The 60,948-nt window shown below is 36.9% G+C and overlaps 3 protein-coding genes across 4 annotated transcripts; 2 read left to right on the top strand and 1 right to left on the bottom strand.

Annotated features, from left to right (window-relative positions):
• Nucleotides 1-2,188: 2,188 nt before the first annotated feature.
• Nucleotides 2,189-21,786, top strand: LOC118821205 (immunoglobulin kappa light chain-like). The gene is made up of 4 exons (XM_036589708.1): nt 2,189-2,290; nt 2,382-2,715; nt 20,123-20,163; nt 20,880-21,786. The coding sequence occupies exons 1-4, from the start codon at nt 2,251-2,253 to the stop codon at nt 21,200-21,202; spliced, it is 738 nt and encodes a 245-aa protein (XP_036445601.1). The 5' UTR covers nt 2,189-2,250; the 3' UTR covers nt 21,203-21,786.
• Nucleotides 21,787-22,876: 1,090 nt separating this feature from the next.
• LOC118821204 (immunoglobulin lambda-1 light chain-like) lies at nt 22,877-32,997 on the top strand. Of its 2 annotated transcripts, XM_036589707.1 has the most exons (5): nt 22,877-22,924; nt 27,527-27,613; nt 27,705-28,038; nt 31,729-31,769; nt 32,440-32,997. In XM_036589707.1, the coding sequence occupies exons 1-5, from the start codon at nt 22,894-22,896 to the stop codon at nt 32,760-32,762; spliced, it is 816 nt and encodes a 271-aa protein (XP_036445600.1). In that variant the 5' UTR covers nt 22,877-22,893; the 3' UTR covers nt 32,763-32,997. The 2 variants fall into 2 exon arrangements, 1 of the variants encoding a protein (XP_036445600.1); XR_005008322.1 differs by lacking the exons at nt 22,877-22,924; nt 27,527-27,613; nt 27,705-28,038 and adding an exon at nt 30,813-30,978 and having other exon boundaries at nt 31,542-31,769; nt 32,440-32,579.
• A 12,368-nt stretch (nt 32,998-45,365) lies between these two features.
• LOC118821368 (germ cell-specific gene 1-like protein) lies at nt 45,366-55,583 on the bottom strand. Its single transcript, XM_036589947.1, has 5 exons — nt 55,283-55,583; nt 54,626-54,673; nt 53,473-53,625; nt 49,439-49,550; nt 45,366-45,790 (listed from the first exon to the last, which is right to left on the bottom strand). Exons 1-5 carry the CDS (start codon nt 55,581-55,583, stop codon nt 45,502-45,504), a joined length of 903 nt encoding a protein of 300 aa, XP_036445840.1. The 3' UTR covers nt 45,366-45,501.
• Nucleotides 55,584-60,948: the final 5,365 nt, after the last annotated feature.

Below are 60,948 nucleotides of genomic sequence, written 5' to 3'. Positions count from 1 at the left end.
CTATTTCGCTCTCATAAATTTTATAGTGGACCAATAACCAGAGCACTTAAGAAATAACAACAGGCAATGCAGAAAAAACGCTGCTGCTTATCACATGAAATCCAGCTACTTTATGCTGTTAATTTTCTGAGTATAATGCTGATCATGAAAGATCAGTTTCAGGCTGCATTCAGTGTCATTTGACTGGTCAGTTATTGCACTGAAAGGTAAATTAAGTGATATGATCTCCAAACACTACCATCACAGTTTCATTAAGACTTAAATTTTTACATCATGTAGATCAGTATCAGTGTCAAATTTGGTTCTAGAAAATGCAAAATGGCTTATAAATCATTATGTGTCCACCATCAACTTTAACCCTTGTTGTTTTAAACATAGTTTTCTATTTATGGTTTTGATGTTTTCAAATTAGGTGCTCCACTGTAATTGTTTATAAATCAATCTTATCATTTCACTGTCTTATATCTGCCTTTAGAGACACTCTACATAAATCACATAAAATTCCTGGAGTAATAATGTGTTATGTGTTCAATAATGTGTTCAGATGTTTGTTCAGGACAATATTAATAAGCATGCTGTTCTGTAACATGTTCAGTGGACTGAAGACTGGATTTCGTATGACATTATATGATAAAAACAATTTGTGAGTAGCCAGTAGAAGAGTTAGAGGGAATTCCTCAGTTTAAAAAAATCTGCAGACGTCAGTCCTTGAGATGTAGATCTTATTGTTTAGATTGATTTGCAGTGAAATTCTTTAATATAAAGAAACATACTGACATTAAGATTTCTTTATTATAGTGCTGTGGGGTCATGATGTGTATAACTCAGTTAAAGCCGTTTTATATAGTATCCCAAATGGACAGTGAACCTACATGTGTCAACTCAATTTTCATATATCTAACTAACTGGAAAATATATTTTTTCTTTGAGTACGATTTTGCCTTACAACACCCTGTATGAATACATTTTAGCTTAGCTTGCAGAGGCATAAAACTCTTCAGATGGCTGCTTCCTATAACCAGCACTGTGAACAACTCTTAGAAAGTTTCACTTGAAAAAACATTTCCCATTAAACCACTGTACGTGACTTTGTTTACGCCTTAATGATCAAATCATATAGAAAATGTAAATAATCTCTGGAATTCTCCTTTAATGTCGGTTTAATACATGGACAATGTGCATCAAATCATCATCACATTTTATTATTCTATTACACCTACTCTTGTTGTACAGACGATACAAAAAAATATTTTCCTCCAGAGATATTAGGAAGTATCCTCAGACATGATGTTCATGAGTATAATCATGAGTTGTTCAGCAATCATTTTCTCCCAAGTACAATAATTTCTATCTATCTGTTCATCATGAAATGTTAACACAATGCAAAGGATAAAAAGAGTTCACAAATTATGTAAAAAAAAAGTTAATAATAACTTTTACCCACTTTTTTTAAAAGTTTTTTACCCACCTCACCACAACATCTATGTGTACCTTCTAAGTTTCAAGACCATACCAACTACAAAATGAGAAGCTCAGCTGAATGACAGCAAAACTTTGGCTAAAATTCAGAACACTGTTCAAGTTAAATCATGTTCTTAAAGTTCTGTTGTCAAAAGTGCAGCACTGGATCCAGAATCAGTAGCACTGAGGTGGATATTCAGTAGATGCAGCTGTACTACATACAACTGTATGACTCTGTCAGTCTTCATAGTTCAGCACTGACACTGATACATCATACCTTACGAGAGACACACTCAGGAAACACCTGCTGACCAACACTCTGTAATTTTAGCTCTATGCAAATAAAGACAGTTCTTCTTAGATTAAAACAAAAACAAACTGTAGCTTATTAAATTAAACAACCGTTTTTAAATTATGTAAATAAAAGAAATTCTAATGAATTTGACATAAATTTCTGCAAAGAAAAAATAGATAATGAATATTTACATATGAAAAAATATTTATCAGTGAATTTGTACATTTTCTAAAGTTCTAAAGTGTTTATGAACTTGAATGATATCTTGAAGAATGATAATTCTTCAGTAAAATCTTTGTTAGGCTTATATAAGCTAATAGCATACAAGCACATGAGACTGTGTAGATGGTCCCATATGATGTGTGTAGTTGAGTGACCCCTCCCTCTGCCCCCTGCTGTCTCTCTTATAGCTCATCCCTGCACCCTCTCCTTTATCTGCTCCTCAAGCTGCTCATCTCTTCACTCAGCACAGAGAGTCATCACACACTGACAAGATGCTGCCAGCACTCTGCTCTCTCTTCACTGCTCTCTCATGTAAGATCTCACAACACTGGAGCTCCTCAGCATTCGCCTACATCTAATGTGAGCCTCAACAAATGTAACATGGATGCTGCTTTTATTGCAGGTGTCAGTGCTGTGACTGTGGTGACACAGAAGCCTCCTGTTCTCACGCCGACTAAAGGAGAGAAGACCACTATGCACTGTAATCTGGGGACTGTTACTAATCAAGCTGCTCGTTGGTATAAACAGGTTCCAGGAGAAGCTCCACAGTATGTGTTAATGAATCACCATAGCTATAGCTCTCCTTACTATGGATCTGGCTTCTCCTCTCCTAAATTCACATCAACACACTCATCTCAATCAGATTACACTTTGATCATCAGTAATGTGGAGGTAGGAGACTCTGCAGTGTATTACTGTGGGATGTGGGACAGCTCTGCTAGTGAGTGGGTATCACAGTGATTCACACCATGACAAAAACCTCCTCACTGCTCACATTCACTTCTGCTTTCTGGCAGCAGTAGAAACACAGAAACATCAACAACAACCTGCACTACTGAAGAGAATATGTTACATTTAATGTAGTTTGTGTTTCATAATTTCACCCTCATAACTTTTGCTGCCATGGGTCAATAAGTAGAACACTTAATCAAACAGTAGATTTTTATTTCTAATTTTTTAATTTCTTATTTCTTCCCCCTAGAAATCCAGTTACTTTGTGCTGTTAATATTCTAATATAATGATGATTATGGAAGATCAGTTTCAGGCTACATTCATTACCATAGAACTGATGAGTTATTAAACTGAAAGATAAACAGAGTGAGCTGTTCTCTAAACTCTGCCTTGACAATTTCATTAAAAGCATTTTAGATTGTGTAGATCAGTATCAATATTTCATTTTGTTGCTAGAGCATGACAAATAGCTTAGTGTATTTTGTGTACTTTACTTTTACTTTTGTTTCTTTTTTTCATTTCTTTTTCATTTCCTATAAGATCAGATCCTGTAACACCAAATATGATTTTCATTGAGCTTGTTGTTCACTAACCAGTTCAGTGGACTGAAGACTGGCTTTCATATGAGCTCATATGATAACATTAATTTGTGGGTAAACACTAAATGACTTAAACAGGAATTCCACCATTGTTAAAAATGTCTCCATAATTCAGTCATTGAGATGTAAACAAAGTCATTTTGAGTGATTTGCTGTGAAATAGTTTATTGTAAAGAAATGTATTGACGTGTTTTACACACAATGTTGATGATGATTTACCATGAAAAATCAGCGTACTACTTTGTTTTCTGTAGGTCTGTTTCTATGGAGAGAGATTACTGTCTTTAATGTGAAAGCGCAAAGACAGGGTTAAATCGAGTAAGTCAGAAAAACGAGCGCACAGAATTGAGAAAACCGAACGCAAACAGCGACACCGAGAGCAGAGAAACAAGAACTGCGCGGAAGTTTAGTGTGCCCGACTATCGCAGCCCTGCACTAGCTTCTCTGATTTCACCTCACGTTTCACTTTTTGCTTGCTTCTGAAATTTCTGCTCGCTTTATAATTACAGCAGGAAACATGTCAGCAGTGCATCAAACTACAGTCTGAATTGGATGAACATGTTGATATACATATATACATATATACACACACATATATATACGTATGTATACATATATATATATGTGTGTGTATATATGTATATATGTATATCAACATGTTCATCCAATTCAGACTGTAGTTTGATCATCAATAATGTGGAGGTAGGAGACTCTGCAGTGTATTACTGTCAGACTTATGACAGCTCTGTTAGTGAGTTCGTATTACTAGTGAGTGGGTATCACAGTGATTCACACCATGACAAAAACCTCCTCACTGCTCACATTCACTTCTGCTTTCAGACAACAGAAACACAGAAACTTCAACAACAACCTGCACTACTGAAGAAAATAAGTTGCATTTAATGTCATTTATGTTTCATAATTTCACCCTCATAACTTTTGCCAAAGTGGGCCCATAACTACAGCACTTAGTCAAACAGATTTTTTTGTTGTTTCAATTTCTTATTTTTTCTCACTAGAAATCCTAAATGCTGTTAATTTTCTCAGTATAATGATTATGGAAGATCAGTTTCAGGCTGCCTGCAGTGTCATTTGACTGATCAGTTATTAAACTGAAAGATAAACAGAGTGAGCTGTTCTCTAAACTCTGCCTTCACAATTTCATTAAAGTTATTTTAGATCATGTAGATCAGTATCAATGTCACATTTTGGTGCTAGAGAATGACAAATAGCTTACAAATCATTATGAACTCACCAACATTAATAACCCTTGTAATGTGTTAAACACAGTTTTCTATTTTTGGTATTCATGTCTTCAAATTCTTCATCCCATTATAATTCATACAATTACAAAACACAGATTATCTGATGCTGATTAAAGAAGTAATACAATGTTACATCTTTTAACCAGATTTACTCCTAGACACTATCAACAGTTCTGCTGTGTAAACGTTTTATTTTTTCAACTGTTGTTTTGGTTCCGGCTTATAGTCACTAGATTGTAAAAAAGTTCACAGAACGCCGACTGAAAAAAGATATTTCATAGTTGTATAAGAACTGTTCCCTGATGGTGTCCTACCATTTTTTTTTTTGTAGGTCTGTTTCTCTTGTAAAACAATGTGAACACTCAACTGCCTCCACAGGTCACACTAAAACTGTGATCACTTGTTCTGCATGTCAGTTTATCGGCCCCTTCTGTCAAACGTTATGTCACAAATCCCTCTAGGCTGTCTGTGGTTAGTTGGAAGTCTGTTTTATGATGATGAATGGAGAATAAATGATTTATAAGAGAAGGGAAAGTATTTTTGGTATGTTTTCTCTTTGTTTGTGCAACATATACATGAGCCTGATCATTCAGAAACATCAAGAATTGTCCTCAGAGATGTTGTTCATGAGTAAATTCATGAGCCTTTTTTAGCCATCATCCTCAGTCAAGTATGACTATTTTTCTTAACCCTTAAATAAACCACTGTTATGTTTAGTAGGAAGGTTTTGTTTATATTCTTTTATTTAAGAGGATGATTACACTCTGTGATTTTAAAATTGTATGACTGTGCAAAATGTTCATGAAAGGGTAGAAATGTGTTTGATACACACCAAATACAGCTAGTGTACATATTTGTACAGCTTGATCTTATTTTAATTGAATCATTAAATTGGATATTGATACTGTCAGAACAACATCTCATATCTCTAATTGCTACTTTTACAGGAGAAGGAAAAATATTCTTAACTTTTAATGTCAGTCGAAGCGGTTAATTTTATTCAAAGTAAATGTCATCAATTTCTATCAGTCTGTTCATCATGAAATGTTAACACAATGCAAAGCATAACTGGAGTTATACTGTACAACTCTGTTTTTCCCCCTCAAAACAAATTCTACTGTATATGTCCCTCCTAAGTTTCAAGGCCATACCAAGCACAAAAAGCGTGCAGCTCAGCTGAATGACAGAGCAGAACTTTGTCCGAAATTCTAAACATCCTTAAGATAAATCATGTTTTAAAGTCTTGTTTTCAAGACTGCAGCACCAGAATCAGTAGCACTGAGGTGGATATTCAGTAGATGCCGCTTTACTACATACAACTGTATGACTCTGTCAGTCTTCATAGTTCAGCACTGACACTGATACTTCATATATTATGAGAGACACACTCAGGAAACACCTGCTGACCAACGCTGTAATTTTAGCTCTATGCAAATGAAGATGATGCTGTTTCTTCTTAAAGTGGAACAAAAACACATATTGTAGGTGATTAAATTAAACAATACAGTTTTTCATTTATATGAATACATTTTTAATTAATTTGAAATAAGTTTCTGAAAAGAAAATATTTAGATAATGAATATTTATAAATGAAAAATATTTATCTGTATGAATTTGTACCTACTCTAATGTTCTAAAATGTATATGAACTTAGAATGATTCAGTAAATTCTTTGTTAGCATTCTATAAGCACATGAGGCTGTGTAGATGGTTTCATTTCATAAGTGTTGTTGAGTGACCCCTCCCTCTGCTCCTCCTGTCTCTCTTATAGCTCATCCCTGCACTCTCTCCTTTATCTGCTCCTCAAGTTGCTCATCTCTTCACTCAGCACAGAGAGTCATCACACACTGACAAGATGCTGCCAGCACTCTGCTCTCTCTTCACTGCTCTCTCATGTAAGATCTCACAACACTGGAGCTCCTCAGCATTCGCCTACATCTAATGTGAGCATCAACAAATGTAACATGGATGCTGCTTTTATTGCAGGTGTCAGTGGTGTGACTGTGGTGACACAGAAGCCTCCTGTTCTCACAGCGACTAAAGGAGAGAAGATTACTATGCACTGTAATCTGGGGACTGTTACTGATAGCTCTGCTCGTTGGTATAAACAGGTTCCAGGAGGAGTTCCACAGCATGTAATAAGAAATTATCATACCTGGAGTTCTCCTAACTATGGATCTGGCTTCTCCTCTCCTAAATTCACATCAACACACTCATCTCAATCAGATTACACTTTGATCATCAATAATATGGAGGTAGGAGACTCTGCAGTGTATTACTGTCACACATGGGACGATTCTGCGAAGGAGCATGTACCACTGTGATTCCCACCATGACAAAAACCTCCTCACTGCTCACATTCACTTCTGCTTTCACACAACACAAGAATAACAAAAACCCCATGGTCACAGAAGCCTTTTCTAACAGTGAATAATGGAGAAAGCATCAGTGTACACTTTAATCTAAATCAGATTATACATTTATCATTAATAATGTGACAGTAGGAGACTTTGCTGTGTAAGCTTTTCATCCTTGCTTTTACATGTAATTTATAAAGGTTTAAATCAGGAACCTCCTGCTGTTTGTGTTGCACACACAGCTGTTTGATTACACAACAAATAATAAATTAGAAGTGGATACTGAAAGTGTTTGTCTATAGGATAGTGTAGAATCTCTACCACATCAAATGCTTTATAACACGCAGAAGGTTCCATACAGTGTGAGGAGATACAACATCCTGCACACCAGCACAAAAGAACAGCTGCTGAAACATACACACCAACTGCACTGAAGAAAATAATAGAATAACCTTATCAGATGAAGATCATATTTAGATTAGATAATATTTTAACAAATATTGCTCATCTTCATTTCATCATGTTTTTTTAGGACCTAATATCATCATCATTCATCATTCATCAAATCATTAATTACACTCCTGTATTTTCTGTACAACTAATTAGAAAGAGTTTTGTCATTTTTAAGACTAAAATGTAAATCTACTTCTGTTCTTGATATATGAGGTTTATTCCTCTCGTCATATTTCTAGTTATTAGTTCACTGGAATGGTACCTTCAATGGTAACTACTAAATACAGTTAGTTAGGAAACATAAATGTACCATATTATGTTGAAGTAATATATTTTTAGATTACATTTACCCCAATCAACTCTGTCTTGACTCCAGGTTTTTTGTGTATTTTTTCTATTTTAAAATATTAAACAATGTTATTAGATTATGAAAGCATTTTTTATCAGTATAAAATTACTGATGCCCTTTTCCTTGGGGAATGTGAATGTAGTGTACCTTTAAACCTCATTTTATGTACACAACTGAATCTTATGACCATTGTTATATCTTTGAGGATACATTTACATTGTTTGTACCTCTGTGAACAAAACTGTGCTCATACAGTACCTTTGGTTCTGTCAGTGGAGAATAAAAGGGGTAAAGAGCACATACTGCATTCCAGAAGTAAAATAATCTCAACAGGTCAAAACATTCATACAAACTCACAAAATCTCACATACAAAGACTTAAATTAGGCAAAATCTTAAAGAGAGAAAACTGAGGGAAGGGGAGAGAGAGAGAGAGAGAGAGAGAGAGAGAGAGAGAGAGAGAGAGAGAGAGAGAGAGAAGGAGAAAGAAACAAAGAAAGAGAAAAGGGTTGGGGTTAGAGTACCCACAGGTGTCTTCCCCATCTAATATCAAAGCAGTTATACCTTTATGCAAATTATATTTAAATCACACATAATTAAATACATGACTTCTGATCTGCTATATTAAAATCAATACTCTCTTTATCTTCTACAATTGGTGATGAAGGCTTATCAAAACTTAATCCCACTGACTAGATAAAAGAACATTGGATGACATTAAACATCACAGACAATGGAGCAGTGTCAAACATCTGTTTTTCAGCTCTTTGGCCCTGAATTGTTCCAGTATGTCTGCTAAAACAGCTGATTCATCATTACAATTCAAATCTAATATAATACAGATTTATATGAGTTGAGAAACAAAACTGAACACAGTCTCACTGGTGAGATTCAGTCAACAAAGATGGTGTCTCTCTTCATGATGTCAGCAAGAGTCACTCTCTGCTGGGCCAAAGGTGACCTTTCACCCAATTATAGGATGATGGAAATACCCAGGTTTGAGTGGTTTACCACACACTATAAGACACACTATAATAACTGCACTACCTTAATTGTTTCTGGTTTTCTTTACTAATTTGTTAAAATTACTCATACAAATCTAGTAACACTTATTATTTCTTGTATAATCCTGAGTTACTGAGGTAAATCTAGTTCAGATTAGTTCATTTGGAAAAGTCCTACTGACTGAAGAGTCTTGTGCTTAAGAAGCTTCCCAACATTCTTATCAGTTTTGATAGTTTCTGTTAATTAACTCTTATTATTCTAATCTGTAAATGTAATTCTCTTTGCAAAAATGTTATTTTGTGTCATAGCATGCTCTTCTGTTAAATGTGAAGTTTAATGCATTTTACATGTTTTTGTTACTCTCACCATAATGGTGTTTTGTGTTGAGGTGTATCAGTTCAGCCTATCGCTGTGAATGCTAAGAGAATGCTAAATATGCATAAAGAAATGGGTGATTCTAGTCTATCTAAGTCATTTTTATCTCAATGATGCCAGTTCATTACACTATGAAATGTATATTTGATTAAAATTAAACTAACTAAGTCAAGAGTAAGCAGGATTTGTAAAAGTAGAGTATTTCCTACTAGGCCAAGCAGCCAGTATGTCTGATAGGAAAGACATAAACAAGTACTTATGTAACGGTGGGATGATACCGGAGAGCTTGCATTAAGGGGATGGACACACAGAAAATGGCTGACTCGATGGCTTCCCTCTCTGTCTGTGTCTTTATTGTTCCTGCATACATACATACACAATCCGTTTTAAGATTATGTTTGCTGCAACTGCCCATAGCTCTCCAACACAGTATAAAGTGCTGCTGGGGCTGACTACAAGTACATATTTGCTCATGAAAATAAAATAAAAACAATATATAGCATAAATAGTACATTTAGTTATATGTGATCAAATAGTGGATGAACTGTAGCTAGCAAGTGGGGGAGTTCTTGAAGCTTCACAGAACAGATAATACATTTGTACAACTAATTCCAAGACAATATGACTACAACATACCTGCAAACACACATACACAATCCGTTTTAAGATTATTTTTGCTGCAACTGCCCATAGCTCTATAAAAGTGAGAAAAGGAAAGGAAAACAGACGTTTAAGCATATTTTCTAGCTCATTCCCCAACTGCCGCCAAAAACAGATGCCGTCTGGTCATAGTGCTGGTTCCCTAACTTCCAGCCCACGTCTGCCACCCTATTTTTAAAAAGTCAGCCTCCCCTGAGTTCTAATAGTGTGGTGGGATGCTTTAAATGGCCAATACTGGTAGCCAGCCCCGACAACCGATATCAGAGATTTCATTTGGAGCTCTATATTTTGGGCTTGTTTTCATTCATATCTGCATACATTGCACTCTTAGTAAAGACAAACTAAATAGTTTCAACAGTTTAGTCCACATTCTACACATATTTGTTCTTCAGTATGTTAGATAAGATCATGTGACTGACATACTGTTTCAAAACAAAGTCTCAGCTGATTGGCTGGTTAGAGATCCAGGCTCCTCCCTCAGTTCCTTATGAAAGCTTCCTCCACTCTCTCCTCTCTTCATCCTCCTCTCCGTTCATCACTCTGCTGATCACACAGACAACATGCTGCCAACCCTCTGTGCTCTCCTCCCTGCTCTGACATGTAAGATCTCTCTTCCTGCTTTTCTCTGTACATTGATGAGATCTGTTTGATTAGGATTGTGTTTAAAATGATGTTGATGCTCATGAACTCCAATGTTGCTTTATGTTTTAGGGGTCAGTTCACAGAAAGTTCTGACACAAACCCCTTCAGTACTAACTGACCAGGGCAGAACTGTCAGCCTGGACTGTAACATCGCCAAGTATGAAAATGCAGGTGTCCAGTGGTACAAACAGATTCTACAAGCAGCTCCTCAGTTTGTCCTGAGATACAGTTATTCTGATGGCTCCACTACTCATTATGGAGATAATTTTCCATCTTCACGCTTCACATCTAAAGCCTCTTCAAACATTGACTATCAATTAATAATCAATAATGTGGAGGTAGGAGACTCTGCAGCGTATTATTGTTACACATGGGACGACTCAACTAATGGGGGAGTATCACAGTGAATGACATCATGACAAAAACCTCCTCACTGCTCACATTCACTTCTGCTTTCAGACAAAACAGGAACACAACCACGACCATTAAGCTGAGAGCTGAATAACATTTAAATGTAATTTTTGTTTCACTGTTTCACTCTCATGAATTTGCTACAGTTGATCGAAGCCTAAAGAACTTAATGAAACAGAAGATTTTAATTTTGGCGTTGCAGTTTATTATTTTTATCACTAGAAATTCAGCTACTTTATTACTTATTTTATTTTATTTTATTTACTTAATTAAATTTACTGTTATTTTTCTGAGTATAATGATGATTATGAAAGATCAGTTTTAGACTGTATATATTATCATTTGACTGATTAGTTATTAAAATGAAAGATAAACAGAGTGAGTTGTTCTTTAAACACTATCGTCACTGGTTTGTTACTGGTATCAGGATATGGCAGACTGTACTATAAAACAAGACGGAACTGAACGTGTCTTAGTGTCCAAATTCACAGGGAGAATCTTTAATTTCTTTCCTCTGTTCTCTTTTAACTTTTTTCTTCTTCACAGGTACAGGGTAAGTATTTCACATTTAATAAATAAAAAAAAAACTTTTTCACTTTTATGCATGTATTGACAGTTTTCTAAAGGCCTTACATGTTCACATGTACATTTATTAAAATAAAGATACAATAATCAAATCACATTTCAGTTGTGTGTTTTGCTGTAACAATATTTTGTATAAATAGGACTCTAATACAGTAACAGTACAAGTTTAAATGCCAACTACATTGCACGCTCAATTAAATGCTCAATCAACACAATATATTAGTTGAGGTTTTCTGTTTCTGAATGGTTCATGTTTACATTACATGGTTTAATTAGCTGTTTTATACCAGTGTTATAGTTATGGATCATTTTAAGCTCTTTACATACCTATAAAACAAGACAGATGACTGGACATATCTTAGTGTGAAAAGTTCTGGGGAGAATCTTCCAGAACCTCCCTTCACTCTCCCTGCAGTGTTAGTATGTGTGTGAATATTGAGATCTGCATCTTTACTGTAGTTTCACCATTTTATTTCCTAAATCTGACCCTGTAACACAACAGATGTAAATAATTTGAATAAATCACCTAAGATTCAGTCATTAATTTTATATGTTCAGATGTTTTTACGGGAGGATTTCAATAAGCATGTAGTTCTGTAACCTATTCAATAGACTAATGACTGGATTTCATATGAGCTCATAGTTGACGAAAAGGGGAATTCCACCAATTTATAAAACAATATTGCATAATTTAACTGTTAAAATGTGAACAAATCCAATCAGATTGCTTTACAATAGTGGTAATAGAAACCAGGGGTCTTGAGGTCTACACCCAAGTTTCTTTGGTTACTACTTTGCCTTATGATACTGTGTATGTAGCTCTTCACAATGTCTTAGGTCTTAGTCACCATATTCATGACCATTCCATGTAAAACCTTCTGTGAGGGAGCTTGTAGAGGCGCTAACTCTTCAGATGTCTGGTTTCTATTACCACCACTGTGAACAATTCTGACTCTGTATGCTTCATTAGAACTGAACACATCACATCAAACCACTCTGAGTGACTTTTTTTAGATATTTATCAAATTATGCAAAAGGTTTGAAAAAAAAATCAGTGGAATTCCTCTTTAAAGGTTATTTAGTACACAGGCAATGTGCATCATTAGGATAAACAATACACTTTTAAATAATTTGCAGAGTACATTGTTATTACAACGGTGTAACCTGAGAAATAACACGTGAAACTGCAGCCTTGAGGTCAGAATTATTTTATTTTTTTTTTTTAATTACTGACAAAAATATGAATTTGCACCACTTTGGATGATTAAAAAATATGGTAATAAAAGAATTTTCAGTGTTAGACAATAAGAGAGTCCTTCATAATTTCAAAACAATGTCCTTTTCTTGTTCTGTGATTATCAGAAGAGATGACAGTAATGTACCGTCACCCACAGGCTCAGCTTTAGGGAGGAAAAGTAAAGACACGTCTCAACCAGCTTTTAGGAAAGTTAAAGCATGACTTTTATTTAGGATTCTAATACAGGCAAAACGGAGACAGATGTTTTGGTTCAGGCTCATCAAGACTAGATTGAAAAACAATTGTGAACTTCACAGAACACTGAGTGAAACAAAGCTATTTCAGAGTTGTATATGTACTATTTCCTAATGATGGCCTACTATTTTGTATACAGCCCACCAATGCTCTGTGACTAATTAGAAGTCTGTCTTACGATAATGAAAGGACAATAAATGGCTTATAAGAAAAGAGAAAGAATTTTTTGATATTTTTGATATTTTTTCTCTTTGTTTGTACAACAGAAAAACGAGCCTGGTTTACTTTCATCCAGAGACATTAGGAATTATACTCACATGTTGAGTGATTGCCTGGCGACCTGGCCAGGGTGTTTCCTGCCTTCCACTCAGTGACCACAGGGATAGTCTCCAGCAACCCCAATGACTCAGGAGGGTAAGCAGGTTAGATGATGAGTGAATGAATGATTTTATTCCATGTACTTATCATGTTCATCATGTGATATTAACTCAATTCAAAGTATAATTGCTATAATAGTTTACAAACTATGCAAAAACTGTTACCATATAACCCTATTTTTTCCACTTCATCAGAAAATCTACTGTGTGTGTTTTTTCTAACTTTCAAGCTCATGCTGACCACCAAACGTAAAGTTCAGCTGAATGACAGAGCAGAACTTTGGCTGAAATTCTTAACACACTTCAAGATGAATCATGTTTTTAAAGTCTCTTTTTCAAGACTGCAGCACTGGATCCAGAATCAGTAGCTCTGAGGTGGAGATTTAGTAGATGCAACTTTACTACATACAACTATGTGTGTCCTGAGTGTCAGCCTTCAGCACTGGCACTGACACATCATACGTTATGAGAGAAACACTCAGGAAACACCCGCTGACCAACACTCTGTAGCTCTATGTAAATGAAGACACACACACACACACACACACACACACACACACACACACACACACACATACACACACACACACACATCTTCTAAGCCGCTTATCCTTCTGGGTTGCTGGGGGAGCTGGAGCCTATCCCAGCAGTCATTGAGTGGAAGGCAGGATACACCCTGGACAGGTCACCAGTCCATCGTAGGACAGACAGACAGACATATACATTCACACCTAGGGGCAATTTAGCATGTCCAATTAGCCTGACTGCATGTCTTTGGACTGTGGGAGGAAACCCACACAGACACAGGGAGAACATGCAAAATCCACACAGAAAGAACCCTGGTGATTAATTAATAATTAAATAATGTAGTTTTTCATTTATGTGAGTAAAACAGGAAATCTATGGAATTTGAAATACATTTTTACAAAAAAAAGATAATGAATATTTTGAGTTATATATAAATACTATGACTGAAAGGCAAAATGTTTATCTGTATGAATTTATGCAATTTCTAATGTTCTAAAGTGTTTATCAACTTAAGACGATAATTCAGCATATTCTTAATGAGCATATTCTATAAGCACAGGAGATTGAGTGACTCCGCCCTCTGCCCCCTCCTGTCTCTCTTATAGCTCATCCCTGCACTCTCTCCTTTATCTGCTCCTCAAGTTGCTCATCTCTTCACTCAGCACAGAGAGTCATCACACACTGACAAGATGCTGCCAGCACTCTGCTCTCTCTTCACTGCTCTCTCATGTAAGATCTCACAACACTGGAGCTCCTCAGCATTCGCCTACATTTAATGTGAGCATCAACAAATGTAACATGGATGCTGCTTTTATTGCAGGTGTCAGTGGTGTGACTGTGGTGACACAGAAGCCTCCTGTTCTCACAGCGACTAAAGGAGAGAAGACCACTATGCACTGTAATCTGGGGACTGTTACTGATAGACCTGCTTGGTGGTATAAACAGGTTCCAGGAGAAGTTCCACAGCATGTAATAAGAAATCATCATACCTGGAGCTCTCCTAAATATGGATCTGGCTTCTCCTCTCCTAAATTCACATCACCATGTTAATCTAATTCAGATTGTAGTTTGATCATCAATAATGTGGAGGTAGGAGACTCTGCAGTGTATTACTGTAAGGCATGGGATGGCTCTGCTAAAGAGAATGTGTCACAGTGATTGACACCATGACAAAAACCTCCTCACTGCTCACATTCACTTCTGCTTTCTGGCAGCAGTGGAAACACAAAAACTAAATGCTATTGAAGTTGACACAAAGTCGCGTTTAAAGTATGTTCAAAGTTTTGCTATATTACATACAAAGTATTAAATACAACAGAAATTCATCCTAACAGTTATGCTGAAAAGAAAATGAATTAATGTACTTAATTTCCACTGTAAATCATGCTTTTATCATTTTCATTCCTTAGAAGTCAAATTGGCACACTCATTTACAACTAGATAATACACTTACTCAAAGTGAGTCGAATCGCTTCCGAACTGCTTTTGGGGCGCGTCACTAAAACACAATCAGTTTAAGGTCACTTTCTGTATGTAAAAATTCAAAAATATTCAACAATATTCAAAATTAAAATTAAAATAAAGTACATTATTTTTCATGACATCACTGTTAATGTCATGTAAATGCTGCTCGAAATTGAAGCACCTCCAAATCAAAACACCTCCACATGTCCCTGAAAGCTATTTCTAGCTGCTATGTGCGTGGAATAGGTCAAACAAATAAGCCAGAAAATGCTGTGCTGTGAGATCATTCTTTTGCTTCAATCATGTTCATTCAGATATTTTAGCCAATCCAGTAACTGAAATGCAGTGCACTGAATGTGAAAGCAGTGACATGTACTTCATTGCTGAGCACCACCATATTACTGAGAGCGCATTAAAGCACATACAGACTATATATTAGAAATACAGCAGTTCAAGAAAAACTGTATTCACTTTTAAGTGTTTAGACATGACAAGATAATTCTTCAGGACACTCTTTATTATGGACCAATGACTGGACTTCATAACATCTAGTATGATGAAATTCATTTGTAAATAGCCAGTAATGAGCTGATGATGATGAAATTCCACATGTATTTTCAACATTTCTGCATAATTGATAATCTAAACCAGGGGTCTCAATATCTACAGCTCAAATGTAGCCCTTTTATTTACTGTCCTAAATGACTAGTAGACCTATGTGTGTCTTTTTATGCAGTGAACTGTTATACACTACCTGGCCAAAAAAAAAAAGTCGCCGTTTGGATTTAAATATGCAAAAACTTTGATTTGATAGTGAGCAGCTTCTCATTTCTTAAACAACCATGTCAGAAGACGTTTCCCACGGCTGTGGAAAAAATGTTACTGTGTTTCAGAAGGGTCAAATTACTGGCCTGCATCAAAAATAAAATAAATAAATAAAAAGGAGATTGCTGAAATTCCTGGAATTGGATAAAGAATTGTCCAACGCATTATTAAACTCTGGAAGAATAATGAACTGTCAACTTTACGGAAGAAATGTGGTCAGACAAAAGTCTTTTTGGAGATCACCTAAACACATGGTGAAGTCGAATCAGAAAAAAACACAGTAGAACTTACGATGGTTTGCTTCTCAGGGTTGCTTCATGTGGTCAGCATTTGGCTCAGCAATGGTATGTGGCAATAAAATGAAGTCGGCTGACTTCCTGCCTGTACTGAATGACCAGGTTATTCCATCATTGGCTTTTTTCTTCCCTGAAAGCATAGGCATAATTTAAGACAAGAATGCCAAGATTCAGCAGACTCAAACTGTGATATAGTGGTTCAGGGAGCATGAGGAATCATTTTTACACATAAATTGACCACCACAGACTCCTGACCTTAACCCCACTGAACGTCTTTTGGATGTGCTGGAGAAAACTTTATGGAGTGATTCAACTCTCTGTTCGTCAATACAAGATCTCAGCCAAAAATTAATGCAACTCTGGACCAAAATAAATGTTGTAACACACATAAGATTGTCGAAACAATGAGGCAATGAAGACGATCAAGTGAAATATTAGCGTGTGCGACGTTTTTGGACAGGAAGTGTTTATAATGGTAATCATGATTATTCAGTGATAACTGCCTGACATACAAAGTATTAAATCTGTATGTACCTCTCTACAATGAATGCATTGAGAAAATAACATTTTCTTAATGATATCATGTAATAACTTACTGTCAGGTAGCTTGAAGAGGTGTTAAACACTTTAGATGTCTTATTCTTATCACCACTACAGTGATCAATTCTGGAGGGAGGAGGGAGGAGAGAACCTTTGAGATGTGTCTGACTTAACTGGTACAGTTTGTTGTCTTCTGTTTAGAGGTTGTTGTGTCTAGTTATTTCTGTAAACATGGCTGCGCAGAGCCATGTTTGTTTTTCATTTGCACAGTGTTTTGCTTTCTTTCTGTTTATTTGTCTGCATCATTTGCCTTTGTAAATATTCACACTTTGGTGAACAAATATTGTTGGATTTTACCTTTTTGCGTCCTGGCTACCCTTTTCCCTCCCCTTGACCACTATGATTACACTTTCACTCCATTGCATATAGTGGCAGTGCACCACAATATATGAATACATCTTAAATATATATTTAACATAAGAACATGACACCATTGTGGAGAATAAAAGGTAATAAAAACATTAATTGTAGGGCAATTAGACAGTCTTTTATACGTCCTAAATGATTACACTCTGTGATCCTAAACCTGTAAATAAGGTTGATAACAGTGTTGATGAAAAGAGAGGAACATATTTGATGCACACTAACAACAGAGCACAACTATCACTTATCTTGGCAAGTACGTAACTCTTGTTGTTTAGCAGTGCTGTGTGCATGTGGTGAAACTCTATGATAGTTTTCATATTCTAGATAATATTTTATAATTGGATCATTAAATTGGATATTTTTGTTTGTCTCTGACAATATAATTGGATTGTTTGTTTACACAGTTAGCCATATAACATCTGTTTACCTCCTACACCTACTGTATTAAAAAAAAGTACTTATGTTGGCCTCAAGAAAAGACATTTCAGAGACATTCATTTTCTGTCTTGCTGGCTATCTGAGTTTTAAGCACACAGCATGGATCTAAGAGGAAGGGAGTTAAATAAAAACATGTCCTCCTTATGCTACACAGAAAATGTTTTATAATATCAAGCCAAAGAATTAGTGACCAGTGGCATCTCTGGCACAGTAAGCCTGGTGGAGCCCAATAAACTGTAGGGGCAGCAGCCAACTTGTCAATGAAACAACACACAAACCTGATCCAAACACAAATGCACTCCATCAGTGAAATCATAAAATCACAAATTAACATAACGTGGCGCAGGAGTTGGTGGACATGGAGACAGGAATATGAGTGATATGATAATGACATTAGATCTCAGAAAACCTTTTTATACAGCATCGCATTACAAATCCAAAGTTATCTAGCAGTATACGGTCATTGAGGTCTGCAAATACACATCCAAAGCAACATATCAGAGCAGGGAAACCTACATTTCCAGGCATTAGGAATAATATGCCTTATAATTATGCAGGATGACTCACAAGTGATGGTCACTGCTCAAAAAGAAAAGATCCATGATGATCTTTCATCTGGGCAAACTTTTCTCTCAAAGTCGACCAATCCATGAATGAATTTAAGTGATAGCACAGCAAGAGCAGGCAAGGAAAGCAGAAGCCATGTTTTTCACTCACAGTTAGCCATGTTTTTCTTTTGAACCACTCTGGACTGAAGGAGTAGTTTTTGTCCTTTCCAGGCTGAATGATGTTGAAATCCTCTGCTGTGGTCCCAAATGTCTAATTTCTGCTCTAATGGCTGGTACCAAATTTAAATTTTATTACATTTTCGTCTTGACTCATTATTTTGCCTTGCTATTATGAGTGGCTATCACAACTGATGAGGAACTATGGCTAGCTGCGTAGCAACGCCCACACTGTAAATGACATTTAGTAAACGTCTGGACGTATGCAAGTTTATTATTTTTTATTGGCTGTTCTCAGCATGGGGCCAATGTGATCGTGCCCCATGGCTGGTTATTGAAAGTGCGTTGAACATGCGCACAGTGTTTTTAACTGCTCACTTCGTTAGACAAACACTGAGGGGCTGGTCCCATGCTCACCAAACAAAGAATGCTAGGAGAAGCAGGAAGCCTACTGGCATTTACACAACAGGTACAGGAAGATATATGGTGTACTTGTCAGCGCTACCATTGTCAAATGTAATAAACGCGCAACAATGTTAGTTGTAAAGAAAAAATTTATATATATTGGTCATTATACTGAATTGTTGATCATGTCGTGCAGTGCTTCACAGCGACATCTGGTGTGGCCAGGCCAAATATTTAATATGAAGTACTACAATTTGGAATCTTCTTTTCAGTGAACAAAGTCTCAGCTGATTGGCTGGTTAGAGGTCCAGGCTCCTCCCTCAGTTCCTTATGAAAGCTTCCTCCACTCTCTCCTCTCTTCATCCTCCACTCTGTTCATCACTCTGCTGATCACACAGACAACATGCTGCCAACCCTCTGTGCTCTCCTCCCTGCTCTGACATGTAAGATCTCTCTTCCTGCTTTTCTCTGTACAGTGATGAGATCTGTTTGATTAGGATTGTGTTTAAAATGATGTTGATGCTCATGAACTCCAATGTTGCTTTATGTTTTAGGGGTCAGTTCACAGAAAGTTCTGACACAAACCCCTTCAGTACTAACTGACCACAGCAGAACTGTCAGCATGGACTGTAACATCGCAAAGCCTGAGAGCTACTACGTCTCCTGGTATAAACAGATTCCACAAGCAGCTCCTCAGTTTGTATTGAGATTTTATCATTCTCACAGCTCTCCTGATAAATATGGAGATAATTTTCCATCTTCACGCTTCACATCTAAAGCCTCGTCAAGCATCGACTACCACAGTTAATAATCAATAATGTGGAGGTAGGAGACTCTGCAGTGTATTACTGTATGATATGGGACGACTCTGTTAAACAGAATGTATCACAGAGATTGCGATCATGACAAAAACCTCCTCACTGCTCACATTCACTTCTCCATTTCATTCAGCTCATTTCTCACCTGGAGCAGAAAAGTGGAGCTAATAGCTGCAGTTCTCTTGAGCAGGACGTGTGACGAAATCACAGAATAACAGAGATGTGGAATTCACAGAGACTGGAATGGGATGTGTAAGGACTCAGTGCTGATCACAGACAGTAGAAGAGAGAGCTGAAGTCTAGACGACGTTTCAGTTCCGCTACTTTCACTTCTGAAACTGAGGAGGTTTTTGTACGGGTGAGGATATGAAATGAAGCACTGTGGTATTCGGCCAAGGAACAAAGCTGATCGTCACTGGTAAGAAACCTCTCTCTTCATCTACATTAGACTTCTTTAATGTTTGAAACTCATCTTTTAGAAAGAAACAATTACATTTTAACTTTGAATAAGGATTTTGTTGTTTTTTATTGTTCATCCAAAAAAATCACAGAATATTAATGTTACTAGCGGGCATATAAAAATTCAATTCAATTATCAATGACTGTAGTTCTATTAAAACATGTTTATGTATTCTCTGTTATGTTTTTTATGCTTGACCAAAATGTGAAAAATGTCAAAATACTTGATGTTTGAAAGGTCTGCCTCACGTCAGCCATGACTTTAGTTTAATTTCATTCTGGATTTACATAATTAAGTAAACTAAACTTTTAAATAAATTTTAATATTTAACATTTACTTGATTTAATGACTTGATTGAGGATACAATGTTGTGTTGAAAGGCTATGTTTATTATTTTCCTTTATGTTTCTCACTGTAACTGTGAGTCATTTGGAAAATTAAATATTCAGTCACTGAGAGAAAGTTGTGTTTATTTTGATTCAAGAAATTTGCTCCATGTTTGTTTTATAAAATGAATATAAAAACCTTAAAAAGCTGTTTTTTGTTCCGATATCACAGAAATATACTTTTATTAATGACAATCTGAAAGTGTCTAAACATATATTTAAACTTTCTCATGTTTTCTCATTATTTGCATTTTATTAAGTGAATGATTTATTTGTCTCTCTAATCAGACTCTGCTCTCCCGGCTCCTGTTCTGACCATCTTCCCTCCATCCAGTGAAGAGCTGAAGTCTAACAAAGCCACTCTAGTCTGTTTGGCCAATGACATGTCCAGCATTTTTGCTGATGTGCGTTGGCTGGTGGACAGAAACCCGATCAGCAGTGGAGTGACCACTGGCTCTGCAGAGCAGCAACCCAATAAGAAATTCAGACTGAGCAGCTATTTGACCATTGAGAGATCAGAGTGGGATAAAGATAAAGCCATAACATGTGAAGTGTCTGCTGCCTCAAAAGCCACAACTAAAGAGATTAAGAAGTCTGAATGCAGCGACTGAACCTGATCACATCTGATACATTTTCATTCTTTTCATGCAGACTAACAGTTACTACTTGGCAGAGCTTCATAGAAACAGTAGTTTAATGTGTAGTGAAAGATGCTGATTTCATTAACAACAACTGGATCATCTCCTGCTTATGGAGTCATTTGACTTTTATGTTTATGAACAAAACTGTTTGATGAACTTTAATAAAATGCATAACTTAAAAAACTTTGTTGTCCATTTTTCATGGTGATGGAGAACCAGTATAATGTTCTAGACATTAAATCAGAGAGACTTCAGCACAGAACCAGCATAATGAAACAAATGTAGCTGTAAAGAATAACAGTGAGAACGACTAAAAGAGTGGAACAGGTTTATACAGCATTATAAAATGATCAGATTTTATTCTGGCTGTATAGTGAACAGAGCTTTGGAGACTCAGTTATAAGGAGATGGTGTGATATCTATGGTTACTGATGATGCCACTGAAAATGTAAAAGGATGATCTAAAGCAGATCAGAGTCAGTGATCACTGTCCAGACAAGTGCAGTAAAGAGAGTGAATTCTAATGGAATTCTCCTGTGAGAGATTCAGATCTTGAGGCTTAAACTCTTAAATTACAGTGAGATATTTAATAGAACACGAGAGGGAGTGTGTTATCGCGAAATCACGGCTGTGATTTGACAGTTTCTGTATTTAGTGTAGTCTCATCTTCAGAGTCTGACCAGCTGTAAGTCAAATGTGATCTTAAAAGTATCCATTTTCTGTTTGTGCGCAAAGTAAGAAGTAAAAACGTTCAAATGGCTTGAGCGTCTCCTACAGCTGACAAAGTCGTTGTTTAGCAACGGCGTCTCAGCGGAGTGATACAGTGTTGGCGAAATATCAGCACGGTTCTCAACCAATCAGCTTGCGTGGCCGGAACTAACTGTTATGTAATGTAATGTTTGTCATCAGTGTTAATGCCAATGAAAATGTGGTTGATTTTAAACATATCAGAGTTTCCGATCGATGTGCAGTCAGTTGTAACTAAAGGAGTGAATGAATAAGGCCTCGTATGGAGGGTGGAATAAAGTGGATGTGGAGCGGGATTTGGGAATGTAGTGAAGAGCGCCATCTGTCAGCAGAAGCGTGAACTGCAGTCTACTGTTCAGCAGGAGAGAGGATCACTCAGTAGCGCGAGGAGACCAGAGTTTGAAGAGTTTCAGTGAAATTTTGGTGGATTTGTACTTTTCTGTTTTTTTTTTAAGTGAAAACACTTTTAATTACACTGAAGTATTCGTTTGTAAAACAGTTCACTTGCTTCTGCTCTGCTCTGCTGTTACTCACATCTTTTCTTGAAAAGATGAATTAAATAACAATATTTCTACAGCACTTTGGCTTAATCCTGTTGCACAGTGTTTGTCAATGATGATGCTGTTTTAATTAATCAGATATTTGTATCAAATCTTTCTTTTCCTGCTTTCTTTCACAGACTCTGTAGAGTGTGTGTTAAAGTGCGTGTGAGAGGAGAGACTGTAGGTGGCAATGAAGGATCAGAGAGAGCTGCGCTGACGTGGAGATTTCCCCAAGAGACGATTCAGTCCGCTAATCAGTGTGAACCTCCTCTCTCACTCAGGATACACCTGCTGCACCACTCTGTCACTTTAGCTCCGTGTAAATGAAGAAGTTTCTCTGAGTCACATCAGAATAACAGAAACTAATGCAGTATGTCAATGTATAAAAATCATTTCCATACAAGTGAGTAAATCATTCTACTTTTAAATTAATCTATGTGAAATTTCTAATATGGTTATTGTTCTCAGAATTAAACTAATAATGTATAAATAATTGAAAATTCTTGCTTAACGTTATCAATCTTGTCTTGTACTACGATGATGAGTTAGTAGTCTTGAAAGTGTTTAGAAGGTACATGTAGATGAGCGATTACCATGTTTTGTAGCACATGAGACTGTGTAGATGGTCTTATATGGTGAGAGTTGTTAAGTGATGTTTAATGTTGTGTTGTTTAATGATGACTATGAAAGATCAGGTTCAGGCTGCCTGCAGTGTCATTTAACTGGTCAGTTATTAAACTGAAGGATAAATGAAGTGATATGATCTCTAAACACTACCAACACAGTTTCATTCAAACATGAATTATTAGATCATGTAGATCAGTATTAATATCAAATTTGGTGATAGAGAGTGAAAAATGGCTTATAAACCCTCATGAACCCACCATCATACTAAATACTTGGATTGTTTTAAACATAGGTTTTAGTTTACGGTGTTAATTTTCTCATATTACGCACTTCATTGTAACTGTTCATAAATCAATTTAATCATTTCTATATTGTTATTTGTTCTCAGAGAAACTTTGAATGAGTCACATAAAATTCAGGGAGTAATAATTAATTTTATCTGTTCAGATGTTTAATCAGGAGAATCCTATTAAGCATGTTGTTCAGTAATGTACAGTGGACTGAAGACTGGACTTCATATGACACCATATGATAAAAATAATATGTTAGTAGAATACATACATACATACATACATACATCATCTAAACCGCTTATCCTTCTGGGTCGCGGTGGGGTGCTGGAGCCTATCCCAGCTGTCATTGGGCGGAAGGCAGGATACACCCTGGACAGGTCGCCAGTCCATCGCTATGTTAGTAGAATAGTTAGAGGATAATTCCTCTGATTAAAAAGCTGCATACATCATTCCCTTCATATATAATTTTGATCATGGCTAAAAAGTTGTTAACCAGAAAACAGATTTTTTTCTTTGAGTACCATTTTGCCTCAGATCACATTGTATGTGCCTCTCCACCATGAATGCATTTAAGCCAAAACTTTCTCAGAACTATTGTGAACAATATTTCAGGCATAAGTCAATGTATTTGTAACAGTTTTATGTAATAACTTTCTGTGAAGGAGCTTTCAGAGCCGTTAAACACTGAGGATATCTGGTAACTGTCAACACCACTGTGAACAATTATCTGAATGACTTTGTTTACACCTTAATGATCAGATCAAGCAGAACTTTCAAATAATCTGTGGAATTTAATTCAATCTACTTAATACATGGACAGTGTGCATCAATCATCACCATATTTCATTATTATATTACACCCCCTCTTAAAAACACTTCAAAGATGAACAATACATTTTCAATTAAACTCTCTTTGTGTGTTGAGTATGGTGTCATTATAAAGGTGAAAAATGACGTGAGCAACTGCAGCACCGAGCTCAGAATTTTCTTGAGATACTGATAAAAATGCAAAAATATAAATATGACACCATTTTAATTAATTTAAAAATAATTGATGTCTTGATCAGATTTTAGGAAAGATAAACATGTCTTCCATTCACACCTCTAGTACAGGTAAAATGAACACAGTGATTTTTGTTCAGGCCCAAAGACACTAGATGGAAAAAAAAGTTCACAGAACTCTGACTGAAAAACAGTCATTTCAGAGTTGATCTGTTTCCTGGTGGCAGCTACTGTTTTGTTTCCTGTGTGTCTGTTTTTCTTGTAAGTCAGTTTAAACACTCTCCTGACTCCACAGGTCACACTGAAACAACAGCCTGTGATCACTTATTCTGCATATCAGCTTATCAGCCCCTTCTGTCAAATGTTATATGATAAAACCCACCAGAAACTTTGGCCATAGTTCGAAGTCTGTCTTATGATGATGAATGAAAATAAATTATTTATTAGAAAGGAGGAAGTATTTTTTGGTATATTTTCTCTTTGTTTGTTCAAACGATAAAAAATGACCCTGGTTTACTTTCCTCCAGAGACATTAGAGATAATCCTCAGATGTTGTTCACAAATTTATTTATGTTTTTTTTAGCCATCATCATCATTTAAGTATAACCATTTCTGTTAACCCTTAAATAAACCACTGTCATGTGGAAGGTTTTGTTTAGATACTTTTATTGTTTAATATTCTAAAAGTAGATGTTTTACACTCTGTGATATTAAAATATAAAATAAAGCTGTTCAGAAAGTTCATGAAAGGATAGGAATGTGTTTGATACACACCAAATACAGATCCTCCAAAACTGTAATTACTGTTACTACTGTTACTTTCATTCATCTGGACATGTATGTAACTCTTGTTGTTTAGCAGTGCTGTGTGCATGTGGTGACACTCTATGACAGTTAGTGTACATATTTGTACAGCTTGATCTTATTTTAATTGAATCATTAAACTGGATATTGACACTGGTGTAAACACCACCTTACATTTCTAAACACATAACAGGAAAATTAATGTTATTCTTAACTTGTGATGAAATTAGTAAGATTTTATTCCAAGTATTTATGGTCCATTTTTATTGCTTTGTTTATTATGAAATGTTAACACAATGCAAAGTATCAGTAGAGTTTTCGAATTATGCAAAAGTGAATCGTATGACCCTGTGTGTGTCCTTTCTAACTTTCAAGCCCGTGCTAACCACAAAATGAGAAGTTCAGCAAAATGACAGAGCAGAACTTTTTAAATTCTAAACTCTTCAAGACAAATTATGTTTTTGAAGTCCCTTTTTTTCCAGACTGCAGCACTGGGTCAGAATCAACTTTACTACATACAACTATATGACTCTGCCACCCTTCATAGTTCAGCACTGACACTGATACATCATATATTATGAGAGACACACTCAGGAAACACCTGCTGACCAACACTCCGTAATTTTAGCTCTATGCAAATGAAGATGACTCTTAATTTCTTCTTAAAGTGTAACAAAACAAACACTGTAAGTTAATAAATAATACAGTTTTCATTTATATGATTAAGAGGAATTCTAATTGATTTGAAATAAGTTTCCAAAAAGAAAAAAAATAGATATAGAATATTTTGAGATAAAATCAATACAAATGCTATACCTCAAAGGGAAAAAGGTTTATCTGTATGATTTTTTACATTTTCCAATGTTCTAAAGTGTTTATAATATTAGAATGATAATTTTTCAGCTTATTCTTCATAAAATATTGTATGAGCACATAAGGCTGTGTAGATGATCCCATATAATATGTAAAGTTCAGCAAAACTCAAACCCTATATGAACGTAGCCCTTTATAGTGAGCTGAGCCCTTACGTACGGCTACCTCATCAGACGTCTGCATCACAAAAAACTACATGACACGCCCATTCAGGTTATTCGCCTGCTTTTTCAAGATGGTGCAACATACTGTGTTAAGTTTAGTTTTTTTACTGAGATAACCCCGCTTCCAAAAAAGTGCAGAATGTAAATAAAAATAGAATGCAATTATATGCAAATCATGTAGACCATATTTTTAAAGGAAAATAATAGAAAGACAACATATCAAATGTTGAAAGGCTATTTTATGTTGAGAAATGTCATTCTTGAATGATCTTTACTTCTGAGAGACTCAGCCTCTCTGGGATGCTCTTTTATACACAATCATGTTACTGACCTGTTGCCAATTAACCACCAGGTGCTTTTTAGCACTACACAACTTCACCAGCCTTTTGTTGCCCCTGTCTCAACTTTTTTGGAACGTGTTGTTGGCATCAAATTTAAAATGGGCATATATTTTTCAAGAAAAACAATAAAATTTCTCAGTTTCAACATTTGATGTGTTGTCTTTGTACTATTTTTAATGAAATATAGGGTTTCAATGATTTGCACATCATTGCATTTCGTTTATATTTACATTTTGTACAGCGTCCCAACTTTTTTGGAAATGGGGTTGTACTTATAATTTTGTTATTTACAAAGCACATTCTATATCTCAGTTTAACGTGTTTTTACAAAATAGACTGCTTCATATTGTGACATGCAGGTTTCTCAGAGGAAACTCTGTGGTAAAATCTGCTTGACCATGAAGTTGTTGTTAGTGATAGGTTTGAACTCAGTTTGCTGGCTAATCAGTGTGAACCTCCTCTCTCACTCAAAGATGCACCTGCTGCACCACTCTGTCATTTTAGCTCTGTGTGAATGAGGAAGTTACTCTGAGTCACTTCAGAAAGAGACACAGACAAACACAGTATGATAATGTATAAAAATATACTGCTTTTTAAGTAAATTACACTATTTTTATTGAATTCCAACTTAAGAATCACAATTTAAAACGTGTCATGACTTAGAATATAGTAAAAATGTGAACAAATTTCATTTTAGATTACTCAGTAATTTGTGCATCAGTTAGTATACTTGATTGTGTTTAAATGAAATGTGTAAATTAATTATAAGTGCATTTGATTCCACAAAAGACTGATAAAGACTGTCCCATATAATGTGTGGTGTTGAGTGGCCCCTCCCTCTGCCCCCTCCTGTCTCTCTTATAGCTCATCCCTGCACTCTCTCCTTTATCTGCTCCTCAAGTTGCTCATCTCTTCACTCAGCACAGAGAGTCATCACACACTGACAAGATGCTGCCAGCACTCTGCTCTCTCTTCACTGCTCTCTCATGTAAGATCTCACAACACTGGAGCTCCTCAGCATTCGCCTACATCTAATGTGAGCATCAACAAATGTAACATGGATGCTGCTTTTATTGCAGGTGTCAGTGGTGTGACTGTGGTGACACAGAAGCCTCCTGTTCTCACAGCGACTAAAGGAGAGAAGATCACTATGCACTGTAATCTGGGATCTGTTACTGCTAGTGCTGCTCGCTGGTATAAACAGGTTCCAGGAGGAGCTACACAGTATGTGTTGAGGAATTATCATGACTGGAGCTCTCCTCAATATGGATCTGGCTTCTCCTCTCCTAAATTCACATCAACACACTCATCTCAATCAGATTACACTTTGATCATCAGTAATGTGGAGGTAGGAGACTCTGCAGTTTATCACTGTAGCACATGGGACGGCTCTGCTAGTGAGTGGGTATCACAGTGATTCACACCATGACAAAAACCTCCTCACTGCTCACATTCACTTCTGCTTTCAGACAACAGTAGAAACACAAAAACCTCAGCAAAATCTTACAGTAGTATACTGACACAAATTTTTATGTTATTTATTTTTCTAAGTTTCACCTCCATACGTTTTCATGTACTGAGCCAATAAACAGAGCAGTTACTGAAAGAACTGATTTCTTTTCTAAATAACTTTGTTTTCTACAGTGATTTGTCTTTTTTGTACAATGTATATTCCATTTTCTCTTGAGAAATACAGCTGATTTCTTGTATGTACTATTATGTCTTATGTCTTATGATGCTTACGATAGATCAGTGTCAGGATGTATGCAATGTAAATTATCTGTGTATAAATCTGAAAAGTGAATGTAGTGAAATATTCTCTCAACACCATCATGACAATTTCACATGAAATTTTGTGATTATGTAGATCAGTATCAGCATCATGTTGTGCTCGATTACAGAATGTGAAATATTTGTTTGTGTTATTATGGATACAACATCATATTTAACGCTTGGCTTGTCTTCCACACAGTTTTCTATTTTTAGTGTTCACATAATATAAATAACTATACTTTCATTGTGTATAATGTAATTATAAAGCGTGTACTTTCACCTTGATGTGTGAATTATTTTTTAAATAATGTCACTATTGGATATTAGCAGTTCTACACTTTTTATGGAACTAACACAGATTTCATTTAACCAAATTATAAAAATCTTCATGTGTACAATGAGCTCTGTTTATGTGTTATTTGGACTACAGTTAAGAGCAGAGGCTAACATGATGAATGATTATCAAACACTGCTATATGTTTAATGTCAGCTAAGGTGCTTGTTTTAAAACCATTTTAAATTATCATTTGATACAATTTTATCTAATCTGAAAAGAAAAAAAAGAAAAAATAATTTATGACTTTAAAGTTAAATTTCAAGCAATAATTTAAAATTATTTCCAGATTATACATTGTGAACTGAAGTTCAGTCAAACTCTAAGACATAATGAGTCCCATTCATGTGTGAGTGAATGTGTGTGTTCATGCTTGAGTGGCACCAACAATGATGTGTGTCTTGTAAACATATTTACTACATTTATGGAACACGATTGTGCTGGTTTTCACATCACTTGAAGCTCAGAGACACCTTTTCATTTAGTCTGTTCTTTTGTAGAGGCTGAGTTTGTGTCGCCAAACTGACAAAGACTGGAATGAGAGGAAGATGCTGGAGTTTCTGAACGAGAGCCGTCATCAAAAGTCTCTACAGTGTGAACAGAAATCAGGTCAGACTCAGAGGATATAGAGGAGGTTTTAGAAAAGGAGGATTTTCACTGGAAGAGTTCACTCCTTTGACATCTCTCACACCACAAAAACACAGCAGACATAAAAGCCTAAGAGACTCTCTTCATACTCAATAATAAATTCTGCATCGTTTCTTTAGTCTCACCTTTGCATTTCTTGTGGTGGAGATCTTGTCAATGTCATAAGCACTGAGGTGGATATTCAGTAGCTGCCACTTTATCCTACACAGCACACATGATACACCAAACTATATGACACTGTCAGCCTTGATAATTCAGCACTGACACTGATACATCACACATTATCAGAAACACGCTCAGGATACACTGAGTGCAGTCCTGCAGTGTTTTGCTGTAAGACATTTGACGACTCTGTTAGAGAGTGGGCATCACAGCGATTCACACCATGACCAAAACCTCACTGCAGGTTTTCTGCAAAAACAGAAGACATTTCTAAGAGCAATAAATTCACCTCATCAAACCTCACCACATCAAACACTCACAAACATGCAGAAGGTTCCATACAGTGTGAGAAGATACAACATCCTGCACCCCTGCACACAAGAACAGCGGCAGAAAAATATGCAACGCAGAAAAGAGAGATGAAGGTCTGATCTAAATAATATTTTAACAGATATTGTTTTAAGTAGTTCTTTATTTTATTATGTTTTTCGATACAAATAGTTTGAAGGACAAAACATCTGTTACACTCATATTTATTTGCAGTAAATCAATCAGAAAGAGTTTTCATTTTTCACACAGACCAAAATGTAATTTTATTTCTGTCCTAGATATATGAGGTTTATTCCTCGCATTATCTTTCTGTCCACTGGGGTGAGACATTCAAGTATACATGTAAAGTAACGTAAGTGAGGGAACAAAATTGTATCATATTCTGTTGAAGTTATATATTTCTATGTGACAGTTACTCCAAATACTCCATCTTTCTCAAACTGAACCTAAACCACTGTTGTAATTTTGAAGGTACATCTACATTGTTTGTAGGTCAGTGAACAAAACTCTACTTATGCAGTACCTTGTTTCTTCTCACTGTAGAGTAGAAGGAGTAAAGAAATACACACATTCCCTTTAAAAATCACACATCATCAGATATTTACATCTATGTCTCCAGATCAATTACAGTCAAAATGCTTTCATAATTAATTTTAGTAAATGTATCATGGTGGCATTAAATTAGTGGTTAATTTTTCATGTGAGCAATAAAGAAAAATGTCAAATATCTAACAGAGTTGATCTTAGGAGTTCATTTGAAACCAACATCAGATATTGAATATGAAGTACTACAATTTAGACTTTCGTAATTGTACATAATTGGTAAAACCTGAAAAATAGTTTCAGCAGGTTAGTCACATTTTAAACACACATATTCTTGAGTACTTTGGATTAGATTTTATTACTGACATTCTATGTAAAAGTAATCTTTTCAGTGAACAAAGTCTCAGCTGATTGGCTGGTTAGAGCTCCAGGCTCCTCCCTCAGCTCCTTATGAAAGCTTCCTCCACTCTCTCCTCTCTTCATCCTCCACTCTGTTCATCACTCTGCTGATCACACAGACAACATGCTGCCAACCCTCTGTGCTCTCCTCCCTGCTCTAACATGTAAGATCTCTCTTCCTGCTTTTCTCTGTACAGTGATGAGATCTGTTTGATTAGGATTGTGTTTAAAATGATGTTGATGCTCATGAACTCCAATGTTGCTTTATGTTTTAGGGGTCAGTTCACAGAAAGTTCTGACACAAACCCCTTCAGTACTGACTGACCAGGGCAGAACTGTCAGCCTGGACTGTAATATCGCATTTGATGAGGGGTACCATGCCTACTGGTATAAACAAATTCCACAAGCAGCTCCTCAGTTTGTGTTGAGATTTTATTATTCTCACAGCTCTCCTGATCAATATGGAGATAATTTTCCATCTTCACGCTTCACATCTAAAGCCTCGTCAAGCATCGACTACCAGTTAATAATCAGTAATGTGGAGGTAGGAGACGCTGCAGTGTATTACTGTGCAACATGGAGCAGCTCTGCAACTGTATACGTATCACAGTGAATTAGATAATGACAAAAAGCTCCTCACTGCTCACATTCACTTCTCCATTACATTCAGCTCATTTCTCACCTGGAGCAGAAAAGCTGAGTTAATAGCTGCAGTTCTCTTGTGCAGGACGTGTAAAGAAATCACAGGATAACAGAGACGTGGAATTCACAGAGACCGGAATGGGATGTGTAAGGACTCAGTGCTGATCATAGACAGTAGAAGAGAGAGCTGAAGTCTAGACGACGTTTCAGTTCCGCTACTTTCACTTCTGAAACTGAGGATGTTTTTGTATGGGTGAGGATATGAAATGAAGCACTGTGGTATTCGGCCAAGGAACAAAGCTGATCGTCACTGGTAAGAAACCTTTCTCTTCATCTACATTAGACTTCTTTAATGTTTGAAACTCATCTTTAAGAAACAGTTATATTAAAACATTTTTGATTGTCTTGTTTTTTTATTATTTAACAAAACAAATCATATAGTATTAATGTTATGCGATTGCCAGCCTCTCGTTATTCATATTAATAAATGTCTGATCAATTAATGTACTTCTGATAATACATGTATTTGTTTTGTTCAGTGGTGTCTTTTGACGCTTGAGCAAAAATTAATTTTTAGATTACGATTAGATTTTATTTAGTCACTTAAATTATATTGTATTTCATATAGTTACAAATAAATGAAATTGTGTCAAATTTTGCAACGTAACTAAGAACTGAAATCTGCTGAAATTTTTGATTTTATAAAATCATGATTGAATATTGTGTTTATTGTCTTAATAATGATTCTCACTGTAACTGTGAATTATTTAGGGAACATTTAATACAATGTCTTTAAAACTTGTGTTTATTTAGATTTTTATTTAGATTAAGTCTATAATTAACTTTTGATTTATTTTAATAATTTATTTTGATGGTTTTAACTTTTTTTCATTCAAACATGACACAATACGGCAAACTGATATCTGAACAAATCCTTAAAAGGTATTATTTTTTTACCTTTTTTTTTCTGTCTCTCTAATCAGACTCTGCTCTCCCGGCTCCTGTTCTGACCATCTTCCCTCCATCCAGTGAAGAGCTGAAGTCTAACAAAGCCACTCTAGTGTGTTTGGTCAATGACATGTCCAGTGGTCTTGCTGATGTGCGTTGGCTGGTGGACAGAAACCCGATCAGCAGTGGAGTGACCACTGGCTCTGCAGAGCAGCAACCCAATAAGAAATTCAGACTGAGCAGCTATTTGACCATTGAGAGATCAGAGTGGGATAAAGATAAAGCCATAACATGTGAAGTGTCTGCTGCCTCAAAAGCCACAACTAAAGAGATTAAGAAGTCTGAATGCAGCGACTGAACCTGATCACATCTGATACATTTTCATTCTTTTCATGCAAACTAACAGTTACTACTTGGCAGAGCTTCATAGCAACAGTAGTTTAATGTGTAGTGAAGGATGTTGATTTCATTAACCACAACTGGATCATCTCCTGCTTATGGAGTCATTTGACTTTTATGTTTATGAACAAAACTGTTTGATGAACTTTAATAAAATGCATAACTAAAAAAACTTTGTTGTCCATTTTTCATGGTGATGGAGAACCAGTATGATGTTCTAGACATTAAATCAGAGAGACTTCAGCACAGAACCAGCATAATGAAACAAATGTAGCTGTAAAGAAAAACAGTGAGAACAACCAAAAGAGTGAAACAGGTTTATACAGCATTATAAAATGATCAGAGTTTATTCTGGCTGTATAGTGAACAGAGCTTTGGAGACTCAGTTATAAGGAGATGGTGTGATATCTATGGTTACTGATGATGCCACTGAAAATGTAAAAGGATGATCTAAAGCAGATCAGAGTCAGTGATCACTGTCCAGACAAGTGCAGTAAAGAGAGGGAATTCTAATGGAATTCTCCTGTGAGAGATTCAGATCTTGAGGCTTAAACTAAACTGAACAAGAGTTAAAAGACTGAAGTTCAGATCACAACACTGTGGAGCTTTTACTGAAGTTTTACTGGCACTGACACAACAGATACACACACTAAAATATGAGAGAAAGTGAAGGAGCTCATAGAGATGTGTGTGAGTGAGGAGATTTCTCAAAGGTTCAAATGGAAATCTGCAGACAGCAGGAAGAGATGAAGGTGGAAAATGATTTGGGAATGTTGTTAGAGCGCCATCTGTCCGCAGAAGCGTGAACTGCAGTCTACTGCTCAGCAGGAGAGAGGATCACTCAGTAGCGCGAAAAGCGTTGGTGAGAGTTTCTGCTCTACTCCGCTGTTACTCACATCTTTTCTTATTGAATTAAATAACAATATTTCTACAGCACGTTGATTGGCTTAATCCTTTTGCACATAGTGTTTAAATGATGATGCTGTTTTAATTAATCAGATTTTTGTATTTATTTTTTCTTCTCCTGCTTTCTCTCACAGACTCTGTAGAGTGTGCGTGTTAAAGTGAGTGTGAAAGGAGAGACTGTAGGTGGCAGTGGAGGATCAGAGAGAGCAGCACTGACGTGGAGATTTCCCCAAGAGACGATTCAGTCCACTAATCAGTGTGAACCTCCTCTCTCACTCAGGATACACCTGCTGCACCACTCTGTCACTTTAGCTCTGTGTACACGAAGAAGTTTCTCTGAGTCACATCAGAATAACAGAAACTAATGCACTATGTCAATGTATAAAAATCATTTTCAAACAAGTGAGTAAATCATGCTAATACATTTTAAATTAATGTGTCAAATTCCTAATATGGTTATTGTTCTCAGAATTAAACTAAAAATGTATAAATAATTGAAAATTCTTGCTTAAGCACATGAGACTGTGTAGATGGTCTTATATGGTGAGAGTTGTTAAGTGACCCCTCCCTCCATCACTAGAAATCTATGCTGTTAATTTAAAGTTTAATGATGATTATGATAGATCAGGTTCAGGCTGCCTGCAGTGTCATTTAACTGGTCAGTTATTAAACTGAAAGATAAACAAAGTGATATGATCTCTAAACACTACCTTCACGGTTTGATTGAAACATTAATTATTAGATCATGTAGATCAGTATTAATATCATATTTGGTGATACAGAATGAAAAATGGTGTATAAACCCTCATGAACCCACCATCATACTAAACTCTTGGATTGTTTTATACATAGTTTTTAGTTTATGGTGTTAATTTTCTCATATGCATAATAATTGTTTCTAAATCAATTTAATCATTCCTATACTTTACAATATACAAAACTTTGAATAAGTCACATAAAATTCAAAGTGTAATAATTAATTTTATGTGTTCAGATGTTTGATCAGGAGAATCTTATTAAGCATGTTGTTCTGTAATGTGCAGTGGACCGAAGACTGGACTTCATATAACAAAATAATTTGTTAGTAGAATAGTTAGCTGCATACATCACTCCCTTCATATAAAATGTTGATCATGACTAAATAGTTGTTAACTGGAAAACAGATTTTTTCTTTTAGCAGAACACCCTGTATGTGTCTCTCCACTATGAAAGCATTCAGGCCATAACATTCTCAAAACTATTATAACAATATTATAATAATATTATAATAATATTCAGGCGTAAGTCAATGTATTTGTTACAGTTTCATGTAATGACTTGAAGGAGCTTTCAGAGCCATTAAACACTGAAGATATCTGGTAACTATCAACACCACTGTGAACAATTATCTGAATGAATCTATGGAATTTAATTCAATCTACTTAATACATGGACAGTGTGCATCGATCATCACCATATTTCATTATTATATTACACCCCCTCTTAAAAACACTTCAAGGATAAACAATACATTTTCAATTAAACTCTCTTTGTGTGTTGAGTATGGTGTCATTATAAAGGTGAAAACTGGACTTTAAAATACTGATAAAAATGTAAAAATATAAATATGACACCACTCTGGGGACCAAATACTTTTAATAATTTATTTAATAAACACATCTTCCATTCACACCTCTAGTACAGGCAAAATGAACACAGTGATTTTGGTTCAGGCCCAAAGACACTAGTTTGAAAACAAGTAAAGTTCACTGAACTCTGACTGAAAAACAGCCATTTCAGAGTTGATCTATTTCCTGGTGGCAGCTACTGTTTTGCTTCCTGTGTGTTTGTTTTTCTTGTAAAACAGTTTAAACACTCTCCTGACTCCACAGGTCACACTGAAACAACAACAACCTGTGATCACTTATTCTGCATATCAGCTTATCAGCCCTTTCTGTCAAATGTTATATGATAAAACCCACCAGAAACTTGGGCTATAGTTCAAAGTCTGTCTTATGATGATGAATGGATAATAAATTATTTATTAGAAAAGAGAAAGTATTTTTTGGTATATTTTCTCTTTGTTTGTACAAAAGACAAACAACATGACCCTGATTTACTTTCATCCAGAGACATTAGAGATTATCCTCAGATGTTGTTCACCAATTTATTTATGTTTTTTAGCCATCATCATCATTCAATTATGACCATTTCTGTTAACTCCTGAATAAACCACTGTCATGTGTACCAGGAAGGTTTTGTTTAGATACTTTTATTGTTGTATATTTTAAAAGAGGATAATTACACTCTTTAAACCATAAAATAAAGCTGTTCAGAAAGTTCACGAAAGAATAGGAATGTGTTTGATACAAACCAAACACAGATCCTCCAAAACTGTAATTATTGTGCATCTTTCATTCATCTGTACACAAACGTACCTCTTGTTGTTTAGCAGTGCTGTGTGCATGTGGTGACACATAGTGTACATATTTGTACAGCTTGATCTTATTTTAATTGATTCATTAAACTGGACATTGACATAATGTAAATAAAAACAGAATGCAATGATTTGCAAGTCTCATTGACCCATATTTTATTCACAATAGAAAATAGAACACATATCAGATGCTGAAAGTGAGACATTTTAAAATTTCGTGAGAACTATTAACTTACTTAGAACTTAATGGCAGCAACTCATCTCAAAAAAGTTAGGACAGTTCCATGTCTACCATTGTGTAGCATCCCCTCTTCTTTTAACAACAATCTGTAAATGTCTGAGAGGTAAGGAGACCAATTGCTGGAGTTTTGGGAGAGGGATGTTGTCCCATTCTTGTCTGCTGTAGGATTCTAGCTGCTCAACAGTCCTGGGTCTTCTTAATGATGCACCAAATGTTTTCTATTGGTGAAAGGTCTGGACTGCAGGCAGGCCAGTTCAGCACCCAGACTCTTCTTTGCAAAGCCATGCTGTTGTGATGGATGTAGTATGTGGTTTAGCATAGTAAGATTTTATTCCAAGTAATTATAGTAAATCTTTATTGCTCTGTTTATCATAAAACATTAACACAAGGCAATTGATAAGTGTAATTTTCAAATTATGCAAAAAAGTGAATCATATAACCCCGTTTTTTCCTCCTCACCACACCATCTACTGTATGTGTCTCTTTTATCCATCAACCCCATGCTAGCCACAAAATGAGAAGCTCAGCAAAATGACAGAGCAGAACTTTGGCCTTAATCTATCTTGAAGAGTTTAGAATTATGTTTTTGAAGTCACTTTTTCCAGGCTGCAGCACTGGGTCAGAATGAACTTTACCGCATATAACTATATGACTCTGCCATCCTTCATAGTTCAGCACTGACACTGATACATCATATATTATGAGAGACACACTCAGGAAACACCTGCTGACCAACACTCTGTAATTTTAGCTCTATGCAAATGAAGATGAGTCTTCATTTCGTCTTGAGGTGGAACACTGTAAGTTAATACATAATACAGTTTTTTTTTTTCATTTATATGAACAAAAAGAATTCTAATTCTGATTCACAACACGTTTCTACAAAGAGACAAATTAGATATTGAAAATTTTGAGATAAAATCAATACAATTGCTATACCTGAAGGGAAAAAGCTTTATGTGTATGGATTTTTACATTTTCTGAAGTGTTTCTAAACTTGATGATAATTTATCAGTATATGCTTCAGTAAAATATGCTATAAGCACATGAGACTGTGTAGATGAACCCATAAGATGTAAAAAAATAAGTGACCCCTCCCTCTGCCCTCTCCTATCTCTCTTATAGCACATCTCTGCACTCTCTCCTTTATCTGCTCCTCAAGCTGCTCATCTCTTCACTCAGCACAGAGAGTCATCACACACTGACAAGATGCTGCCAGCACTCTGCTCTCTCTTCACTGCTCTCTCATGTAAGATCTCACAACACTGGAGCTCCTCAGCATTCGCCTACATCTAATGTGAGCATCAACAAATGTAACATGGATGCTGCTTTTATTGCAGGTGTCAGTGGTGTGACTGTGGTGACACAGAAGCCTCCTGTTCTCACAGCGACTAAAGGAGAGAAGACCACTATGCACTGTAATCTGGGGACTATTACTGGTAGTGCTTATTGGTATAAACAGGTTCCAGGAGAAGCTCCACAGTATGTGTTAAGTAATTATCAGAGCTGGAGTTCTCCTAAATATGGATCTGGCTTCTCCTCTCCTAAATTCACATCTCAATGTTCATCGAGGTCGGACTGTAATTTGATCATCAATAATGTGGAGGTAGGAGACTCTGCAGTGTATTACTGTCAGACATATGATGGCTCTGCTAATGAGTACATATCACATTGATTCACACCATGACAAAAACCTCCTCACTGCTCACATTCACTTCTGCTTCCAAACAACACCAGAAACTGTGATTTATTTCAAGACTAAAACGTAACATTTCTTTCAGATAAACTATACTTTGTGAACAAAGGCTCTAAGATTAAATGAGTTATCTCAGTTGTGTGTATGTGTGTTTCTGTGTTCATACATGAGTGGCGCCAACAGTGATGTGTGCTTTGTAAACATATTTACGACATTTATGACACTTTTTTTTCTGATCTTTTGCTGGAGTTTCTGAATGAGAGTAGCCATCAAAGGTCCCTTAAATCAGGGCTCAGTATGAGGGAGAATGAAAGGGGATGCCATCACCACAGTTAAAATGGTTGAAAAAAAACTAGAATTGATATTTTTTCCATCCATATGTGATTATTTACACACTGCAGTAGTTCTTCATGTCAAACTAACATGTTACAATCAAGCAGAGCATGCAGGCCTACAGAAGACTCACTTTTCATTTCTTATGCTGGATTTAGGTACAGTGGGTGCACGTGTTGAGGGAAAACAGGTATGATTATGAGTATTAACCAGTGAGAGATGTTTGACAATAACAAAACTGAAAAATTTAAAATTCTATAAAAATCAACACTGTCCACTGCCTCTCTAATATGAGAATTACAAAGCAAACATAGTGACAAATTACCACCAACAGTGTTGCTAATACTACAGTGATGTGTTAAGATCATGCCTGATGTTCTAATCTTTGTTGGTAACTGCTGTGGAGAGGATTGTTAGAGGAAATAAACAACTGATTAAATAACTGATCGAGAGACACAAATAAATGATCTAACCTCCCATACAGTGAGCAGTATTCTTCTCGAGCATGGAAGTTATGTTAAAGAACTGAATATTTAGAAACTGATGTTTTTTTGTTTGTTTTTTTTCCAATTCGACTCAACTTCTCACAATGTAAACAGAATATGGTGGGCAATATCTTGACAAGACCACAGGAATCAGTCTTAAAGCAGCATTATGTGTAAATTAGTATTTCTTAATAACATTGGCAGGGATGTAACTTATACTTAGAGATGCACCGATACCACTTTTTCCCCTCCAATACCGATACGGATACCTAATCCTTTAGTATCGGCCGATACTGAGTACCAATACCTGTACTAACTCTGTCTAACCTAACTCACATGTAGGTCCTGATATTTAAACAGTTAAAAATCTTTCATTTTGGTAAAATCTATGTTCTGCATCACAAATAAAACCTGTGGTGTTTACACGTCAGCATAAAACAGCTTCTCTAGCTCAAAAACAGAGCTGAATGTTGTTTCACATCCATATCTCAGGTCTCATATGTGCATCTTGTTCCCTTGCGCTGCATCTCTGAGCGTCAGTTCAGTAAATATTACCGTCATTCACACTGTCAGTATTAGCGACTTGCAGTATTTTTTCTGGCTTGTTGAAGTGACGGACCACAAGACCCCACTTCTTAGTGATACAGCTGACTGACGGAGGCACACCGCAGGTGGGGCTAAAGACTAAATCGAGACTAAATGCTAACGGCTCCTTCCACTCTCTCAATAACATTAACTCAGACTGTAAGTGACCATACAGCGGCAGACGAGTGATTACTTAAAAAAACGCAGCTCAGCCGTTCAGGTAACTTTGTGGTACTGGTCATATATAACGGTATCCTCATCATCGACGTTGCTGATACCAATACAGTATCAGTATCAGTGCAACACTTCTATCACGGTTTGCCCTTTGTTCCTGTGACTGTGGTGACACAGAAGCCTCCTGTTCTCACAGCGACTAAAGGAGAGAAGACCACTATGCACTGTAATCTGGGAACTGTTACTGACAATGGAGCATGTTGGTGTAAACAGGTTCCAGGAGAAGCTCCACAGTATGTGTTATTGAATTATCATAGTTGGAGCTCTCCTCAATATGGATCTGGCTTCTCCTCTCCTAAATTCACATCAACACTCATCTCAATCAGATTACACTTTGATCATCAGTAATGTGGAGGTAGGAGACTCTGCAGTGTATTACTGTCAGACACGGGACGGTTCTGCTAGTGAGTGGGTATCACAGTGATTCACACCATGACAAGAACCTCCTCACTGCTCACATTCACTTTCAGAAAAAATCTTCTTTTTTTTTTATTTACTTTAAAAAGGTTGGGAAACAGCAATTTCGTATTGTTTTGTGTTGCACACAGCTCTATCTGACTACACAATAAATAATAAAAACATTTATTAAAAACATATTAAATCTTGTGTAAAGGCACATTCTACAGAGGAATATGACAAACAGCCTCTTTCTAAATGCTGACATTCCTGCTGGCAGGCTGAGTACACTGATGAATCAATGTGATGAGCTAATTATTAATCCCAGTGTTACTGAACTCTGCAAAAGCCCGAGCAGACTGATAAATCACTGTGATGAGGTTACTGAGCTCTGCTAAAGCCTGAGTAGACTGATAAATCACTGTGATGAGGTTACTGAGCTCTGCTAAAGCCTGAGTAGACTGATAAATCACTGCGATGAGGTTACTGAGCTCTGCTAAAGCCTGAGTAGACTGATAAATCACTGTGATTAGTCAGATATTAATCTCAGTGTTATTAAGCCCTTTTAGAGATGATCAAACTGAACAATCTCCTCAGTAGCTGACATGTGATAAGCTTAGCATGTACTGGATTCCTGCTAGGGAGATTATGGGAGTAGCAGTGGACTGAAGCAGTTAATGAATTTATTCAAAATATAAACAGAAGAATTCATGAACAAAACCAGTAATAGTGAGGAACAGTGTGACTTATTCTAAATATTCTAAATGTATTCTGAATACATTATTTTCTTAACAGAATATGCCACTGTTTAAAGCCTCTTCAAACATCGACTACCAGTTAATAATCAATAATGTGGAGGTAGGAGACTCTGCAGTGTATTACTGTGGAACATAGGATGACTCTACTGAACAGGTCATATTACAGTGACAGAGATGATGACAAAAAGCTCCTCACTGCTCACATTCACTTCTCCATTTCATTCAGCTCATTTCTCACTTGGAGCAGAAAAGCTGAGTTAATAGCTGCAGTTCTCTTGAGCAGGATGTGTGAAGAAATCACAGGATAACAGAGATGTGGAATTCACAGAGACTGGAATGGGATGTGTAAGGACTCAGTGCTGATCATAGACAGTAGAAGAGAGAGCTGAAGTGTAGAGGATGTTTCAGTTCCGCTACTTTCACTTCTGAAACTGAGGATGTTTTTGTACGGGTGAGGATATGAAATGAAGCGCTGTGGTATTCGGCCAAGGAACAAAGCTAAATGTCATCGGTAAGTGTTTATGTCTGTTTGTCTTTTTATTAAAACCATTTTATTTTAAAAATTTAGTCTTGATTGTCTTGTTCTGTTGGCACATTTTTCTTAGTTTGTATGATATATTGGTATCTCCATTTAATATTTAAATGTTAAATACCTAAAGCCTTGCTTATCCAATCTGAGAAATTGCCTTTCAGATTAAAATGAAACATGTTTTGTCAAAAAACAAGGTTTAAACTTAACACTACGACTGTCATTGTCCAAGCTGTGTGGTGTAAACAGGGTTAAGCAGTTTCTGTAATTAAACCAAAGTTTTTAAAGATATGTGTTTTGAGCTAAAGTTAACAGAAGTATTTGAAAAAAATGTATTAACCATTCCTCGGTTTTTGTTTGCATTTTCAGTAATTTTGTTTTCTATTTTATTTTGTACAACATTTTGCATTAAAAGCCAAACTATGCAAACTTTGCATTTTACTGACCCCTTTATTTTAAATACAGGACATCAAACAATGACATACTACACGTATATGGTTTTTACAAAAAATGTCACATATACTCTTTATTGTTGCGAGGGCTCAACTGTAATATAACCATCACCTTATTTCTTGTTTTTTCTGTATTTCATTTATTTTCTTCTTTGTAGACTTTCCTCTCACGTCTCCTGCTCTCAGCCTCCTTCCTCCATCCCCAGAGGAGCTGCAGCAGGGCAGAGCCACCCTGCTGTGTTTGGCTGAGGAGTTGACTGTGCCTCTGGTGCAGGTCAGCTGGGCAGTGAATGGGACTTCAGTCACGGATGGAGTCGCCACCAGCCCTCCGGTCCAGCAGCCGGACAAAACCTTGAGAGTGAGCAGCTCTATGACCGTTAGCGCATCCATGTGGAAAAGCAATGTGAATTTCATGTGCGAAGTGTCAGTTGGTTCAAAAGCCTCAAAGAAAATAATGAAGCAGTCTGAGTGTTTCTGATTGTTATCTGTGCACTTTACCTGTGGGCTCAGTATTGTTTACATATCTAGTTGTCCTTTGAATGGCACTCCTTTTAGCATTGAATTACTGCTTAAACATACTGCCTGAAATTTAATGCTTTGGTTTGTTTTGTTTCTGCAATAAAGAGCTTTGGCATCTGATGCAAGACTTTTTTGTATAGGTTACTATAGTTGAGGACATAAATGGCAAAGCAACAATGAAATTTAGTACCATACAGATTGAAGTAGTTTTTTTAAACAGAGCGAACATGGTAAAGAGTTTTCTTAGTAAAATCAGTAGTCAGTTTTTATCTCTGTGTATGCTTGGTTAGGTATGTTATCTGCTTTCAGTCAGGATGCATCTGCTAGACATCAGTCTGTATTTTTAGCTGTATGTGAAAGGGGAATTCCACTGACTTCAATAATTGAGATGTAAACAAGTCAATGAGAGTGGTTTATGTGAATTGGTGCATTGTAGACAAACTTACCACTTAACACTTTACAATGTTGGTAATAGGATTGGGGGTTGCGATACCCACAGCTGAAATCTAGACATTTTATTTGCTATCCAAAATGACCAATAAGACTACATGGCTTCTACATTTTTACATTTTTCATAATGATAGCATAGCGTTAAATCCAAGAAAAATTATAAAAAATAGGTTTTTAAAAATACTCTGCAGGCCAAAACCTTATTTCAAAATGATCACAAAACATCAGCCACTGTATTCACAACCATTTCGTGTAATAGCCTTCTCTGGGGTAGCCTTGGAGGCGTTAAAGCTTCAGACATCAGATTCTTATTACCATCATTGTGAGCAATTCTGACTGATTATGATAAATTGGTGGAGTTACCCTTTAAGATGCTTTTCTAACACCCTCTCAGGGGCTCATCCCCTTAGTTAATACACCTGTCCTTGTTTGAGGATGATCGTTATGTTAAAAATAACTATTATGTAACATTAACGTACTGCATCTAGTTTACTGTAGAGCTTAAATGATATGGTAGGTCAGATGAAAGGCATACAGTAGGTTATCTGAATGAATTAAATGTATAGTATAATAGAAAATGCAAAGTGAAAACATACCATGTGATATTAATCAAAGTCAGTAGTCAGTATTTCCATAAGAAATGGGTTTCTGCAACCCATATGAGGTAATTTATGAGCAAGGGGGAGCCTAGAGGTGGGAGGAGTTTAGAAAAAATAAAATAAATATACAATTTAAATTAAAAAGTATTTAAAAGATACTGCAAGAATATACTATGGATTCTGTGACAGTATGTTTTATATATATATATATATATATATATATATATATATATATATATATATATATATACACATATATATATATATGCCTAAAGTGTTGTGGTTTGGCTGAAAAGTAGTTCAACACATTTGTGTAAATTGTTTCTATAAAACATTACATTAGCTAAGCTAACATAGAGAATTTTCAACTTCATGCATTGATGTAACTACAGCATTTCTTCTCGGAAATTTACTTACACCAACAAACTTGAGCCAACCAACTAGCTTAGTTGTTGCTTGTAACTTGTAGCTCGCTAGCCTGTTGGCCAACCTTCGCCCAAGCAGAGGCTGATAAGCTGACAGAACTTGAAATGTGGGGCTGTTCGATTCCAGACATTTTGGAGTCGACTCCGATTCCGATTCCAAGTGACGGGAATCGGTACAGTTTACTTTGTTGAACCACTTTGTGGAAAGATGCATTTTTCAGATAGGCTGTGTAGACAGTCACAGCAGAATACTCTCCCTGTGCGCATACAGGCGCAGACAAACTTAAACATTACTGTGTGAAATCGAGTTCAATCTTGAGTCGACTCTCGATTCCAGCTATTCCGGAATCGAGAGTCGACTCCAAAGATTTGGAGTTATATAGGAATCTTTATTTTTATCGACTCTCAGCTGCTGAGGAGCTAACAGAACTTTGAAGAGTGATAGTGCTGGGTAAGAAAAAGTCCGGATTCCAAAAAAGACATGAAAAGAAGGAGAACGAGGTGAACAAGGCTAGGAGCAAATCAAGGGCACACAAAAGAAAGGTGAGTTTTTTCAGCTGTTTTAGCTAAAAACATTGCAGGCAGCTTGAGACGTTAGCTAACTAGTTAGATAGCAAACGTCCCCGAAATCTGTTTTAATTGGCCATGAAAGCAAAAAATTAATACAGACATAACGCAGAGTTGCCATTCCTTGAAAATCTCTCTTTGTTGAATAACGATAAATCACATTAAATCAAATTCTTTGGGAAATGGAATTGGGAGATTTTAGTTAGGAAAATATCTGTGGCTACCACTGAAAAAGAAATTTTAAGTTTAGTTAAGATGAAGTTTACAACGATACTCTATTTTATTTACTGTGAGTCTGCTGTATGTAACTAAAGCAAAGTGCAATGATGGCTGTAAAAGGTGTTTCTAAAAATGGCACGGCTGGGATTTTCTCTGTCTTTCGTATGGTTATAGTTTTTGCTCCTATATGTATTAACCACAATCGGAATACCAGGATGGTGGAGAGAGAGATTAGGTTGTCAGTGAATTATTTATTTGATACCAAATGTTGCAGTGTGGTATAACAGACCCTTTCCAGGCTGCTGCACGGGTCCCAAAGCCACAGGCACTGAAGTTTATATCCAGTAGATGGCAGCCTTACCTAAGCATGTGGAAACTGGTATTGCTTTCACTGTAACAATTTAGCAATATAAAATGCCTAGTCAGAAATAGTTAAAATGGCACCCTGAAAACAGTAGCAATGGATAAAATGTATGGTCATGCAAAAATAAATACAATAAAATAAGAAATACAAATAAATAATAATAAAATAATACAACCTTAATATATTAGTTCACTTAATTAAACAACACCTGAAAGGGATGGCATGCATGTGTATTTTTCATTGTCATTATCATTTCATAGGTTTTTTTAGAGCAGGTGTTTTGCATGCCAGTATGTCACAGAATCTGATTAATTTAGCAATGTAAGCCCTTAAAATAGTACACACAGTGTCATAAAATACAGCACAGTCACGTAAATAGTAAAAAGCATAGCAAGAACCGTCAAAATAGCACAATATAGTCTTAACCAAATGTGGTTTTATTAATGTAGGTTTGTTGATTCATAATGTTTTACTTAGAAATTCACAGTTGGTTGTGCATGAGAGAAAAGAAAGAGCGCAGAGCCTTAGCAGTACTCTTCACCCTGTGAGTCCAGTGCTGTGGGGACTGGAGAACAGAGTGGTTTGATGCCATTCACCGGCAAGTCAATGTGCAGGTCCGCAGGATCAGAGTCTGAGGTCAGATAAACGTCCCATAAGCCTTCAGGGATGTCCAGCTCTAGAAGCTTCTGCTTGATCCGTAGGTTTTTCTCGATATTCCGCCGCTTGAACTTGAACTGGATGATGGTCTTGGTGTAGTGGTTAAGGGCGGTGACAGCCGAGGCCATACAGGTAGCAAAGGAGGCCCAGGCCAAACTGAGGGAGAGAGGATTAACAAAGCAAACGTCAACCGTCCAACAGGATACTGGCTGGAGGCATTTTTATGCTCGCTGAATATTATAGAGTATGACAAATACATGCCGTTACTGTTGAAAAAATTATTTGCAATTTTCTGTTTTTTACTTTTTTGTTTATGCTATCTGGGAACCGCAGCTGTCCTTTACATTGTGTTAACATTTCATGAGGACTAACAGTTAACACTAACAAAATTACTGAAAATAATTAAAAATTACCCAAAAATAAAATGCTGTTACATCAAAGGGATCTTATGTCTGGTGTATTTTTTGCCTTATTTGTGTCTTGGGGTTTTTGTTTTATTTTTTCAGTAGCTGACGTGACATTTGCCTCCTGATTGCTGGCACCTGCTGGGAACCTATAAGACCTGGCCACACTATTCTCTTACAAAGCTCTCCCCTTTCCTTCTGCAGCAGCCAGGCCTCCAGCCACCACAACTCTCCTTTAGCTTTAAAATCCCTATTTATTTTAATGATTTTTTAAAATGTAACCTTAGTGTTTTGACCCTTTTGTCGCTTCCCTTGAACCAGGATTGTAACATAATGTGGACTTGTCTAGGATCTGAACCCAGGACCTCTTGCAGCTCAGGTAAGTATGAAAGCAGCTCAGGGAAAGATGAAATTTTGGTATGATAGAAAAGCTAAACAGCGAGTATTTGCCTCGGTGGCTCTGTCTTGCAGCCTTAGTTCAGTGGGCCATATGTGGTTGATCTTTGTATAGGTCAGTGTGTTTATCTAGTGAAGACTCTAAATTGTAAACGCAAGACCTTTATGTGCCATGTCAATTTGTTAAAACCCTACTATGTTCAAGGTAAGAGAGTGTCTGCAGAGGTTAAGCCTGTGGTAATATTTAATGTTCCATCTTTCTCAGCTGGTGAGAGTTTTGTAGAGCTCAAATCTGCAGTTCCAGTGGTTGCTAGTTTAGAGGTTTCTCAAAATGGACTTTCAAATTCTAAGATCTTGGCTAATTTAGACTCTTATTTGTCCTTCTCAGCATTCTGACGTTGTTCAGGTAATTCAACAGCATTTAGCTCTTTTCTCTAACATACCTGCACCATTGTACTTCAGCTTGATATTTATAGGGGAAATGCTTTTCCTATTAAACAACATCCATATAGGCTAAGTGCATTGACCAGGTTGGTTCTGCAGCCATTGTGACCAAGTTGGAGCTCTTAAAGTGCTACTGGCAAGTTCCATTAACCCAGCGTGCCTGTGAGATTTCAGCTTTTGTGACACCTTATGACCTTGGCCAGTATAAAGTCATGGCCTTTGCATCCGCTACATTCTGTCGTCTGGTAAATGTGCCGTTGAACGGGTATACAGGTTGTGAGGCTAAACTAGATAACCTGGTAATTTATAGCTCTACTTGGTCTCAGCACATAATCCAGCTTGAAGAGATATTTACAAGACTAGTTGCTGCAAACCTGACTGTGACCTCATCAGTGTGAGTTTGGCCAAGCCATCGTCATGTATTTGGGCAAAGTTGTTGTCCATGTTCAGGTCTGTCTCATAAGAGTCAAGGTATAAGCTATTGTTAATCTCACAGTTCTATCCACATGTAGAGTTAAAAACTTTCCTCAGGATGGCAGATTATTATAATGTTTTTGCAAACATTTTGCTTCTATTTCTATTCCCTTAACCAGCTTAGGTCTCTTTTGTTCGGACTGAGACTTGCCAATGGCCCTTAATCATAATCTCAAGGCATTATTAAGCAGTGCCCCAGTTTTGGCTGCTCCTGATTTTGGTATGATTTGATCCAGGTTGACTCTTTGGGGGTAGAGCCTCCTGTTTGCTACTTCTCTAAGAAGTTCGATTCACATGAGAAACATTACCATTGAAAGAGGCTTTAGCCCCTTTTTTTGCTTTGGTATGTTTCCTCTTCCTTTCCACTCATGGTATAGATCATAACCCTTTGGTTTTCTCCACAGCATGAAGAATGCTAACCAGCGGTTGATGCAGTGGAGTTTGTTTTTTACAGGGTTGTGACCTGAAATTTTGCCATGTTCATGAATGGGACAATGCAGACGCATTATCTAGGGCCCATGTGTCAAACACAGATCTGGCCCACGCCACAATCCCATCCAGCCTGCAAAAGTATTTTCATTATCTATTAATATTAGCCCGTTTCACAATGCGCTGCACTACAGGTCCCAGCATGTATTGCAACGTAATGTGTACTCTGACTATCCTACCCTAACAACAGTCTATGGGACAGTGGTTACACCTCAGTTCTACACAATTCTATGCAATTCCATGCCAGTCATATCACCAAGCGCATTAGCTGCATTTCAGCTGCAGTTCAACCAGCATAAACAACTAACGTTAGCTCAGCAGCTCAGAAACCGAGCCCAGGTATTAATGAACTTGCAGCAAAGAAAAGATGCCAGGTGTTTAGTTCAAGAAAATAGGTAGGTTTAAATGACCTCACTCCTGGGGACATTTAAATTTTAAATATTTTAAGTATTCATGTAATATTTCATGGTCTACTATCTACTAAGCGCCTATATTTTACTGCTGAAGTTTTTGTGTACTTTGGATAAACAATGGCCAGTTGGGGTTATAGCACAACATTAGCTAAAAATGAAATAAAAACATTTTTTTCTGGCCCACAGATTTGTTGTGATTTTTTAATATGGCCCCTTTAGTGGTTGAGTTTGACACCCCTGATCTAGGGTGTACATACCGAAGCTCTTTAGGGTTATGAGTAAACAAGGTTCCATTAGAGCAGCCTTGTAAGTGTGGGGGTGTTGTGTCTGGTGTGTTTTTTGCCTTGTTTGTGTCTTGGAATTCAGTAGCTCATGTGACACCTGCACTTTTCTCCTGATTGCTGGCACCTGCTGGGAACCTTTAAAACTTGTCCACACCCCTTTCTTAGAGAGCTCTCCCCTTTCCTCCTGCAGCAGCAGGGCCTCCAGCCACCACAACCCTTCTTTTACTTTAAAATTTCCTATTTACTTTAATGAACCTGTTTTCTGATTTGTAACTTCAGTGTTTTGACTCCTTTGTGTTGTTTCCCCTGAGCCAGGATCATAACAGGGATACTCTGGCCAAAATGAAAACTTTACCATTGCTATATCCAATGTAAACATGCCAACTTGTCTCTTACAGAAAGTGGGAGAAACTTTTCAAAAACTACTTTTGAAAGTGCTTTAAGGTGAATACATGAGGGTAGCTGTTGGATTTTTTATTGTTTATTGTTTTTGTTTTTTTTCCAATAGCTAGCTAATGCAGAAGAACATCTGATAGCTAACAATACTGCTGGAAAGCTGAATATCATATTACATCAGCTTCTATAGCTCCATGGGGGATTCTCAGTGGTTGTATGAGGCATTACTTGTGGGGGTATTGCAATTAAAGAATATATATATATATATATATTAGAATAAAAAATATCCTGTAAATTACTGTTTTGGAGACAATATAATCTTTCGTGACAGTATACTCTATTACCATGGAGCATTATTTATTGGCTGGGCTTTGCTTTTTTCCTAAGCAGACTGAGCAAAAGACTTGTTTGCCCCTGAGTTCTGAAGGATACCAAGTGTCAACGAATATCTTCGTCATAAACCAAACATGTTGAGCTGCAGGTCTATGTGTGTTTGCGACTCACAGATAGGACCAGCTGTAGTCCCAGGTTTTAGGTTTCCAGTCTTCTGGACCCATGATGACTGCAAGCTGGAAAGCTGTAGTGAACATCATATTTGCCACCATTCCAAAAAGGCCTGAGGTACAGAAACACAGATAATGCAATGGAGTGCAGAGCTTAAAACAACAGCAATCAAATATCCTCAATGTTCTTACACGACTAAGTGGTTCTAAATTTGTGTTTTGTTTTTTTTAAGAAGTAGTTTTACTCATTAGCCACTGAAAGATAATAATAATAAATAATAATATTTTTTTTACTTATATAGCACTTTTCATGCCAGTGGCCGCTCAAAGAACAGAAACGGTTGGAAAGTGCATGACTAGATCTACAGGCTTTAATATGCATATATACGTTTAATACACTGTATGTCCAAAAGTATTGAAAATAGAATAGGACACTGTGGAGCAGCTGTACATAAGCCGTATGTCACAATGCCCAATGCCAGGCATCAACAAGATCGGTATAAAATCCTGATGAAGTACCATCCAACGCCTTTGGGATGAGTTGGAGTGGCATTTGTGATCCAGAACTAATCAACCAACTAATCAACAAACATTACCTAACCTCACTAATGCTCTTTTGGCTGAAAGCAATCAGATCCTCACAGCAATGTTCCATCATCTAGTGTAAAGTCTTCCCAGAAGAGTGGACACTGCTACTGCAGCAAATGATGACAAACACCCTTTTAATACACTTGATTTCTAGGAGAAACATTGGATGAGAAGGTGTCTACAACCGTTTGCGCATATATGTTTTAAGCATACTAACAGGTTTCCCCTATGTATATACACCTGGGCTGTAAATCTCTGATCTCACAACGATTTGATTTGATTAGGATTCTTTAGAAAATGATTTTATGTATCATAAAATCTTAAATTTTGGTTTGATATGATTTAGAATAACTTTGAAAAATACCCTAAATGAATGATAAACTTGACTAGAGGAACTATGCAGGTAGTGTATAGTATAATCCAAAAACCACACATCATGTGTTTTGTATTTTTACATTTGAAAATTATGATTTTTGAGTGCTTTATTAGATGTTATTTTAATTATGTTATTAGAATTGATCGTAATGTTCCAAAATCAGTGTCGTTGAATAGTCACCTTAAGATGCATGTTTACTCCACTAATATATACGTACATTCTGGGACTCTCAGTGCCTGTGCTAGAGTATTCAGGATTAACAAGCCATGGGAGAGAGGCAGGGAGCGAGCGAGGGAGGAGGGGAAGAATTGAGACAGGGAGGGAGGAAGGGAAGGAGGGTGGTCTCTTCTGGGCTGGCAAAACCACTCCCCCCACTCCAATCCGATTACAGCACAAACCATGAAATCCCTGCGACTCTGGGGTGGATAGTAGATTCAGGCCAGAGACCATATTAGAGGCAGCACTACTCCTAGTCCCGGAAGTGCACTCCCTGCTTTAGAATTCTCTTCAGCTTTAGCTTTTTTATTTTTAAAAATTAGACTGTGTACAAATGCCGTTTCATGTATTAAAATAATCAGTCACCTAGAACATAAGCATTTCAAGTATGACTAATTAATTGTCCTAAGTCATCCATGGGACCTGTACACCTTAAATACACTTCTTTATTTTACATTTTCATTGTTTGTTTCTCACTTGCAGCCATTTGAAACCGGAGGAATTCTGTCGAAACTGGGGAATCTAAACTTTCCGTCAATACCAGCAGTGGAAAAGTAGATATTTTATTGTGATGTGAATTATGGCATTGAAAAAAAAAACACCTTTTACCTTTTATTTTTGTAAATTTTGTAATATTTTTGTAAACTTTGTCAAAAACAGAAAAAATAGCAAAAAGTACAGATTTGAATTTGTTGATACAGAATGTAACAAACTAACTTATCTAAATGACCTTGTAATTGCACATAAACTATTCAATGTCTTTTGTATAACAAAACGACAATAATAACTCCAGACCTGAGCTTTTAAACAGCTTTTAAAAATGACTTTCACCTTGCACAATCCCACCTATGAGTACTTCATAGATACATAGTCCAGCAATATCATGGGCCAGACATGGCCCTGTTCTGCCTGCCCTGTCGCTGCTGAATCAGGGAGTGCTTGCCACTGGCCCGGGTAACAGGATGGCATGCAGAGCAGCTGGACTGGACAGGCATTGCATAATCCCCTCTCTGTCTTCCAGCCGGAGCGGAGCTGGCAGGATTTCCTGCCCGCCATGTGAGCAGTGCAAGACAGTCTGTACTAAAGCCATAGGCATGCAGGAGTACACTGTCTGTCAAAAGTTTGGGGCACCTTGCCTTTTTGTTTTTTAATTTTCTGAGAAATGTTTGATTTTTACTGTTAATTTTGAACCCAAACAGACAGCAGTAAGGGGCGCTACTAACTTACTGGACTGTGTTTTTGTTATTATAGAGTTATAATTAAGTAGCATAGTGGCAAATGTTTTACACTAGTTGCTCATGCTGCCCTTAATGAGAGCCAGCTGATGCTGGTTTGGCATTGGCAGCACAGATTGAGGCTGCTTCCCATGGCTGTCATTGGTGCTTGGGGCTCAGGTGCTGGCCTCGTGCCGCCTATTATGCATCCTCTCATTAGCATATTTTAGCATAATGGACCGTTATAGGCTCATGCACATTCTTGACATACAAAATTAAGCTGCTAAATAACGCTCCCCTACATGCTTTTTCAGATGTTCTGAAAGAGCCTGTTTTCAATAGAAAACTGTGAACTGCACAATGGTACCACATTTGATATACAAATATCAGTCTGTATAACTATAATAAGCCATCAAAGAGGAATTAACCCTTTTGAAAACACAATTTTGAGTGGAAGAGGTATTTAAAAAGCAGTGCATTGTGTTATAGCCATGCAAGTGGAGAAAAGGAAGGTATTTATTTCTTTCAGTAATTATATGCCTCATGTGAACGCAGGCTTCATATGAATTAAAAAAAAAAATGCATGAGTGCAGTTTTTAGTTTTCATCACTGAAGTTCACTGAGGGCTACACTGGTTGCATGTTCTAAAATATGAGTGTATATATTATACATGCAGTCGTGATTCCAACTCCTCTGTGCCTGTAGCCCTCTTGCTTGTTTTTTCTCTCGTTCATAGAGCTTATGGATTCTTGTTACAGTGGAGGCTTTTGAGGGTAGCTTTCCATTCTGCTATTGCTTTTGTTAGTTTGCTGCTTGTTGATTTATCCATAGGTCTCCCACATACACTGTCCAGCATATTCACCACATCACTGGTGCATCTTCCTTGTAAATGATACTTCAGACTCAGTGCACTTCAGTGATAAATAAGAACACCATGGCATTAACTGACATTAACTTAAATAACATTTATCTAGAAATCAGTCAAGGGAACTAGAGGACTACACAGAGTCAAGGCAACAGTGCGCGAGCAGCTTGGATTTGCCTCCACAATTACAGGTCTGGAAGGTCAAATTATGAAAATGCATTAACAACATTAAAAATTAGTGGCATTTTAACTTTGACAGAACTAATTTATTCACATAAAATAGGTATTGACTAATACATTCGCTATATTTTTGCAATACTCAGCTTCATGTTAGAGAAGGCTTTGTGTAAAAAATAATTTCACAGCTTTACTTTCCAATCTATTGTTAAGAGCACATGTTGAAAATCTTTTGCCCCAGAGATGATTTAATAATCTGAATGGTTTCAGTGCTGACAATCGGCTATACCAAAAAACAGAGTAGAGTGAAGAGGTAATAGAGGGTAATGTATATACTACAAATGCAGGCATAGCAATACAGCTTATAGTAAATCGTTACATGGACCTATCGACTGTTTAGCTGATGCTGTCAGAAAACATACCTTTAGTATCTAAGACTGCTTGCTTTTAATAATATTTGTGATAACCACAAAAGAAAATTAGCTTAATGGATGGTATTTACAAATTTCTAAAATGAATTAATTTTCATGGCCAATTTTATAAAAATTAAAAAGCCTTGATAACCATTGTTGATATTTACTCTTAACATGGACCTTTACCTGAGAGTGCAGTGAACAGGGCTGCAAAGGCGTTCAGCTTGAGTCTGTTCATCATATTACAACAGTGGCACATCTCCACCGCCATGAGCATGCCTCCAGTGAAGAGCAGAGAGATGTACAGACACTCACCAACAATGCACAACCATAGCACCCCTGAGAGAGAGAGAGAGAGAGAGAGAGAGAGAGAGAATATAAGCACCATATGCAAGTTTTACATTGATGGAAAGATAGATATATTATTAGAGAAGAAAAGTAAATCAGGAAGGGATTGGGAAGAGGCTGTACTACAAAATAAGAAGGAAAAAAATAACAAAAATGAAGGAAAGGGAACGGTGATAGTGGAGTAGGAACCAAATCAGCAGAGGTGGGTGTAATCTCCTTTGGCCATGCAGTAATACCTTTCCCCCTGCAGGAAGCCAGATCAGTTCCTAAAGCCAAACCTTCCCAGCACAATACTGCTGCCATTACATGCACTAATACTGATACTGTTGGACCACTGTACATCAACCTTAAGCCAACTAACAGTCTAGGGCAGAAAGATCTTAAACATGTCTTCAAAGCATTAAAAGTTGAGGAAAAGGCTCAATATCATTTCACATTAAAATCAGACAATAGCTGCACGATTTAAAAAGCAGACAGCTTATACTACAAACCTGTGAACACAAACACAAACACCATCATGAAAAGGAAACATAGGTTCTTGACAAACAAAGAAACAAATCCACATATATGAGCTCTCATCTTTTATGAATACATTTTACTCATTTGTTCAAAGGAGTATTTTACATAATCCAGAGCTCATAAACATCATATGGCATTAAGAGGACGCGTATTTACTATGTTTAAGGTACAGTATTAGAATTGAAACAAATTATATATAGAAAATATGCATACCTGGAATCACTGTGGAAAGAAACGCATTTCTAATGTTACATTTGAAATTCAATTTTGCTCTAATCAACCAATCCAATCAACCATACCTTATACCTGAAAGCATACCTAAAAATAACTACTTCCTAACGATATCCCAGCTGGCAATTAAAGCAAAGAAGTCAAATAAGTAATGAAGTAATAACATGTGCATGTGTTCTAGGCATAATTGTTAGTATTGTTATTATATAGAGTGACACTATTGTAACTATTACTTACCCACCTCTTTCATGATCTGGTGTGATCTCTAGGAATTCTCTACAGGTAAATCCTGTGAACAGAGGAAAACTGTGTTTCATTTCCATCTTCTTTCATCAACATGAAATGCATATACTTTTTCGACATGGCATGATTCATCAAAATGATGTTTTCTGATCAGCAGATGCAATTAGAGTGCTTAAATGAAACATTAAATGTTCTTCCTTTCAGATTCAGGTAACGCATTAACAGGAAAAACATCAACACAGTATATAGACAGACACCATGGGTAATGTGACGCAATTTCGTCTGATGTATGATGTAATTTTGTCCACGTTATCAAATATCGCAGAGACAAGCATGACACAGCGGAGTCTGATGTAATTTATGGTACTTTGGCACAGACACTTTGTAGCTTTAGAGCTGAACCAGTTGCAAGCCACTATTCCAGGAATTTCAATCTACATTTAAAAAATCAAGCTTACAGCAGTTAAATGAGAAATGACTTTGGGAATTTTTTTGTCCACCACTTCTTAAAAATGACATCTAATTCAGCTCATTTGTCATTGTTTGGAATAGAAATCCATTTTAAGTGCAGGTACATCACCTTTACAGCATCTTCATGTCATACTGCACTCTAAAATCCTGCTAACTCCATCATACAAAATCTACTATATCTTACCTACTAGGTCGACAGCCTGTTCACAGGAGAACCATATTCCTGTGTGGAACTTTCTCATGAGGAACTTCTCTTCTCCAGTCTCATAGATGTACTGCACCAGGCGCGTATTGTTGATGTCAGAGCTGTTGAAGCGGATGCAGTACGTCTGTTTGACCTTGACTGGTCCTGTGCAGAAAGGCTTGGCCACCTTCCTGGTCCCTTCGCACCAGTAGCTGGTCGTAACGGCTGAGACGGCCAGAGCAAAGGCAGCACAGTTGAGTGTGAAGGCCAGCGTGGCTCTTGGACCTCGCTCTATCCCCATGGTGCCCCAGCCTGACCTGGGGGGTCCTGCCCGGGGAGCCAACTAATTTGGGCTTCTGATAGATGGCTGTGCTCCTCTCTTCAGACATCCGAATCTTTCTAAATGCCTTTTAGCAAGAGTTGCTCGCCGTGGCATGAGCATAACGTACATGGGTGCTGCTGCTTGCATGCACTGGGACAAATAAACAAAAATGCCGGACAAAACCAAGTATTCCGACTGCTGGACTGCCCGATGATCCTTTTGCTGTCCTCATTCTCCGCTTTGCTTTCAGAGTCCCTTGCTCTTATTCCAACCTCCTTTTCCAATCTCTCTCTCTCTCGCTCTCTCTTTGCACATCCTCTTTTCAGACTCCTTCTTACTCACTCCCTCTCTCTCTCTTACTCACTCTCTCTCCCCTTGTGTACCCACCCACCCTCTCTGTCATATTTTACTGTTATCATCACAAAGGGCAAATTACATGCAAGAGCTCAGTTTTATTGCTCCATCTAAACCCGTAGCTTATTTCTGTGAGCATAGTAATATAAAAGATTATCAGTCAGATTACTCTTCAATCTGGTGCAGTGCTCTTGCCAGCATTCATCTGAGGACTTCCATATTACATACCATTGTTCAAACTGCCATTGGGTTCTAATATGATGCCATAATAAAAGGGAATTAGAACAATCTATTGAACATCAAGTAGGGAACCCACACAGTGCATAACATAAGTCTACAGAGAAGCCCTAGAGATTTTGTGTGTGTGTTTGTGTGTGTGCGTGTGTGTCTGTGTTTGGGCATGTGCTAAGCAAATCCCCTCCGCCCAAACTCGATTGCCCAGTGATTGACTTATGTAGGATGTTCCATGCAAATGTAGGCAAACTGCTCTGGGAAATGTGCTTAAGGGGCTGACAGATGTCAGGAGAAAACAGATCTCTGCCCCTTGCTCAAATGGATTTCTCTTTTTTTTTTACATAATTATTCAAGAAAAAAAAACATAATACAAATAGTATTTATTATATTATATATAAAAATTGTATTTATATTTATTTGTTTGATATTATTCATATATATATATATATATATATATATATATATATATATATATATATATAGGAAAAATCACAAAGCAGTAGACCACACAAGCTTACAGAACAAGGCTGGCAAGTGTTGAAGCACGTAACGCATACAAAATCAGGTGTCATTGGTTGCAACACTTGCTACTGAGCTACAGTCTGCCTCTGTAAGCAGTGTCAGCAAGAACTCTTTGACATGAGCTTCATGGATTGAGTTTTCACAGTCAAGCAGCTGCACGCAAACCTTAGATCACCATGCATAATGCCAAGCGTCGGCTGGAGTGCTGTATAGTACACTGCCACTGGAGAATGATGCATGTTAGATGTATGAGTCTGGTTTTGGCGGATGTTTGAAGAATGCTATCTGCCTTAATGCATGGTGCGTACAGACTAGTCGACTAGTTCAGTTGTCGACTTTTACTGCTCGGCAAGGAAGCCTTAAGCTTGATGTCAACTAGTCTCTGCTTACATGATGAATACCTCAGAGAAGACCTCAGGTGTGGAGTCGGGGTCTGTACGTCTGGTTTCAAGAAGGCTACCAACGTGATCCAAGGCTCATTGGAAAGGGTATATCACACTTTACTGAGTCTACTGTGGAGTTTGGCTTCGTTCTAACATTTCTCCACTGATCTACAGTGCTAAATACTGTCACACTGAATGTCATTGTCTCCGGTTTCCCGAACACTACAATAAAAAGTCATGTCATTGGAGAGGTGGCATAATGCGCTATAATCCTGTAAAGTTTGAAGTCAGTTACTCTAATTTTCACCAAGTTTGTGAGATTCCGGGGTCTGTATCTTCGGTTCCCTGAAGCCTAGCAGTGTGATCCAGGGACCAGGGAAAGGGCACATCACGCTCTGCTGACTTGTGAAGTTCATTATGAATTTTTAAAGTCACTTGTTGCAAAGCATTCCTTTCTCCTGTAGTTTTATTATTGACATCAGAGATTAGCCAATGTTGCCTTGACTTTCATTACATAACTGTCCACGTTAAAAAACTTAAGTTATGCAAACCCTAGTGCATACTGTAAAATTTGGTAGAGGCGGAATAACGGCCTGGGACTGTTTTTCATGGTTTGGGCCTCTTAGTTCCAAGAGAAATCTCAGTGCTACAGCATATATTGACCAACTTTAAGGCAACTGATTAAGGACGGACCTTTCCTGTTTAATTGCCCCCGTGCACAAAGCAAGGTCCATAAAGTATTGGTATGCTGAGTTTGGTGTGGAGGAAATTGACTGGCCTGCATGGGGCCCTGACATCACCTCCCCTTCTGATGTTAACCAAAAGAAGGACCCTAGAGCATAATTTACATCATTTCATAATTTACATCATTTGGTCATTTCTTAAATGCATTAAGCAGTGTTAAATGGTGATTAAAAGTAGATGACTAAAATGTGCAAGACTTCAAATAGCATTCATTGTTTAGGGCTGCAAGTCTTCAAGCTTGAGTTCAAGGGAAAAAAAAACGAGCTATATAATATCCTTCAGGCAAGTCGTGCAAACCTCCAAACTGGCAGTTTATGTAAAAGTTATTTCAGATTATACAAGGATTATCGTCCTCTGGAGTCCTCTCCTGCATGCCAAGTGAGTATCGCTGCTTGATGAGGACGTTGACCTTAGTCAGCCACATGGCTTTTGGAAATTATCTACTTCATGCATGCCACAATTTTGCATGAACTGCCCAAGAAAAACTACAGTATACATGTCAAACCATGTTTACAGTTGCCTCATTTTATAATCTAGAATTTTGTTTTTTGGATATTTGTCTTTATTGTGGAAATCATGATGTAATATGTAAGGGTTGCTTTCATGTAATCAAAAGTGTCAAGATTTAGACCAGGTAATAAAAGTAGTTAAATTACTACCAATTTATATCTAATGTAATCAGCAAATGAAATTAGATGTTTATGTGTACTAAGATCATCTTGTGCAGTGATGATACACGTCATTTTAAATGCCTGTACTTGTCAGCACTGTATTTGATTTTGTTTCTGGTAACTGAGTGGTAACTTTGTGTGGCAAAGCCTTTAGTTGCAGTTGCACTGCTGGTTTCATGACAGCTTGCAAAGTAATCCAACAGTGGCCTTTCTACAGAAAAGGCCAGGATCCAAAAGCATAACCATGGATTTAAATGACAAGGGGGTTCCCAGGTTGATTGTATTTTAGCTGTCTGGGATGTTGTACTGAGAGGTAGCCATACTTGCCTGGAAAAACATGTTAAAACTAGAAAATCTCCTTACGTAATCTTTACCTGCTGCATTTTCCCATGTAAAGAATAAATTGTTTCTTGTTTAAGCTCTGGACCGCATTCCAACTGCATGTTGCAAGATGAAGGATTTAAAAACTTTATGTATCTGATGATGTAAGATGAGAAATGAACTTGTATTGTCTATGTAACATCCAGTTCCTTCATTTATGAACTTTGAGACCAAATGTCATGAGTGATTAGTATCCCCATCCATATGAATATTTTTTCAGCAAATGACAAAAAATGACATTGTAATTTGCTTGTTTATTTGCTAATGTTGTTTCTCAAACAAATTGATGTCCTCAAGGCATGCCACGCAATTGTGTACGTATCTACATGAGGGGATCCATAAAAACAGCTTTGATTCAGGCTTGGATGAGTATTCAGGTGCATCATGCAATATGAAGTGTGGAATCATTTAGTTATTTCATAATTTAATCAGACTTTATTGTTAGCTTAAAACTGTCAACAGTGCTAGGAGTGTGCCTACAAAACACGGAACACAGTTAAAGGAATCTTACATGGTTGGGTATTTCTCTGAAGACATGGCATAGTGAAAGATGCTGGTACTACTAATATGTTACTGTGGTACTACCCTTGAATGAGGCAAATGCTAAGTTACCAATACAATGCTAACTAAGCTTCCTGATGCTTACAGTCAAGAGCAAGCATGACTTCAGAATTGCTGAGTGTGTGTCAAAGTGTGGTCATTGTTGAAGCACACTCATCCTTGGTCCTGCTTCTAGTCTGAATTTGGGAGAGCATGTCTAACTTCTCCTAACAGATGACTGCAAGAAATTATAATATTAAATATCATTAGTAATTAATCATGGATGAAAGACATTTTATGGTGACCTGCATCTGACATGACAGTTTGATTTGCTGTGACAATCATATAAACGTGTCCAGCGTCAGACATTAGCCTCCTTCCTCACTGACGCCAAGGCACTTGAACCCGATAAGAAGAGTTAAGAAGGCAGGTATTAGATCAGCCTTCAGCTAGATGTGATTACATACTCAATTACAAAGGCTGTGTAAATGACTGCAAAACAATAAACATCAATTATATTGTAGTAGGTCAAGGTGACTGAATTTAAAATACAACTATGAATATGTTTTGCCCCTCATCCAAGGGCCTTCATCAGTTCAAATGATCATAAGTGATATTCTTTTTCCAAAGAATAATGTACATGAATGTACAAGGACTGAATAGGGGCCATCATGGATAATGAAACATGTTAATCTAATAGTTAAAATTGCATTTAATAATAAGGAAATTAATTTGAAGTATATATATAAGTTAATTAGTGAAAAAAACAAAAAAAACCAAAAAAAAAACCATGAAACTAACACTGAGTTTCCTTTTCCCGATCTGCCAGATTTGTCAGCTTTAAGATGGTTAACAGGGTGACATGCCCCTCTCTCACGTGAAGGCAACATTAATAGCTACTCTGCACTAATGAGGTGAGTGGGATGACAAGCTCAGCCAGCCACGTGTAGGATCAGTATTACTGCACCACAGAACGCCACAGGTGATTACCCAAAGCCAAGCAAAGGACAAACCTGTTGATTGTTCATGGCTCCACATTGTTTCACAAGACCATTGTTTCACTCCTTATCAACTATATGGCCAAAAGTATGTGGACGCCCCTTATAATTACTGAGTTCAAGTGTTTCAGTTATACCTGTTGCTAACAGGTATATAAAATCAAGTACATAGCCATGCAATCTCTATAGACAAACACTGGCACTAGAATTGATCGTACCGAAGAGCTCAGTGACTTTAATTATGGCACTGTCATAGTATGTCATCCTTACCACAAGTCAGTTTGTAACATTTCTGCCCTGCTACATCTGCAGCAGTAAAGTTTGGTGGAGGTGGGATAATGGCCTGTTGCTGTGTGGCTCGGCTACACTGTAAATGAGGTTCTCCCTCAATGTACTCCAAGTTTAAATAAAGGTCGATTGATTGTTTTTTAGGATTAGGGCCCTCAGTTCCAGTGAAGGGTAATATTAATGCTACAGCATACAAAAACATTTTAGACAATTATATGCGTCCAACTTT

The sequence above is a fragment of the Colossoma macropomum genome, unplaced genomic scaffold (assembly GCF_904425465.1).
Source record: "Colossoma macropomum unplaced genomic scaffold, Colossoma_macropomum, whole genome shotgun sequence".
Classification (NCBI taxonomy): Eukaryota; Metazoa; Chordata; class Actinopteri; order Characiformes; family Serrasalmidae; genus Colossoma; species Colossoma macropomum.
The sequence above is the reverse complement of the archived record's forward strand: the minus strand, read 5'-3'. Positions and strand labels throughout refer to the sequence as shown.

Excerpts from the sequence above, each read along its gene's own strand:
- LOC118821205 (XM_036589708.1), top strand. The coding sequence starts at position 2,251 with ATGCTGCCAGCACTCTGCTCTCTCTTCACTGCTCTCTCAT. Across the intron at positions 2,291-2,381 it reads TCTCTTCACTGCTCTCTCAT|GTGTCAGTGCTGTGACTGTG; the intron begins GTAAGATCTCAC and ends CTTTTATTGCAG. Across the intron at positions 2,716-20,122 it reads GCTAGTGAGTGGGTATCACA|CACTGTGGTATTCGGCCAAG; the intron begins GTGATTCACACC and ends TATGAAATGAAG.
- LOC118821368 (XM_036589947.1), bottom strand. The coding sequence starts at position 55,583 with ATGGGGATAGAGCGAGGTCCAAGAGCCACGCTGGCCTTCACACTCAAC. Across the intron at positions 54,674-55,282 it reads ACAGGCTGTCGACCTAGTAG|GATTTACCTGTAGAGAATTC; the intron begins GTAAGATATAGT and ends CTCTGTTCACAG. Across the intron at positions 49,551-53,472 it reads CCTGTTCACTGCACTCTCAG|GCCTTTTTGGAATGGTGGCA; the intron begins GTAAAGGTCCAT and ends TCTGTACCTCAG.
- LOC118821204 (XM_036589707.1), top strand. The coding sequence starts at position 22,894 with ATGTCAATGTATAAAAATCATTTCCATACAA. Across the intron at positions 22,925-27,526 it reads TAAAAATCATTTCCATACAA|TTGCTCATCTCTTCACTCAG; the intron begins GTGAGTAAATCA and ends CTGCTCCTCAAG. Across the intron at positions 31,770-32,439 it reads AACAAAGCTGATCGTCACTG|ACTCTGCTCTCCCGGCTCCT; the intron begins GTAAGAAACCTT and ends CTCTCTAATCAG.